General features: G+C 51.3%; 5 protein-coding genes across 6 annotated transcripts in view; 2 read left to right on the top strand and 3 right to left on the bottom strand.

Moving 5' to 3' along the window:
* LOC100277041 (uncharacterized) overlaps positions 1-2,238 on the bottom strand; it is a 5,255-nt gene extending 3,017 nt beyond the window's left edge. Inside the window, exons 1-2 of the mRNA NM_001150712.2 lie at positions 1,872-2,238; positions 466-610 (exon numbers count right to left, since the gene is read on the bottom strand). Coding sequence (NP_001144184.1) covers positions 466-610; positions 1,872-2,120 — 394 coding nt within the window. The 5' untranslated portion in view covers positions 2,121-2,238. The remainder of the gene's footprint in view (positions 1-465; positions 611-1,871) is intronic.
* Positions 2,239-33,353: 31,115 nt separating this feature from the next.
* LOC103627438 (gibberellin 2-beta-dioxygenase 6) lies at positions 33,354-37,604 on the top strand. Of its 2 annotated transcripts, none has more exons than XM_008647735.3 (3): positions 33,354-34,160; positions 35,920-36,256; positions 37,004-37,604. In XM_008647735.3, the coding sequence occupies exons 1-3, from the start codon at positions 33,442-33,444 to the stop codon at positions 37,238-37,240; spliced, it is 1,293 nt and encodes a 430-aa protein (XP_008645957.2). In that variant the 5' UTR covers positions 33,354-33,441; the 3' UTR covers positions 37,241-37,604. The 2 variants fall into 2 exon arrangements, with proteins under 2 accessions (XP_008645957.2, XP_008645958.2); XM_008647736.4 differs by having other exon boundaries at positions 33,355-34,160; positions 35,923-36,256.
* Positions 37,605-38,735: 1,131 nt separating this feature from the next.
* On the bottom strand, positions 38,736-39,476 carry LOC100282320 (low-molecular-weight cysteine-rich protein LCR69). The gene is made up of 2 exons (NM_001313845.1): positions 39,309-39,476; positions 38,736-39,139 (listed from the first exon to the last, which is right to left on the bottom strand). The coding sequence occupies exons 1-2, from the start codon at positions 39,364-39,366 to the stop codon at positions 38,862-38,864; spliced, it is 336 nt and encodes a 111-aa protein (NP_001300774.1). The 5' UTR covers positions 39,367-39,476; the 3' UTR covers positions 38,736-38,861.
* A 1,249-nt stretch (positions 39,477-40,725) lies between these two features.
* On the bottom strand, positions 40,726-41,556 carry LOC100280611 (uncharacterized). Its single transcript, NM_001153529.1, has 2 exons — positions 41,348-41,556; positions 40,726-41,224 (listed from the first exon to the last, which is right to left on the bottom strand). The coding sequence occupies exons 1-2, from the start codon at positions 41,409-41,411 to the stop codon at positions 41,046-41,048; spliced, it is 243 nt and encodes an 80-aa protein (NP_001147001.1). The 5' UTR covers positions 41,412-41,556; the 3' UTR covers positions 40,726-41,045.
* Positions 41,557-60,310: 18,754 nt separating this feature from the next.
* LOC103627437 (phytosulfokine receptor 1) lies at positions 60,311-64,032 on the top strand. The gene has a single exon (XM_008647734.3). The coding sequence runs from the start codon at positions 60,557-60,559 to the stop codon at positions 63,710-63,712; it is 3,156 nt and encodes a 1,051-aa protein (XP_008645956.1). The 5' UTR covers positions 60,311-60,556; the 3' UTR covers positions 63,713-64,032.
* The last annotated feature ends 6,388 nt before the right edge of the window (positions 64,033-70,420 follow it).

Genomic DNA, 70,420 nt, shown 5'->3' with positions numbered 1-70,420 from the left:
GTTGAGCTTGGCAACGATGACTCAGGATGGTCATTGTGTGTGGGGTTGTTGTTGTCTGGTTTGTTTGTGCGTCCTGTATAGGTTTTGGGCCCGGTTTCCCTTAAAACTGGGTTAATTCCTTTCTTCTTAATTGAGAGGCAGAGCTCCTGCCATTACGTTCAAAAAAAAATCCCAAATTGACAACTGGCAAGTTTCAAAATGATGACACATAATAAAAAGAAATTGAGCAACATTCAAAACAAAATACAAGCTGTGTTATAAACAATATATTCTGGAGCCACATATTTACAAACTCTGAATAAAATTCCCATCACAATTTTTACTACAGACCATGCAAATTTAATAGGTGAGAAAACCGAAAACCCTCTTATAAAATTGCATAAAAAGAAGTGAAAATAAAAAATTGTATATTCTACAAGTTAGACTACAAACAGTGTTTCCTTAAAGGGCTTTCTGCCTACTTACGCATTCTTGTGAAGTTAACAACTGTTGAATATATGACAGAGGATACAACAGGAAGAACGAACATAGGTAGCACCCGTATTGCCCTCATTTGCCAAGTTAGATCCTCATTTCTTGTCATCATGATGGCATAAACAACAGCTAACACCTGAGAACAGGACTGAACAATTAAGCCAGTAGAAACCGAAAGGTAGGGATATGCAGTAAAAATAAGTCACTACAGGTTCAATATGAAAGGTAAACTGCATCATATACAGTGAATCAACAACCAAAAGTGGGGAAATATCATAACAGTAGAAGAGATAAGTATCATGTGGAGGAGGATCTGTTTTAGTATTTCATCGCCGGTGAATTTCCAGAATATGAAATCCTAAAAAAAAGGTAACATGCATATGCATTCATAATGCAAACAACGTAACTTTATCACCCCCCCCCCTCCCCCAACAAAAAAAGAACAATAATTCACATAACTAAAGGAGCATAATGAAAAGCAAAACAGATCCCATGATGAACTCGAATGGTACTTAATAAGTTTTACATAAAAGCAGTGGCGTTCATTTTCAGTTTACACACATATTAGCTATTGGTCCACTCAAATACCTGCTATCGTAAAGTTCATCTAATAAAATTGAGGCACCAGCACAATATTCTAAACACAAACACTGGCTGTTGCATCCTTGAGATGCATGCTTCCCATGTATCACCTACCTATGCAAATGAACACATACAGATATACTAGCTAGCTTCCACTCTCAATAAGTAGTACATGGCAGACATTTGCACAACTGAAGAGCCGAATATTTCTTTTTCTGTGAACTTCAAAAGATTTAGTATAGACAAATGTTCTTAAGGCGGTATGGCATCCTGTAGTGCCTTGGGTATGCCTTGTCACGTACCCATTACCTTGAGAACACTACCATAGGCAATATATAGTTACTGGTAACCAGAACTTAAAGGAATATAATGAACAGAATTGGATATATTAACATGTAACAAGAAATCATAGTACACATCCCTGTTACCCTGTATCTATTTTCCAGCAGAAAGATTTCACTCTAAACGCTGGAAGCTGAAAGAACAGTCCATTCCCATTACAATGGAATGATTACTACAGAACTGATTAACGACAGAATTATCGTATTCACTAGTGATGTTAAGCATGAATCATCATATCATGTGAGAAACTGCTCTTTAACTCATCGGTAAACTTAATGTACTGCAGCACTCAGATCATACGTGTATAACAACTCACACCGTCTCATACTATGAGCAAACTCTCCTCCGCCATAACAAATTGAACAACGGCGAAGCCAAAGACGAGTAAAAAAGCCAGCCGCGTCACCAGACCATCTCAAATCAGGGGGGGTAAAAAACAAGAGGGGCAGGGAGAAAGGAAAACACGTGCAGACCTCGGCGAGGACGGAGAGTACGATGAGGTTTCGCACGGTGCGGCGCGAGAACTGCGTCCGCCGGCGCATCCGCGCGTGCACGGCGGCCTCCTCCTTGGATAGGTACTGCAGCCGCTTCTCGAAGTCCTCGCGGCCACCGAAGAGCGCCCGCCACACCCTCCTCAGCACCCCGCCCCGCTTGCCCTTCTCCTTCGCCTCCGTCGCCTCGGGCAGCGCCTGTGCCCCCGCCTCCGCCGGGGAAGCCGCCATTGACTACCTTGCGGAAATGCGGATCCGCAGCACTGGATCCGATGGGGAGAAGACAGGAGGTTGCCCGCGAGGCCGCGACCGCGAGAGATGGCTGCCAGCAACTGGACGCGACCCGAATGGAAGGGAAGAAGAAGAGGAGAGGGTTTGGGCCTTTGGGGGGCTGTCTCTTTCCCTCGAGCCTCGAGAGCTTCCCCCGTCCCCGTGGCCAAGCTCTTGGATGGCTCGGTCCTCGTCTAGCTCCCAATACAGAGAGAGGGCAGGAACGAACGCGTGAAACCAGCGGGACTCCGGGTGGATGCCAATATTTTGGTATTTTGATGTCACGGCTTCATTTATCTATCTAAATCAAAATACATAATTACATGTGTTTGGTGGCATGTATTTGTTGGTGTTTGTATCGCGGGATGCAATGATCTGGTATTTGATTGTTGTCAACCAGTCTTTACGCTTGCGATGTGTGTGTTTATTTACTTACGTGCAGATGTGAAGTCAGACTCGCACGATACTTAAAACATTCTAGACCAGGCTCTGTAGGCGTGAGCAAATTGGTCGTATCTCTAGACCCAGACTCCTGTCGGCCCAGCCTAAACGGAAGAAACAATAGTTTTAAGGCTGCTACTTTATGTTACAAAGAAAGAAAAATAGCTCCATGCTATACATTACATGAAGGAGCTAGTGCCGAAGCTAGTTAGCTTCACCAAACATTTCACAATAAAAATAGTCAACCAACATATGCAATATATTGCAACATTCAACAAAGCACTCCAAATTTGAAAAATCAATTCGGACACTTGGAGGTTCCATTTCAAATAATTGACGAACAGGTGACATCTTCCTTTTTTTAGATGGCATGTGAAATCATCGATGAGAACATCTTTATTCGTTGGGTCTGGATTGAAGCTGATTGAGCGGATTAAGGCATGTTTCGTTCACGGCTAACTGTGTCACACTTTGTCTAAGGTTAGTCTTTCGAAATGACGAACTAACCTTAGGCAGAAAAAGTTATGCAAAGTGTGACAAGTTATGCAGCAAACTCGAGGACGGCAAACAACTTTCAGATTTCGGAATGCTGCATTTATTTGGGTTGAACGCAAATTATCTGCATATATGTATGTCCTTTTCATTACTGCGATAACTGAATATGGTGATTAGCTTCTCACAAAAGAACCACTGAATTCCTTACCTTCTTACCGACTCCTTTCCCCATCTTTCCTAGGTAATTCATCATAACTTTTCAGTCCCCCTCGAGTTGTTCAAATAATATTCTCAAACGCAATTTAGGGTTACCCTCCTGATTACATTTTTCATCGCGAGGAATCCATATGTCAGTTAATTTTTATAAGCGAATGAAGTGATTGATATGCATTGCATAGGAGATGAGATATACTATTTGTAGTCTAACCCTAATGGACCGGCAACATAACAGTGATACCAACCCACACACAGAGAGTACACACTCTAACCCCCCTAGTCACAACGGGAGCACCACAAATGATGAGACTGAAGTAGAGCCGAATGTAGAAGCCGATGAGCTGAAATACCCCGCAGTCGCAACGTCATGAGGGTGTGAATGTTACGGTTGTAGTAGAGACCGATGTCTACTCCAAGAAGATGATAGCCCCTGGATGCCGAGGTAGCCGTGGTTGGGAGACACACAGCAATAGCCTGTTCTTCGGGACGGGTCGACGTTCGAGCATCAATTATCGGCGAGGCGATGCAAAAGAGATAGCAGCAGCCTCGAGGGATTTTTGGCTTCTTTCCACGTCCGGTTGTCGAGGAGCCTCGCCACTGAGGCCGGCGGCAGAGCACACGTCTGCACCGATCTGGTTGGTTGAGCCCATGGCAGAATGGAAGGGGTATCGGTAGATCCGGTCGAGAAATCCACAACGGCGACGGATCCAGCCATGAAGACGGTGATCCGACCAAAGGGACGATGGATCAAGCCAGGAAGGTCGTGGCAGCGGTGGATCCGATCGAGAAACCTGCGTCAGCGACAGATCTAGCTGTGGCGGCGACGAAGAAGGGGTGGGCGGTGGAACGGGACTAGCAGGGCAGGGCCCGGTGCCGAGCCTAGTAAGGCGGTTGACACCTGTGACGGGGGAAGTTTGAAGGATAGATAAGCGCGGCAAGGACGGCTCAGGCGAGGGACGCTAGCAGCCGGTGCGCCGGAAAAGAAAACACGGTGGGAGAAGAGCATGCCGACAGGGGAGGTCACAGCGTGCACAGTAGGTGAGGGCGCGGCGGGCGCCCACGCCAGCGAAGTGCGCTGCCAGGCACGTGGTGGTGGGGAGCGGGAGAGGGGGCCGGCCAGCTAGGGTGCAGGTGCCACGCGCTGTGGGGAGGAGAAAGAGGGGTTCGCCATGGGCGTTCGTCGGCCATGTGGCACGCCGGCACAGACCACTGCTCGCTGGAGTTTGGCGGCGCGGGTGATCGTGGCCTGGGGTGCGATGCAGTCTGACGGCACGGATTCGAGATCGGTCGATAGTGGCGCACGTGGATCCGGGCGCCGACGACGGGAAGCGCGACCAGGGGGTGGCGACGTAGTCCGGCGGCGTGGATCCGGGAGTGAGGATGCCAGCGCTCGGGGGGGACAGCCATGCCGAATGGAGAGGGAAGGGCGCGAGCTTGTGAAGGGGGTCGCGGATGCACCTCTGCAGCCCGCGGGGAGTGGCCCCCGCGCTGTAGCTGGGGAAGGGGTCGCGGCGGCGGCGGTAAGGGTGGGCGCGCCGGCCTAGAGAAGGTCGTCTGAGGTAGCGGGGCACGTCCGCGGCGGTGTCTGTGGTGGCGGCGAGGCAGACGGCAAGGGAGCTGGGCGTCGTGCGCCATGGAGGGGAGCAGGGGAGGAAGATGGAGCTGGGGACAGTGCCGGCCAGGGGAGAGGGCTGGCCGACGTCTAGGAAGGGAGCCACCCCAGGAGGGAAGGACGAGCCTCCCAGAGACGACGACAAAAGCAGATGGCCGGTGGCCTATTCAGGAGGTGGTTGGCGGCTGTGGGAGGGAAGGGTAGGAAACCCTAGCTTGATATCATGTAAGAGAATGAAGTGCTTTATATGCATTACATAGGATTGCCAACCCACACATAGACCACACACTCTAACAATTGTGACAAATTACTTTTCAAACAGTTCACTTCTGTGTGACCAACGGCACATTGTCTGCTCGGCAACGTCCATCCTGATGGAGGATCATCCACACGATGAAATTCGAATATCTCTAGAAAGGTTAATATCAAATAAGCCGGAAAAAAATAAGTTCAGGTAGGACCACTGCACTAGTAAAATTGGATTGCAGGCTTCCAGCTCATCGCTATTCTTTTAAAACTTTTTCGACGGGGCAGGGGGAGGAAACCCCTACCTGAAGCTCATCACTAATTGGGAGCAAATTAACCTAACCATTCCATTTTGGATCTTATGTCTGAAATTTAATTGACCTTGTTTTTCTCTTAGCATTGTATGTAAAAACAACATAGAGATCAAACAGGTCAAAATGTCAGATGAACCAGTAGCTGTAATACCAGCGCCTTCAATGAGTGCAACAGTCAACAACTAACCGTCACCGTGGCATCTCACTGCCTTGATCTTTGGACGTACTCCATGACTTTGAGTAGCTCATCAAGGCTGGACTCAGGTACCGTGCCTTTATCAGGGATTTCACGATCTTCTGATGAGCTCACGTTTGGCTCTTGCAACTGATGATTAACAGGCTGGTCAGTGTCTGATGTAGTCGAATGCTGCACAGTAGCATTGTTCTCTCAGGATTCCTGAAGAAATATCGGGACAAGACCTCTACCACTAATGAAGGATTTGGTATCGCATCAGTGTCGTCGTCGGCTGCTGGTCCAGGTTCAGGGGCTGCTTCCGCGCTACTCCGGGCTGGTAGCCCCAGAATGCTGTCTGGGAATCGTTCGAAGCTGCTTTGAGATGATCGTTGGATGCTGGAAATGGCTGATAGGTCGATGCAGCCGATGATGTTTATCGTTCAATGGGACTGTCCGAACTGGATGCTCAGTCATCTGAACTTCTGAAGCAGGATGAGGAATACTCGGTGGTTCGTCAGAAACGCGGGTGCATGCAAACTTCTCCTGCAATACAACAAAACAACATTTTAATTAGCATATACAGTATACACTTCTAAAAGAGCATCTATATAACAGGGTCTTATATATGTGTGCTACTATAAAAGTTCAAATTTCCATTGTATAACCCCAAAGGTAACAGTTCATTTATCTGGTCACTCAAAGCACTGGTTTGAAATATGAAATAGAGACGAATAAACTACTAGAGATAGCCTAAAAATTAAGACAATTTATTTGGATAAAAACTTAGTAATTTCAACATTTATTTATTGTGCTCTACATCCTAGATGGACTCTTTCGTGCATATAGGTCATGGATCAGCATATATTGGTAAAAAACATATTTTAATTAGCGTGCAAATATAATAAGGTTCTTTATTCTTTGATTTGCGTATAATGGATAATATGGCGAAAAATGAAGAGGACGAGGAGGCTGAAAAAAACCGCGCAACTGCGATGGTACATCATTTCTTCTTGGACTTACTGCTCTTGGGCTTGAGTTGGTACCACTAGGTACCAAGGCCCGAGGAAGACGTCATGTGCCTCCATGATTTTTGACAGCTGCACTTGAACATGTGAGAGCACCTAGATGGGGTGAGTAGGTGATCCTGTGAAACTTGAAACTTTAAGCCACAAAACTTGGTTAATCGTTAGCACAATAATTGCCAAGTGGCTAGAGAGGAGTCAAAACACAATAACCACAATAAATCAATCACAGAGATGACACGGTGGTTATCACGTGGTTCGGCCAAGACCAACGCTTGCCTACTCCACGTTGTGGCGTCCCAACGGACGAGGGTTGCAATCAACCCCTCTCAAGCGGTCCAAAGACCCACTTGAATACCACAGTGTTTTGCTTGCTTTTTCTCAATCCCGTTTGCGAGGAATCTCCACAACTTGGAGCCTCTCGCCCTTACACTTGAAATTCACAAAGAAGCACGGAGCAAGGGAGGGATTAGTAACGCACACAAGACACAAAAATCAGAGTGTCAACACGCACACAAGTCGCAACAAGAGCTCGCAACACAACCCAATGAGTTCACAACTCCACTAGAGCTCTATATGCTATCACAAAGAAACAAATGCGCGGAATCGATGTCTTAATGCTTAGGAATGTTGTAAGTATGCTTGGTCTGCTCCTCCATGCGCCTAGTGGTCCCTTTTATAGCCCCAAGGCAGCTAGGAGCCGTTGAGAGCAATCATGGAAGGCTGATCTTGCCTTCTGTCGTCTGGCGCACCGGACAGTCCGGTGCACACCGGACACTGTCCGGTGCCCGATTTCTTTCCTTAACTGGCGCAGCCGACCGTTGGCAGCCAGAGAGCCGTTGGCGCACCGGACATGTCCGGTGCACACCGGACAGTCCGGTGCCCCCTTCTAGCCGTTGGCTCGGCCACGTGTCCCGCGCAGATCGCGCGGCCGACCGTTGGCCCTGCCGACCGTTGGCCCTGCCGACCGTTGGCTCACCGGACAGTCCGGTGAATTATAGTCGTACGTCGCCGGTGAATTCCCGAGAGCGGCCACTTCGCTCGAACCAGCCTGGCGCACCGGACACTGTCCGGTGCACCACCGGACAGTCCGGTGCTCCCAGACTGAGCAGATTCTTGGCTGCTCAAGCCAAGACATTTTCAATTGGATTTTTCCTGTTTCCAGCACTTAGACACAATACATTAGTCCATAAAACAATGTACTAAGTCTGAGAAACATACCTTTATCCTTGGTTTGTACTTTGTCCACCATTTTACATTTAAGCACTTGTGTTAGACACTAAATCACCAAAATACTTAGAAATGGCCCAAAGACACATTTCCCTTTCAATCTCCCCCTTTTTGGTGATTTATGCCAACACAATATAAAGCAAGTAGAACAAATACAAAATCAATTCAAATAAGAACTCAAATTGTTTTTGATTCGAATTTGACATATGTGGATCACTATTTGCCACCACTTGGTTTGTTTTTTGCAAATCAAACTCAAATTTCTATCTCTAAGTCAAACACACATGTTAAGACATAAAGAGAGTCATTCCAAGAGAAATTGATTCAAGATTTCAAAAACTCCCCTTTTTCTCATAATCAACATTTCTCCCCACTAGAAGCCAACTTTTGACAAGAGAGACAATAAAAGAGTTTTGACAAACCAAAAGCTCTATTCTACTATTTTCAAAATTTCTCAAGTGGTAGCTGATCCATTTATCGCTTTGGCCTTTATTTTCTCCCCCTTTGGCATCAAGCACCAAAACGGGATAAATCTTGGCCCCAGAACCTCATTGCCTCACCAAAATCTTCAATGAGAATGCAAAGGCAATAAGAGTACATGAGATGAACTTGGAATAAGTTACCCTCTCATCGGAGTGCAGTGGAAGTCTTGCATGGTCCAAGTCCACCTTTTCCCTTTCAATCCTCCTTTGAGACTAAATCAAGCAAACTCAAGCACATGGTTAGTCTCAAAGGGTCAAGTTGTAACACATCTCCCCTAAACATGTGCACCACTTTGCAACGGACTTGTGAGGTCCAGGGAGTGTTTGTACAACTTGAGCACCATTATTAAGCAACAAAATGCATAAGGAACATGATCAAGGGCATAAACACATGTATGCTATAAATCAATCCACGTTCCGCGAATCTAAGACATTTAGCTCACTACTCAGCCTGCAAAAGGTCTTCTCATCTAGAGGCTTGGTAAAGATATCGGCTAGCTGGTTCTCGGTGCTAACATGAAACACTTCGATATCTCCCTTTTGCTGGTGGTCTCTCAAAAAGTGATGCCGGATGTCTATGTGCTTTGTGCGGCTGTGTTCAACAGGATTTTCCGTCATGCGGATGGCACTCTCATTATCACATAGGAGTGGGACTTTGCTCAGATTGTAGTCAAAGTCCCTGAGGGTTTGCCTCATCCAAAGTAGTTGTGCGCAACACTTTCCTGCGGCAACATACTCGGCCTTAGCGGTGGATAGGGCAACGGAGGTTTGTTTCTTAGAATTCCATGACACCAGGGACCTTCCTAAGAATTGGCACGTCCCCGATGTACTCTTCCTATCGACATTACATCCAGCATAGTCGGAATCTGAATATCCAATCAAGTCAAAGGTAGACCCCTTTGGATACCAGAGCCCGAAGCAAGGCGTAGCAACTAAATATCTAAGGATTCGCTTCACTGCCACTAAGTGACACTCCTTAGGATCGGATTGAAATCTAGCACACATGCATACGCTAAGCATAATATCCGGTCTACTAGCACATAAGTAAAGTAATGACCCTATCATTGACCGGTATGCCTTTTGATCAACGGACTTACCTCCTTTGTTGAGGTCGGTGTGTCCGTCGGTCCCCATTGGAGTCTTTGCGGGCTTGGCATCCTTCATCCCAAACCGCTTCAGCAAGCCTTGCGTGTACTTCGTTTGAGAGATGAAGGTGTCGTCCTTGAGTTGCTTTACTTGGAACCCAAGGAAGTAGTTCAACTCGCCCATCATCGACATCTCGAATTTCTGCGTCATCACCCTGCTAAACTCTTCACAAGACTTTTTATTAGTAGAACCAAATATTATGTCATCGACATAAATTTGGCACACAAAAAGATCACCATCACAAGTCTTAGTGAAAAGAGTTGGATCGGCTTTCCCAACCTTGAAAGCATTAGCAATTAAAAAGTCTCTAAGGCATTCATACCATGCTCTTGGGGCTTGTTTAAGTCCATAGAGCGCCTTAGAGAGCTTACACACGTGGTCGGGGTACCGTTCATCCTCGAAGCCAGGGGGTTGCTCCACGTACACCTCCTCCTTGATTGGCCCGTTGAGGAAAGCGCTCTTCACATCCATTTGGAACAACCTGAAAGAATGGTGAGCGGCATATGCTAGCAAGATACGAATTGATTCTAGCCTAGCCACAGGAGCAAACGTCTCCTCAAAGTCCAAACCTGCGACTTGGGCATAACCTTTTGCCACAAGTCGAGCCTTGTTCCTCGTCACCACTCCGTGCTCGTCTTGTTTGTTGCGGAACACCCACTTGGTTCCCACAGCATTTTGCTTGGGATGAGGCACCAGTGTCCAAAGTTCATTCCTCTTGAAGTTGTTGAGCTCCTCCTGCATGGCCAACACCCAGTCCGGATCTAGCAAGGCCTCTTCTACCCTGAAAGGCTCAATAGAAGAGACAAAGGAGTAATGCTCACAAAAATTAACTAATCTTGAACGAGTAGTTACTCCCTTGATAATATCACCCAATATCTGGTCGACGGGATGATCCCTTTGGATCGTCGCTCGAACTTGGGTTGGAGGTGCCGGTTGTGCTTCTTCCTCTATTACTTGATCATCTTGTGCTCCCCCTTGATCACATGCCTCCTGTTGATGAACCTGTTCATCGTCTTGAGTTGGGGGATGCACCATAGTCGAGGAAGAAGGTTGATCTTGCTCCTTTTGTTCCTGTGGTCGTACATCACCAATCGCCATGGTTCGTATAGCGGCCGTCGGAACATCTTCTTCATCTACATCATCAAGATCAACAACTTGCTCTCTTGGAGAGCCATTAGTCTCATCAAATACAACGTCGCTAGAGACTTCAACCAAACCCGATGATTTGTTGAAGACTCTATACGCCTTTGTATTTGAGTCATATCCTAACAAAAACCCTTCTACCGCTTTGGGAGCAAACTTAGAACTTCTACCCTTCTTCACTAGAATGTAGCATTTGCTCCCAAATACACGAAAGTAAGATACATTGGGTTTGTTACCGGTTAGAAGCTCGTACGATGTCTTCTTGAGGAGGCGATGAAGGTAGACCCTGTTGATGGCGTGGCAAGCCGTGTTCACGGCTTCCGACCAAAAGCACTCGGGGGGTCTTGAACTCTCCAAGCATCGTCCTTGCCATATCGATGAGCGTCCTGTTCTTCCTCTCTACCACACCATTTTGTTGTGGTGTGTAGGGAGCGGAGAACTCGTGCTTGATCCCCTCCTCCTCAAGAAACTCCTCCACTTGAAGATTCTTGAATTCGGACCCGTTGTCGCTCCTTATCTTCTTTACCTTGAGATCAAACTCATTTTGAGCTCTCTTGAGGAAGCGCTTGAGGGTCCCTTGGGTTTCAGACTTATCCTGCAAAAAGAACACCCAAGTGAAGCGGGAAAAGTCATCAACAATAACTAGACCATACTTACTTCCTCCTATGCTTAGATAGGCGACGGGTCCGAAGAGGTCCATATGCAGCAGCTCCAGAGGTCTTGAAGTGGTCATCACATTCTTGCTGTGATGTGCTCCTCCCACTTGTTTACCTGCTTGACAAGCTGCACAAGGTCTATTTTTTTTCGAATTGCACGTTAGTCAAACCTATCACGTGTTCTCCCTTTAGAAGCTTGTGAAGGTTCTTCATCCCCACATGTGCTAAGCGGCGATGCCACAGCCAGCCCATGCTAGTCTTAGCGATTAAACATGCATCTAGACCGGCCTCCTCTTTTGCAAAATCAACTAAATAAAGTTTGCCGTCTAATACACCCTTAAAGTCTAATGAACCATCACTTCTTCTAAAGACAGACACATCTACATTAGTGAATAGACAGTTATAACCCATATTGCACAATTGACTAACATATAGTAAATTGTATCCAAGAGACTCAACTAAAAACACATTAGATATAGAGTGCTCATTGGAGATTGCAATTTTACCTAACCCTTTTACCTTGCCTTGGTTCCCATCACCGAATATTATTGAATCTTGGGAATCTTTGTTTTTGACGTAGGAGGTGAACATCTTCTTTTCCCCCGTCATATGGTTTGTGCATCCGCTGTCGATAATCCAGCTTGAACCCCCGGATGCATAAACCTGCAAGGAAAATTTAGGCTTGGGACTTAGGTACCCAACTCTTGTTGGGTCCTACAAGGTTAGTCACAATTTCCTTAGGGACCCAAATGCAAGCTTTATCACCCTTGCATTTTGCCCCTAATTTCCTAGCAACTATCTTCCTATCCTTTCTACAAATAGTAAAGGAAGCATTTAAAGCATGATAAATTGTAGAGGGACCATTCATAACTTTTCTAGGAACATGAACAGTATTCTTCCTAGGCACATGATGAATATTTTTCCTAGGCATATCTCTACCATGCATATAGGAAGAACTGGAAGCATACATAGCATAAGAGTCATAGGCATGTGAATCAAAAGTATTACAACTCTTATGAGACCGTCTTCTATCATTGTATATAAAAGCATGGTTCTTTTTAGTACTACTTGTCATAGGGGTCTTCCCTTTCTCCTTGGCGGAGATGGGAGCCTTATGGCTTGTTAAGTTCTTGGCTTCCCTCTTGAAGCCAAGCCCATCCTTAATTGAGGGGTGTCTACCAATCGTGTAGGCATCCCTAGCAAATTTTAGTTTATCAAAATCACTTTTGCTAGCCTTAAGTTGGGCATTAAGACTAGCCATTTCATCATTTAACTTTGCAATAGAAGCTATGTGTTCACTACAAGCATCAATATCAAAGTCTTTACATCTATTGCAAATAACAACATTTTCTACACAAGTTGTTGATTTACTAGCTATTTCTATCTTAGCATTCAAATCATCATTAATGCTCCTTAAGCTAGAAATCGTCTCATGGCAAGAAGATAATTCACAAGAAAGCATTTCATTTCTTTTAACTTCTAAAGCATGAGATTTTTGTGCTTCTACAAATTTGTCATGTTCTTCATACAACAAATCTTCTTGTTTTTCTAAAAACCTATTATTATCATTCAAGGCATCAATTAATTCATTAATTTTATCTACCTTGGTTCTATCTAGGCCCTTAAATAAACATGAATAATCTATTTCATCCTCATCACTAGATTCGTCCTCACTTGAAGAAGCATAAGTAGAGTTTCGACTACATACCTTCTTCTCCCTTGCCATAAGGCATGTGTGACGCTCGTTGGGGAAGAGGGATGACTTGTTGAAGGCAGTGGCGGCGAGTCCTTCATTGTCGGAGTCGGAGGAGGAGCAATCCGAGTCCCACTCCTTTCCTAGATGTGCCTCGCCCTTGGCCTTCTTGTAATTTTTCTTCTTTTCCCTCTTGCTCCCGTGTTCCTGGTCACTTTCATTATCGGGACAGTTAGCAATAAAATGACCAATCTTACCGCATTTGAAGCATGAGCGCTTCCCCTTGGCTTTGGTCTTGCTTGGCTGTCCCTTGCGACCCTTAAGCGCTGTCTTGAATCTCTTGATGATGAGGGCCATCTCTTCATCATTAAGTCCGGCGGCCTCAATTTGTGCTACCTTGCTGGGTAACGCCTCCTTGCTCCTTGTTGCCTTGAGAGCAACAGGTTGAGGCTCATTGATTGGACCGTTTAGAGCGTCGTCCACGTACCTCGCTTCCTTGATCATCATTCGCCCGCTTACGAATTTTCCAAGGACTTCTTCGGGCGACATTTTGGTGTACCTGGGATTCTCACGAATGTTATTCACCAAATGAGGATCAAGAATGGTAAAAGACCTTAGCATCAATCGGACGACGTCGTGGTCCGTCCATCGCGTGCTTCCGTAGCTCCTTATTTTGTTGATAAGGGTCTTGAGCCGGTTGTATGTTTGTGTCGGCTCCTCGCCCCTTATCATCGCGAATCGTCCAAGCTCGCCCTCCACCAGCTCCATCTTGGTAAGCAAGGTGACGTCGTTCCCCTCATGTGAAATCTTGAGGGTGTCCCAGATCTGCTTGGCGTTATCCAAGCCACTCACTTTGTGATATTCATCCCTGCACAATGAAGCTAGAAGAACAGTAGTAGCTTGTGCATTCTTATGAATTTGCTCATTAATGAACATGGGACTATCCGAATTATCAAAGTGCATTCCACTCTCTACAATCTCCCATATACTAGGATGAAGAGAGAACAAGTGACTACGCATTTTGTGACTCCAAAATCCGTAGTCCTCTCCATCAAAATGAGGAGGTTTGCCAAGTGGAATAGATAATAAATGAGCATTTGCACTTTGAGGAATATGAGAGTAGTCAAAAGAAAAGTTCGAATTGACCGATTTCCTTCTCTCGTAGTCGTTGTGGTCGTCGTCCTTTTGGGAGGAAGTAGACTCATCGCTGTCGTCGTAGTAGACGATCTCCTTGATGCGCCTCGTCTTCTTCTTCTTCCCTTCTTTCCGTCTATGGCCCGAGCCGGAGTCGGTAGGCTTGTCGTCCTTCGGCTCGTTGATGAAGGATTCCTTCTCTTTATCGTTGATCACGATACCCTTCCCCTTAGGATCCATCTCTTCGGGCGGTTAGTCCCTTTGTGAAGAGAACGGCTCTGATACCAATTGAGAGCACCTAGAGGGGGGTGAATAGGTGATCCTGTGAAACTTGAAAACTTAAGCCACAAAACTTGGTTAATCGTTAGCACAATAATTGCCAAGTGGCTAGAGAGGAGTCAAAACACAATAACCACAATAAATCAATCACAGAGATGGCATGGTGGTTATCCCGTGGTTCGGCCAAGACCAACGCTTGCCTACTCCACGTTGTGGCGTCCCAACGGACGAGGGTTGCAATCAACCCCTCTCAAGCGATCCAAAGACCCACTTGAATACCACAGTGTTTTGCTTGCTTTTTTTTTCAATCCCGTTTGCGAGGAATCTCCACAACTTGGAGCCTCTCGCCCTTACACTTGAAATTCACAAAGAAGCACTGAGCAAGGGGGGGATTAGCAACACACTCAAGACAAGAAATCACAGCAACACCACACACACAAGTCGCAACAAGAGCTCGCAACACAACTCAATGAGTTCACAACTCCACTAGTGTCGGGGACCATAATTAGGGGTACCCTCAAGACGCCTAATTCTCAGCTGGTAACCCCCATCAGCATAAAGCTGCAGAGGCCTGATGGGTGCGATTAAGTCAGGGATCAGTCCATACGAGTGACTCGATCACGCTTCGCCCGAGCCTAGCCTCGAACAAGGGCAGCCGACCTCGAGGGACTTCCGTCTCGCCCGAGGCCCCCCTTTTTAACGGCGGACACATCTCCGGCTCGCCCGAGGCCGTGGCTTCGCTAAGAAGCAACCCTGACTAAATCGCCGCACCGACTGACCGAGTTGCAGGAGCATTTAACGCAAAGGTGGCCTGACACCTCTATCCTGACGCGCGCCCCCCGGCAGAGCCGAAGTGACCGCCGTCACTCCGCCGCTCCACTGACCGGTCTGACAGAAGGACAGCGCCGCCTGCGCCACTCCGACTGCAGTGCCACTCGACAGAGTGAGTCTGACAGGCAGTCAGGCCTTGCCAAAGGCGCCATAGGAAGCTCCGCTCCGCCCGACCCAGGGCTCGGACTCGGGCTAAGCCCCGGAAGACGGCGAACTCCGCTCCGCCCGACCCAGGGCTCGGACTCGGGCTAAGACCCAGAAGACGGCGAACTCCGCTCCGCCCGACCCCAGGGCTCGGACTCGGGCAAAGACCCGGAAGACGGCGAACTCCGCTCCGCCCGACCCCAGGGCTCGGACTCGGGCTAGGACCCGGAAGACGGCGAACTCCGCTCCGCCCGACCCTAGGGCTCGGACTCGGACTAAGACCCGGAAGACGACGAACTCCGCCTCGCCCGACCCCAGGGCTCGGACTCCGCTCTGGCCTCTGCCGAACGACCTCCGCCTCGCCCGACCCAGGGGCTCGGGCTCGACCTCGGCAATAGAAGACACACTCGACCTCAGCTTCGGAGGAGCCCCCACGTCGCCCGGCCTCGGACGCGGGCCCGCCACGTCAACAGGGAGCGCCATCATCACCCTACCCCGAACCGACTCGGGCCACAGAGAACAAGACCGACGTCCCATCAGGCTAGCTCCGTCAGATAGGCAATGATGGTGCCCCGCGTGCCCTGTGACGACGGCGGCTCTCAGCTCCCTTACGGAAGCAGGGGGACGTCAGCAAGGACTCGACCACTCCAACAGTTGTCCCTCCGCCAGGCTCCGTTGCTCCTCCGACAGCCACGACATCATACCAGCAGGGCGCCAAGATCTCTCCGGCTGCCACATTGGCATGTACTTAGGGCGCTAGCTCTCCCTCCGCTAGACACGTAGCACTCTGCTACGCCCCCATTGTACACCTGGATCCTCTCCTTACGCCTATAAAAGGAAGGACCAGGGCCTTCTTAGAAAAGGTTGGCCGCGCGGGACCGAGGACGGGACAGGCGCTCTCTTGGGGCCGCTCGCTTCCCTCACCCGCGTGGACGCTTGTAACCCCCCTACTGCAAGCGCACCCGACCTGGGCGCGGGATGAACACGAAGGCCGCGGGATTTCCACCTCTCTCACGCCCGTCTCCGGCCACCTCGCCTTTTCCCCCCTTCGCGCTTGCCCACGCGCTCGACCCATCTGGGCTGGGGCACGCGGCACACTCACTCGTCGGCTTAGGGACCCCCCGCTCTCGAAACGCCGACAGTTGGCGCGCCAGGTAGGGGCCTGCTGCGTGCTGACGAACAGCTTCCCGTCAAGCTCCAGATGGGCAGTCTCCAGCAACCTCTCTGGCCCGGGACGGTGCTCCGTTTCGGGAGTCTTGAGTTCATGTCCTTCGACAGCAGCTACGACATGATACTCCTTCCACTGCCGCGCGACAACGACAATGGCGGCCGACATCCCGCCCGCCGGCGGCGGAACCGACGACATCTTCCCCGCGCGGTGGGAGAACAACATTCGAGCTCGCCCCGTCCTCTCCCCCGCCAACGGAGGAGGAGGCGGGGCAACCAAGGCCAAGCGGGAGGCCGCGCTTCGTCGGCTGTCGAGCGAATCGACATCCCCAGCGCCCCGACGGAAGGCACGCCGGGCGTCGACCTCGCGTTCGAGACGAAGGCGAGCGCCGTCCCCCCGCGACACGCCAATCCCGAGCAAGTAGACAACGCCGGCGCACTCGCGGAGAGCTTGCAGGACGTCGCCCTCGTACCTGAGATGACGGTGCAACCAGTCCCCGATGTGACTACGTCGCTCCGCGTCGACCAAAAGGTACTGACTAATTCCCATCCTACGTCTTTTCGACTCGGCCTCAACCCGCCAAGCGACCACGCTTTGGCGGGTGCTCTCATTGAGGCGAGTGCAACCCCACTGGGGTTTCGTATGCGGTCGCCTTGGGACCGATTGACGGACGTCTCGACCTACGGGCCCTCTGGGTCCGAGGAAGATTACGATCCCAGCATCTGTTGGGATTTCTCTGGATTTGGCAACCCTAGTACCATGCGGGACTTCATGACCGCATGTGACTACTGCCTCTCCGACTGTTCCGACGGAAGCCGCAGCCTTGACGACGAGGACTGCGGCCCAAGCCGCGAATGTTTCCACGTCGAGCTAGGGGATCCCTCCGAAGGCAACCATCTTGGCATGCCGGAGGACGGTGATCTTCCTAGGCCGGTGCCCCGCGCCGACATCCCGCGGGAGCTAGCTGTGGTCCCCGTTCCGGCAAGGGGTCACGACCCACAGCTCGAGCAAGTCCGCGGGGCGCAGGCCAGGCTCGGCGAGGGAGCAGGAGCGCTTGAGCCGATCCGTCGGGACGTCGGGCAGGTATGGGCGGGCCAACCCCCGGCCGGAGAAATACGTCACCTGCCCCAGGGTCTCCAGCACCGTGTCGCCAACGATGTCAGGGTCAGGCCGCCGCCCGCATCCAGCGGGGTTGGTCAGAACCTGGCAGCCGCAGCGATGCTCCTCCGCGCGATGCCGGAGCCATCAACCACCGAGGGTCGGCGAATCCAGGGAGAGCTCAAGAATCTCCTGGAAGGCGCTGCGGCCCGACGGGCCGAGAGCACTGCCTCCCGAAGGCAGGGATACCCCTCGGAACCTCATGCCGCGACTTCCCGATTCATGCGGGAAGCCTCGGTCTACACCGGGCGCACGCGCAACACCGCGCCTGCGGCCCCGGGCCACCTCGGCAACGAGCACCATCGTCGTGACCGTCGGGCCCACCTCGACGATAGGGTGCGCCGAGGCTACCACCCCAGGCGTGGGGGGCGCTACGACAGCGGGGAGGATCGGAGTCCCTCGCCCGAACCACCCGGCCCGCAGGCCTTCAGTCGGGCCATCCGACGGGCGCCGTTCCCGACCCGGTTCCGACCCCCGACTACTATCACAAAGTACTCGGGGGAAATGAGGCCGGAACTGTGGCTCGCGGACTACCGCCTGGCCTGCCAACTGGGTGGAACGGACGACGATAACCTCATCATCCGTAACCTCCCCCTGTTCCTCTCCGACACCGCTCGCGCCTGGTTGGAGCACCTGCCTCCGGGGCAGATCTCTAGCTGGGACGACTTGGTCCAAGCCTTCGCCGGCAATTTCCAGGGCACGTACGTGCGCCCCGGGAATTCCTGGGACCTTCGGAGCTGCCGGCAACAGCCGGGAGAGTCGCTCCGGGACTACATCCGGCGATTCTCGAAGCAGCGCACCGAGCTGCCCAACATCACCGACTCGGATGTCATCGGCGCGTTCCTTGCCGGCACCACCTGCAGCGACCTGGTGAGCAAGTTGGGTCGCAAGACCCCCACCAGGGCGAGCGAGCTGATGGACATCGCCACCAAGTTCGCCTCTGGCCAGGAGGCGGTTGAAGCTATCTTCCGAAAGGACAAGCAGCCCCAGGGCCGCCCATCGGAAGAGGCTCCCGAGGCGTCTACTCCGCGCGGCGCCAAGAAGAAAGGCAAGAAGAAGTCGCAATCGAAATGCAACGCCGCCGACGCGGACCTTGTCGCCGCCGCCGAGTACAAGAACCCTCGGAAGCCCCCCGGAGGTGCTAACCTCTTCGACAAGATGCTCAAGGAGCCGTGCCCCTACCATCAGGGGCCCGTCAAGCACACCCTCGAGGAGTGCGTCATGCTTCGGCGCCACTTCCACAGGGCCGGGCCACCCGCAGAGGGTGGCAGGGCCCGCGACGACGACAAGAACGAAGATCGCCAAGCAGGAGAATTCCCCGAGGTCCGCGACTGCTTCATGATCTACGGTGGGCATACGGCGAATGCCTCGGCTCGGCATCGCAAGCAAGAGCGCCGGGAGGTCTGCTCGGTGAAGGTGGCGGCGCCAGTCTACCTAGACTGGTCCGACAAGCCCATCACCTTCGACCAGGCCGACCACCCCGACCACGTGCCGAGCCCGGGGAAATACCCGCTCATCGTCGACCCCATCATCGGCGACGTCAGGCTCACCAAGGTCCTAGTGGATGGGGGCAGCTGCCTCAACATCATCTACGCCGTGACCCTCAGGCTCCTGCGCGTCGATCTGTCCTCCGTCCGAGCAGGCGCTGCGCCCTTCCACGGGATCATCCCTGGAAAGCGCGTCCAGCCCCTCGGACGACTCGACCTCCCCGTCTGCTTCGAAACGCCCTCCAACTTCCGAAGGGAGACCTTGACGTTCGAGGTGGTCGGGTTCCGAGGAACCTACCACGCGGTACTGGGGAGGCCATGCTACGCGAAGTTCATGGCCGTCCCCAACTACACCTACCTGAAGCTCAAGATGTCGGGCCCCAACGGGGTCATCACCGTCGGCCCCGCGTATAAACACGCGTTCGAATGCGACGTGGAGTGCGTGGAGTACGCCGAGGCCCTCGCCGAGTCCGAGGCCCTCATCGCCGACCTGGAGAACCTCTCCAAAGAGGTGCCAGATGTGAAGCGTCATGCCGGCAACTTCGAGCCAGCGGAGACGGTTAAGGTCGTCCCTCTCGACCCCAGTGGCGACACCTCCAAGCAGATCCGGATTGGTTCCGGGCTCGACCCCAAATAGGAAGCAGTGCTCGTCGACTTTCTCCGCGCAAACGCCGACGTCTTTGCGTGGAGTCCCTCGGGCATGCCCGACATACCGAGGGATGTCGCCGAGCACTCGCTGGATATTCGGGCCTGAGTCCGACCCGTCAGGCAGCCTCTGCGCCTCGGCCGTCAAGGAAGGGTCGGCCTCGCCTCGGCGGAGCCCGACCCTCCCTCGGGGGCTAAAAAGGGGGAACCCCTCTGCGTCGAGATCGGGTGTACTTCTCCGCATCAAAATTTTTCAATCAAAAAGGGGCTTTTGCGTTCTCCCGGCTATGTCAGAAGCAGGGTCCCGAGGAGCGAACGTGGGTACATGTAAGTGGCAAGGCCGACTGAGCCAAGGAACTCCTATGCCTCCGGGCTAGGGACGCCTCACTCATCACCTGCCACGAAAAATGACCCAACTTGGGAAGCCACCCCATTATTGACAAGCTGGGCCGGACATGCAGGCTGAAAGAAAGAAGAGTATGACTTCATGCAAGAAAAACAAAGTGTTCAGGCCTCAGCGGCCGCGGCAAGACACACATTCAACAGAAGCTGTTCCAACAAGAGTTAGGCGCCGCCTTGGGAAGGAGTCGCGCCCTCAGTTCCGTCCCTGCCGTCGGTAAGGTCCATCTCGGCTTCCAGCGACGGCGCAGGGGGAAGGATCTCCGCCTCGAAGGTGGTCGCCAGCGCCGCGCTCGGACCCGCGGCGATCGCGTCGAGCCGCTGAACTTCCGCCAGGGCAGCTTCGTCCTCGTCAGGAAGACAATACCCCTCACTAACCCGCTCCAGGTCCACAACGTAGTGGGAAGCGAGCACGACGAAGGCCCGCCTGACGCCGTGGTGTAGCGCCTCGCGGACTCTGCCGCGCGCGTGATCACCCAAGGCTTGAAGGCGGCTTTGGGGGGAGCTTCCGGAAGGGACGTCGCCGGAGCCGAGGATCCGATAAGCATCCGAGACGGCCTCGGACATGGCCGCGAGGTCAGCCTCCCTCTGCTCGGCAGCTCCGGCAAGCGCCTCGGCGAGCGCCTTGGCGGACTCGTCAAGGGCGGACTCGAGCTCTGCGAACAACCAGAAGAAAGACCTCAAGCGCAAGCAGAGGAAACCGACAAGAACAAGAATCAGGGACGGCCATGGCGTACCTTCGGCTCGGGCACGCTGCTCCGAGGCCGCGACCTGGGCTGCGGCTAGGTCGGCCGCGAGGGTCTTGGCCCGGCCTTCGGCCTCGGCAGCTCGGCCCCGAGATTGGTCCCGCTCCTCGACGACCTGGGCGAACTCCGACCGCTGCCGTTGCGCCTCCGCGCGCGCTGCTGCCGCCTCGGCTCTCAGGTCAGCGCAGAGCAACTGGAGGTCCGCTACCTTGGCATCCTGCTGAGAATGGCGCACGGTAGCCCTGGCGAGCGAGGTCCTCAGGGATCGCAGCGAGCCCCAGACATCGACCTCGCGGCGGATGAACGACGACTTGGCGGCGCTCCGGTCCGTCAGATCCTGGGGGAAGGAAACAGGGCGTCACGACGAGTGTCTCGCTCACAGAAGGAAAAAGGTAAGCCTGAAACCGCTACCTGGAGGATTTTGGGGACGTCTCTGCAGAAAACCTCCAGCGACGACCGGAGCGACCCCACCGTTGCTTCAGCACGCTCGCGGAGCTCATCCCAGGACTGGTCCTCCTGTTCATCGTCGAGAACGAAGACAGGGTCCGAGGCCTCGCGGGTCCGGAATCGGAGCAACGGGCGCCGGGCCTCGGGGCTCCACCGCACAGCAATGAGGCTGCCACCCGGCTGGACGGATCGCGCGTCCACGCCCACCTCTTCTGAGGCACTGGGCGCCGACGCATCAGCCATCCCGACGCTGGCGGCAACCGGTCGCTCTCCGACAGGGACGGCGGCAACTTCGGTGGTGGCGGGCGCCAGCATGGCCGGCACGACAGGCGGGCTCGGGACCACGTCGGCGTTAGCCGCCTCCCCAACCACGATGGCCGCCTCGGCGGAAGAGCCGGCCTCGGGAGCCCTCTCCCCAGAGACAGGCGACGCCCGAGCCCCCTGTGGTGAAGTACCCCGCGAAAGGGTCGGCTGAATGACAAGGCCCGGGGCGGCGCTGGCCGCACAGTCCGGCGCCGTCTTGAGGGCCTTCCGGGGTGCCAGGTCGGTCTGGCCATGACTTCGCTTGCTGGATATAAAAAAAGAGAGGAAAGGAAAATCACGGCCGAGACATATGAATGGGAAGCCAAGACGAAGACATTCCGAGATACTCACCCACTTCGGGCCATTATCCACCGCGCCTGGGGGAGGTCTCTTGGATCCCGGCTCCCGAGACAGCCGCCGAGGTCTGCTTCGCCGGCATCTTCGGCGCCACCCTTGCTTTGGACGCCCGGGGAGCAGATTGCCCGGGCGCGGTCGCGATGACCTGAGGGTCACCCCCATGCGCCGCCGGTACGAGCGGCGGCCCCTGGGGAGCAGATGCCCTGACCTGGTCCTCCGGGGCCACCTCAGCTCCTCCGGCCGAGGGATCAGGTGACCTCTCGGGTCGCCCCCGTGCCTCGGGCTGGGACCCCGACGCCCCAACTCCGAGGACTGACTGTGTCGGCTCGCTCGGGGGCTGGCTCGATGGCTCCTGGCCACACCCCAAACCGAGGCTGAGGCCGAGACGGGCGGCCATGTCGTCCTCCTCCTCATCATCGTCGTCATCGTCGTCGTCGGGCGTCTCCAGCGATGGCTCCCTCGGGAGTCCTTCCCTCTCCTGCTGGCGACGGCGCTTCTCCAAGGCGTCCCGAGCCCGCCTCCGCTCGCGGGCCCGGGCCTTTTCCGCGTCCTTCTTATTCTTCTTCTCCTCTGCGGCGACCCGCCGCGCTGCTCGGTCTACCGCGTCCTCCGGGACCCGTGGCAGGGAGGGCTTGTGCCACCCCACCTCCTAAAGAAGGGGAGAAAGAAACCCGATCATAAGAACCCGGAGCAACCCGATGTATGAAGAAGGAGGGAGTGGACACTCACCAGAGTTACGCACCCCTGGTCGGGGCACATCCGAAGCTGGGAGTAAGCATGGGGGTCCGGCTTCCCCATCGCAGCCGACACCCGCCACTGGAGGGCGTCGAAGGGAAGAGGATCAGGGGACATTCGCGAGCCCTCCCAGTCAGCCTCCGGGGTCATCTCCCAAAGTGGCAGCCGCCGCTCCGCCAAAGGAAGCACCCTCCGACGGTGGATGGCGGCGACCACTCCCGCAGCGGTGAGTCCCCCCTCCCGCAACTCCTTCAGGGCCTGGAGAAGGGGTTCGAGATTCTTCTGTCTCTCGTGCGGGGTCCCGTGACGCCAGGCGTCCGTGGCGGCGGTGACTACTTGCTGGGAGAACGGTGGGAGCAACTCACCGTCATTCCGGAGGTAGAACCACCGGCGCTGCCACCCCTTGTTCGAGGACGCGAGGATGGCAGGAATGTACTGCGACGCCCGCGACTGCCTCAGCAAAAGAGTGCAGCCGCCGGCCCGCACCGCTGCACGGACCCTCCTCTCCCCCGTCGACAAGGCGAAAGGCTCGGCGAGGAAGAGATGAGTCCACAAATCCCAATGGGGGGCGATCCCCAAGTACCCTTCGCACACTGCTACGAAGATAGCGGCCTGCGAGATGGAGTTGGGGGTGAGGTTATGCAACTCCACCCCATAGTGGAACAGGATTGCCCGCATAAAGCGGCCCGTCGGCACACCGAATCCCCGCTCGTGGAAGGAGACGAAGCTCACGACGTACCCCGACGGTGGGGATGGAGCGGCCCCGCCCACGGGAGGAATCCATTCTGGTCGCTGCTTATCGGTGAGATGGCGAAGCAAACCCTCGCCGACCAGCTCCTCCAGGTCGCTCGCCGTCACCGTGGAAAAGGGCCACGGATCGCGCGGGGAGATTATGGTCACCCGATCAGCCATCACCAAGATGGAAGAAATGGCGGCGCAAGGGGCAGGAAGGGCGGTTTTCCTCTTCTCCGACTAAAGTTCCTTGGGTTGCGAAAACCTAAAGGAAGAAGCAGGGAGCGGAGCGAAGAAACGTCACCGGACCCCCTCTCGAGTACATAAAGGCCAGGGCGGAACCGTTTCCAGCGCTCCGCTCGGACCGGACGCGGGATTCAAAAAACGCGAAGCGAAACAGCCGTTCCTCGAACGGCTCGCGCACGCGCAACGGCCGCCCCGCCAACCACTCGCCCCGTCGCATTAACTCCACGGCGGGACAGGCGGCACCTCTGGCAGGAGAAGCGGGCGACGTTTCGCCTTCGCCGTAATAACCGCGCCAAAAAAGGTACGTCGCGTCATTCGATTTCGTATCCTTTTCCTTTTTCCTCTTTCTCTATCTCTTGCAACAGGGGCCGGGAAAGGGGGATACCCCGAAAAGGATCCTTCTCTGTGAAGGAACCGGGCTCCGAGCCCCCCTACTGATCAGAGGTTCGAAGGCTGGCCCTCCGAAGGGTTCAACAGCCGCCTTAGATCGCGTGGGCCCGACACCCACTACTGGTCAGGGGTTCGAAGGCCGGCCCCCCGAAGGGCTCCATGGCCGCCTCAGGCTACTCGGGCTCCGCGCCCATTACTGATCAGGGGTTCGAAGGCTGGCCCCCGAAGGGTTCATAGTCGCCTCAGACGCCGAGCGAGGGATGACCAGGGGTACGTTCGATACATAACCGAGGCTCGGGCTGCGCTCCCGAGGTACCCTAGGACATTTCCGAGACCAGCGGGAGCGATCTTGTAACGGAATCCCATCGGAGGGAGGCATCGAGCCCTCGGACCCCGTCGCCAGGGGACCGGGTCCGGCAGATCACCCGCAGGTACTTTTGGGCGTGCCTCTAGGCCCCTAGCCGACCCCCAACGAACGGGGCACGGACGTCCACTCGGATTACCCGCTTGCAGCTCACCGGAGACACCATGTTCGGTGCCCATCGAGGGTAACATGGCGCTGTCCCCCCTCCTCCTTGCGGAAAGGCGACGTAGGGGCGTATGTAAAAAGCCGAGTCTGTCCCTGATCGCCCTCTCGCCCTGTGCGGAGGCTCGGGGGCTGCTCTCGCAAACCCGGCTCCGGCCAAACCGTTGACAGCGTCAACATACCAGCCCGAGAGCTTGGGCCCCGACCGTGCACCCGGGCTACGGCCAGTTCGCATGAGGGAACAACCAGACCAGCCGAAGCATTACGCGAGGCATTAAGACCTCGAAGGAGTGAAACCACTCCTCCGAGGCCTCGGGGGCTACACCCGGCGGGTGCGCTCGCGCGCACCCACCGGAACAAAATGCAACCGAAAAGGCTGGTCCCCTTGCAAAAAAGTGCGACGAAAGCCTCCAAGCGAGTGCTAACACTCCCTTCGAGGCTCGGGGGCTACTGTCGGGGACCATAATTAGGGGTACCCTCAAGACCCCTAATTCTCAGCTGGTAACCCCCATCAGCATAAAGCTGCAGAGGCCTGATGGGTGCGATTAAGTCAGGGATCAGTCCATACGAGTGACTCGATCACGCTTCGCCTGAGCCTAGCCTCGGACAAGGGCAGCCGACCTCGAGGGACTTCCGTCTCGCCCGAGGCCCCCCTTTTTAACGGCGGACACATCTCCGGCTCGCCCGAGGCCTTGGCTTCGCTAAGAAGCAACCCTGACTAAATCGCCGCACCGACTGACCGAGTTGCAGGAGCATTTAACGCAAAGGTGGTCTGACACCTCTATCCTGACGCGCGCCCCCCAGCAGAGCCGAAGTGACCGCCGTCACTCCGCCGCTCCACTGACCGGTCTGACAGAAGGACAGCGCCGCCTGCGCCACTCCGACTGCAGTGCCACTCGACAGAGTGAGTCTGCCAGGCGCCATAGGAAGCTCCGCTCCGCCCGACCCAGGGCTCGGACTCGGGCTAAGCCCCGGAAGACGGCGAACTCCGCTCCGCCCGACCCAGGGCTCGGACTCGGGCAAAGACCCGGAAGACGGCGAACTCCGCTCTGCCCGACTCAGGGCTCAGACTCGGGCTAAGACCCGGAAGACGGCGAACTCCGCTCCGCCCGACCCCAGGGCTCGGACTCGGGCTAAGACCCGGAAGACGGTGAACTCCGCTCCGCCCGACCCTAGGGCTCGGACTCGGGCAAAGACCCGGAAGACGGCGAACTCCGCTCCGCCCGACCCCAGGGCTCGGACTCGGGCTAGGACCCGGAAGATGACGAACTCCGCTCCGCCCGACCCCAGGGCTCGGACTCGGGCTAAGACCCGGAAGACGACGAACTCCGCCTCGCCCGACCCCAGGGCTCGGACTCCGCTCTGGCCTCTGCCGAACGACCTCCGCCTCGCCCGACCCAGGGGCTCGGGCTCGGCCTCGGCAACAGAAGACAGACTCGACCTCAGCTTCGGAGGAGCCCCCACGTCGCCCGGCCTCGGACGCGGGCCCGCCACGTCAACAGGGAGCGCCATCATCACCCTACCCCGAGCCGACTCGGGCCACAGAGAACAAGACCGACGTCCCATCAGGCTAGCTCCGTCAGATAGGCAATGATGGTGCCCCGCGTGCCCTGTGACGACGGCGGCTCTCAGCTCCCTTACGGAAGCAGGGGGACGTCATCAAGGACTCGACCACTCCAACAGCTGTCCCTCCGCCAGGCTCCGTTGCTCCTCCGACAGCCACGACATCATACCAGCAGGGCGCCAAGATCTCTCCGGCTGCCACATTGGCATGTACTTAGGGCGCTAGCTCTCCCTCCGCTAGACACGTAGCACTCTGCTACGCCCCCATTGTACACCTGGATCTTCTCCTTACGCCTATAAAAGGAAGGACCAGGGCCTTCTTAGAAAAGGTTGGCCGCGCGGGACCGAGGACGGGACAGGCGCTCTCTTGGGGCCGCTCGCTTCCCTCACCCGCGTGGACGCTTGTAACCCCCCTACTGCAAGCGCACCCGACCTGGGCGCGGGATGAACACGAAGGCCGCGGGATTTCCACCTCTCTCACGCCCGTCTCCGGCCACCTCACCTTTTCCCCCCTTCGCGCTCGCCCACGCGCTCGACCCATCTGGGCTGGGGCACGCGGCACACTCACTCGTCGGCTTAGGGACCCCCCGGTCTCGAAACGCCGACAACTAGAGTTCTATATGCTAACACAATGAATCAAAGGCGCGGAATCGATGTCTTGGTGCTTAGGAATGTTGTAGGAATGCTTGGTATCCTCCTCCATGCGCCTAGGGGTCCCTTTTATAGCCCCAAGGCAGCTAGGAGCCGTTGAGAGCAATCTGGGAAGGCAAATCTTGCCTTCTGCCGTCTGGCGCACCGGACAGTCCGGTGCACACCGGACACTGTCCGGTGCTAGATTTCTTTCCTTAACAGACGCAGCCGACCGTTGGCAGACTTGGAGCCGTTGGCGCACCGGACATGTCCGGTGCACACCGGACAGTCCGGTGCCCCTTTCTAGCCGTTGGCTCGGCCACGTGTCCCGCGCAGATCGCGCGGCCGACCGTTGGCCCGGCCGACCGTTGGCTCACCGGACAGTCCGGTGCACACCGGACAGTCCGGTGAATTATAGCCGTACGTCGCTGGTGAATTCCCGAGAGCGGCCACTTCGCTCGATCCAGTCTGGCGCACCGGACACTGTCCGGTGCACCACCGGACAGTCCGGTGCTCCCAGACTGAGCAGACTTGGCTGAACAAAGCCATCTCATTTCCAATTCGATTTTTCCTGTTTCCAGCACTTAGACACAATACATTAGTCTCCAAAACAATGTACTAAGTCTGAGAAACATACCTTTATCCTTGGTTTGTACTTTGTCCACCATTTTACATTTAAGCACTTGTTTAGACACTAAATCACCAAAATACTTAGAAATGGCCCAAGGGCACATTTCCCTTTCAATTACATCAAAGGAAGACAAATTCTCACTAGATTTGGATACAAGACTAGATTTTGGGAGGATTCTTGGTTGTCGGATAACCCATTATGTGAGATTGAAACCAGCCTATTTGAATTGTGTAATAAAAATGAAATCATGGTTAAACAAGTAAGAGAGAGAGAGATAGAGAGTGTGTGTGTGAGAGAGAGAGATTTACATCTTGAATTTAGAATATGACTTGATGATGAAGCTAGAACATAGTGGGAGATGATAGTAGTGAAGTTCAATAACTTTGATTTCCAATATTACCATATTTTGTTGTTTGGAAATGGGGAAAACATAAGATGTTTTCTATATGTATGATAGTATTTCTAATGCAATTTATGGGCATATATGAAACATATATGGAAAGGCAAAGTGCCTCCCAAAATCAAAGTTTTCATGTGGTTAGTTTAAAATAATGTTCTGCTAACCAGAGACAATATGGTAAGAAGAATGAAATAGAGATGGTACATGCTGTTTTTTCCCACAATTAGAGTCAATTGATCATCTGTTTTTATTACATGCCCCATTCCTAGACTGGTGTGAGGATGTGGCAAAAAATGTATAAACACTGGTTACATTCCTGGTAACTTGGATCAATGTTGGACGTGGCTTGCTAAAAATATGACAAAAGTTAAAGGGGTATATATTATTGGGGTATCCGCTATTTGTTGGGCCATGTGGAAAGCAAGAAATAAGACGTGCTTTGGTGAAATTATGATCAATTCTTCGGTTGAAATTATTTATCATGTTTCTGCTTTAATTGTATCATGCGCAGGTTTGAGAAAAAAAAAGGAGTTGCAAAATTTGTTTGGTTAGGGGGGTTGAGGAGGAAACCTCTCCAATCCCTCAAACCAAACAAGGCAACAAGCCCTTAGAGGTAGTGTCATGTAAAGAAGACAAAAAGCCATTAAAAGAGAGCAAAGAGGAAGAGCGCGCATCAAATTAATCAAACACGACGACCACGAACTCAGCATAAAAAAATGTCGAATTTTGGTGTCACGATGGCCGAGTCGTCTAGAGCCTCAGATTAAGAATTTATGATATCAATGTAAATATAAATCGAGGCATGCCTCAATAAATGAGTGCAGAACGTATATATAATACCTTTTCCCCTCCTTGGACAATGTAACATGGCATGCTTTGCTCTATCCTGGCAAATGAGACCGATGCTTCCGGCTCCTTCTAGCTCATGTTTTGTTTAACGAAAATTATTAATAACGCGGGGGCAGCAGTAGCAGGCTAGCAGCAGCTGCTGAGGAAATAAAGTTGGTCAGCTGACATGACCAGATCGATCGAATCGAACGAGTAGAATATGCGCGTGATCCTATGCGTGTGAAACCTTTGAAATCTCGCTCGATCTGGAAAAAAAGATAAAATCTTAGCGTGACAGGGACACCATGATTGGATTGTTGCGCCGAACCCTAGAGATAGAAACAACCCATGCATTATTATAGATCTCGCACCGTTCCCTATATATACATGGCTGGAGTAGTACTACATCAGAGTAATGAAAAGCTGGTGCTAGAAAGTTTGTCTGGACGACAAACAAACTGCCGGTCTGCCGCCCCTATACTTAATTTTGCTTATTAATCAATGATAGATTGTTGAGACGAAAAGAGTTGTCAGTTTTATTACACCAGAACCAGGAGTCCGAGAGTGTCACTGATCAGTTTGTTTTGACCTACATGCAGTGCAAGTGCAAATGCACAAATACTTTGGGCAGCAGTCCTCCAATGTTAATTTATTTATATAGTATAAAGCGTGCATTTTTCCATCATGCATGCAACGTTTTCACACTTAATCAGAACAGACCTAGATTTTTTTTTGATAATGGAAACAAAAAAAATGTTCCAGCCTTTTGTAGTTTCCTACATACGGTATTACAGATTGAAAATTAATAAAACATGCATCATTAAAAAAATAACATCCTTGACAAGAACTTGTTCTCGAATCAAACGTCCTTTAATCTGGCATTAGAACTCCAACCATGTTTTGCAAGGATCTCCATTGCCACCATCTCTAAGGATTGACATACCACAAGAATCTCTTGGTGAGCTTCTTGTTTCTGCAATAATCTCCAGAGTCTGAGCCAATACATCCCCCTGAAAAGAACCTGCAAAATTGATGGTATTGGTTTAAAATTAAAGGCCACATCATTGCGGCACAACCAAATAGACCAAAACATTGCTGCCACTCCAATTAAAAGTTTTTTCCGATGAGCTATTCCCTTGTTAGTAGCCCAATTCTCAATTATATGATTAATATTGATGGGTCTCTCTATGTTGAAAGCAAAGTAAATAATTCTCCAAATGTTCCTGATAAGGTAACAATCAAAAAAAATATGTTGAATAGTCTCATTCTGATTACAAAAGCAGCATTTCATACTTCATGTCCACCCACGTTTAGCTAAATTTTCTTTAGTGAGAATAACTCCTCTCCCTAAGTACCACAAGAAAATTTTAATTTTGAGAGGGATTTTTAGTTTCCAAAGCAACATATTATGGGTTAAAGTGGAAATATTCATTAGAAGGCGGTACATTGACTGGACTGAGAAAACTCCATTTCGGTGAGGTCCCCATAAGAATTTGTCCTTCGAATGACCCAAAGGAAAAGATGCGAGTAAAGTTGATAAATTATGCCACTCGACCCGCTTCACCCCTACAATAGCTCTGCGAAAAGAAAGGTTGGGTAAATTTCCATTCATAACATCTTTGACTAAAGCCTTTCTTTTCCGCACGATATTAAAAAGGTTTGGATAAATGACCTTAAGCGGTCTATCCAGAATCCATCTATCATCCCAGAACCTAGTTGCGTGACCATCACCTACTCGAAACCTCCCCCACCTCAAGAATTCTTCCTTAATATTCATGAGACCAGCCCAAAAATGAGAGTCTCCTGATTTTCTCACGACTTGAGTAAGTGATTTGGATCCTAAATATTTATTTTTTAGAAGTTGTTGCCATGTACCGTCTTGATTCAATAACTTAAAGAGCCACTTGCTGAGTAAACAAATGTTCTTAGTGGCTAGATTAGCTACCCCCAAGCCACCAACCTCCTTAGGTTGACAAATAATATTCCATTTTGCAAGTCTGTATTTCTTTTTAAATTGGCCATTTTGCCAATAGAACCGAGAGCGGATGGCATCTAGTTTTTTTAACACCCCGATAGGCACCTCAAAAAAGGACATCATGAAAATAGGGAGGCTGCTTAAGACTGAATTAATGAGCACTAGACGACCTCCGGAAGAAAGTAATTTACCTTTCCACATAGCTAATCGTTTTTCGAATCTATCAATAACACACTGCCACTCACTATTTCGTAACCTGCGATGGGTCATAGGAATTCCAAGGTATTTGAGAGGAAAAGAACCGATCCCACAACCAAAAAGACAAGAATAATCTATTTCATGATCCTTAGCTAACCCATAGCAAAAAAGCTCACTTTTGTGAAAGTTGATTTTCAAACCTGACATCTGCTCAAAAGCGGTCAGGAGAAGTTTCACATTTCGTGCTTGATCCAAGTTATGATCCAGAAAAACAACGGTATCATCCGCATACCGGAGGATAGAAAGGCCACCATCCACTAGATGAGGAACCACACCCGTGAATTGGTTATTTACCTTTGCTCTTAAAAATAGAATTGGCAACATGTCCGCAACTATATTAAAGAGAATCGGAGAGAGAGGATCACCTTGACGGAGACCCTTATGAGTAGAAAAGAAAGGGCCAATTTCATCATTAACTTTAACCCCCACATGTCCTCCAGAGACAATTGACTAAACCCAATCACACCATTTCTGCGAGAAACCTTTCATTCGCATAGCTTGTTGGAGGAAGGGCCATTTTACCTTATCATAAGCTTTTTCAAAATCCAACTTTAGAATCACTCCATTCATTTTTTTCCTATGAAGTTCATGTAGATGGAATCAAATCTCTGACACTGAATCAAGTATTTTAATTTACTAACACCATTCCCTATATGCTCGGCAGTTTGTCCATTAATCAAGAACATACTCTGGGCAAGAGTTTTTTTTTTCTTCCAAAAACAAAAAAAAAACAACATCAGCCCCTGAAGACAAGGAGCAGTATATATATCGAATAATCGTGTGCAAACAGGATGACGCGAGGCCGGCGATGACGGAGGATGGATTCGTAATCGTCATATACGCAGGCCGAACCAACGGTATGGCGTGTATTATATATATATTCTGGAGAAAGAGGAGCAGCCAACTTTTAAGTTCACAAAATATTTCATGCTCGTTAAAGAGAAACAGTGCCATGCATGCGCGGCGTTGTGTGCCTGTGTACTAGCTAGTTGATGACGAACCTGCAGTTGCAATGCAACCACCACCAAATCAACTAGTCTAGCTCCTCAAGCCACCATGCCCCCACCTAGCCATGGTGCCCCAAAAGGAGCAGCATCAAGCCGGGACGGCATGGCCCCTTGTCTACTCAGGGCACCGTTATATTATACGTATAGCTTTGTTTCTGTGGCTCTCTCGGATTAAGCAGCTTCAAACACAACATTCCCCCTTCTTTGTTTCTTTTATATATAATACAGGTTGCGACAACACACAATCATATTTAATAGTATTGGTTTGGGTAGAGTAGACCCTAATATAGCAGTGCAATGATTGAGCCACACACGACAGACGAGGGTCTAGTAAGCTAATATGGTGGACCCCCACAAACATACTCACGATAAACAAATTTAATATCAAAATGAGCATATGGTACACATACTAGATATTAAACAGACAAGAACAAATATCCTACTTTATCTTAGCGAAGAGATCGAGAAAGGTATAAGTTGAAAAGGAGTATAACCCTTTTTTATAGCTCGTCCGGTCGTTCGTTCTTCTTTAGTTAACGTTGTGGTACTATATATGAGAGCGCTACGTTGTATACGACTTCCTGTCGTGTTGAACTTGAGTGGTTTTTCATGGTCCTTCTGTATGGTAACAAACCACTGGTAAATGAGAAGTGAGATTGAGAGAGAGGAACATATCTACGCCCTATTATGTTGGGCTTGGGTGGCTTTGGATTGGTTTCTCAGAGTCCAACTGTGATGGGTTAACAAACCACTGGTAGACGAGAAGCGAAAGAGGAAAAAAAAACAGATGTTGCAAAAAAAAAATCTGTACGTGGTTAAAACCGGTGCTTTAAAAGAGTAGATATATATTTAAATTTAAATTAAATAAATAATAAACCTCGATCGACCGACCAATCGGAATGCATCCCTACTCCGGTTTACGAGCGGCGAGAATGTGCCACAGACGAGACGACAGGACCATGACATCACAGCAGGGTTTGGCAACTGCTGTAGCAACTGTGGGGCGCGCCCGTTTGCCTCCGATCAGGGCGGCCATCATCTGCTGCTGGGGCGCACCGTCGGGGGTGTCTGACAACGCTGTACAACCGCACCCTTAGCTTCCAGAGAATTCAGGCACGCTATATTATTTATCATGGTCGTACCGCACTCTCTAGTCTCTACACCGGTCCCGTACTAAACTCTAGACTGTCCACATCGCTGGCCTGGTCAAAACACGCGCGCGCCGCGTCCAAGTGTCGGCCTGCGCCGGCGCGCCTCGACTAACCACCATCAGTAGCGGCTAATTAACGCGGGAGAGATTCGGCCGGACCCGTGCACTGTAGAAGCCATGCCCACGAGCGTACGTGCGTGCGTGCCCAAGCTGCGTGCGTGTACGGGTACGATGGTGCAGGCATGCCCGAGCGAGAACGTGCAGCCAGCCCAAGCCACCGCGTCGATGGCCACTGCTATATATATGCAGCACGCGGTCGCACAGGCAGGCAGACAAGCACACAGCTAGGTAGTCCCCCATCAGCTAGAGCTCAGCTTCCGCGTGCCTGCACTGCACATACGCACGCACAGCTCCAGACACAGCTACGACTCGACCACAAGCCAGCCATGCCGGCCTTCGCGGGGGGCGCAGCGGAGCCGCCGCTGGCAGACAGCTACTACGCGCTCCTCCGCCGCGGCAATGACGATGAAGGCGCCTACACGACGTCGACAGCGCCATGGGACGACGTCTCACTGCCCGTGGCGGAGTGCGAGCTCCCGATGATCGACGTCGGGTGCCTGACGACCGCCGACGACGGCAGCTCCCCGGAGGCGGAGGCGGAGCGGGCGGCGTGCGCGGCCGCCATCGCGCGCGCCGCCGAGGAGTGGGGCTTCTTCCAGGTGCGCAACCACGGCGTGCCGCAGGAGCTCCTGGAGGAGATGCGCCGGGAGCAGGCGCGCCTGTTCCGCCTGCCGTTCGAGACCAAGGCCACGGCCGGCCTGCTCAACGACTCCTACCGCTGGGGCACCCCGACCGCGACGTCTCCGCGCCAGCTGTCCTGGTCCGAGGCCTTCCACGTCCCGCTCGCCGGCGTCTCCGGCTCCGGCACCACCTGCGACTTCGGCGACCTCACCACCCTCAGGTTCGGTTCGTACGTATACGTGCCCCGGCCCGGCCGCCGACTTTTGTTTATTAAGGGGGTGTTTGTTTGGGATTATAATCTACCCAGATTATATAATCCAACAACTTTTGAACTAACTCTTAGTTCAAAAATTATTGGATTATATAATCTGGGTAGATTATAATCCCAAACAAACACCCACTAAGTGCGAACTACTCCCCAATATTAGCTAATTCTACATGTACCGTGTGGTTTTTTTCCCATTTTTGTCGGTAGTTTTTTTTAAAAAAAAAGCTACGACGAACGAGGTTACATCTTATTTGCAACATCCAGTTTTAAAGAAACTGATTTGTAAAAAAATTAGAGTGGTTTTAAACATTCCAATTTATACTCTAGTTTATAGAAACTAGATTCCTACTAGTTCCTTAAAAACCAAAAAACTGGCATATTCCCCAGGACAAATCATTTTTTGTCCATTTAATTACATCATGTCTTTATTGATTTCACACCATTTATTTCTGCTGCTACTGTTTTTACAAGTAAAGTGTAGGTTAGCAATTGCGTATTAAAAAACTAGAAAATGATTTTTTTATAAATCGGGTTTTAAATACCCTCACTCAGTTTTTTTTTCATAATCTGGCTTATAGAAATTGGTTTATTTAAAACTAAGGTGCTTCCAAAGTCCAAACATGCCCGTACAGCGCTCGACATGTGTCTGCCCGGCCCGGCCCGGCCCCTTGTCAGCAGATTCTTCTGTTCAATCTCGTTCAAGTAGAAGTAGCTAGCATCTCTAAGTACCAGGAATAATATCTATACAAAAAAGCTTTCCCATCCAAGAGGGACTGGTAGCTGATAATAAATGTATATATGATTCGATAGGGTTGCATGACTACGACGCTCGTGAGTGCGGCGGAATAAGTACTACTACTACTGCTTAGTTACCACGACGTAATTTGGCCGAGGAAAAAGAGACGGTGGTTAATAAGCTAGGTAGTCATTAGTCAACATGCATCGTCATCAGAAGTACTCCCTCCGTTCCTTAATATATGTCGTCCGTTAGTACAAATTTGAACTATTAGGCGACATATAAAGAGAAACGGAGTGAGTAATATAATAAGCATGTTCGCTGCGGCTTGCTGCGGCTGCAATCTGGCTGCGGCTGCGGCTTCTACAATATTTTTCTCTCTATGGATTGCAGCTGCAGCAATCCAAACAGCTGCAACAGTGTCGGCTTGTAGCCAGCCGAACACGCCCAATAATGGCCAGTGGGCTGCAACTGTAACTCACGTCTTTCTCATGTATGCATGTCGATCAGTGGATAGTCATGCAAAATTACTCCTTGACCCATGATTTGATTACTATGCTTTTCACGTGTCCTATCAGCGTGGTCCTCTCGTGGGTGTACTAATGGAAACGGGATTATTATTCCAAGCTGCCTGCTCATTGGGCTGTTTGGTGACCACAAAATCATGTCAAACGAAACATCAGCCGATTTCTTTTCCTCCATGTTTTTGTTTCTCACTCCATCACCCCCTCTCTTCTATTCTGATTATATAGAGTATATAGGAAATTTGATTTTCCAATGGTAATTGGCCGCCCTCGCTGGAAGCGTTGAATCTTGTAAGTGCTTACTAGCTAGTTGCATATTACAAATAAACAGAACAGGAGAAATTATATATTAAGGTCTTCAGGTCGGCACAACAATATATTATGGGAATATATTTAGGTTGCAGTAGTGGTTATAGCATATCATATCATTATATATAACATATCGGTGCAGCAGGGATGTGACTCGGGAGGTGGCGGGCGCGATGTCAAAGCTGGCCGGCACGCTGGCGCGCGTCCTGGCGGAGGCCCTCCTGGGTCGGCGGCCCGCCGGCGAGCGCTTCCCGGAGGGGTGCGACGAGACGACGTGCTTCCTGCGGCTGAACCGGTACCCGGCGTGCCCCATCTCCCCAGGCGCCTTGGGCCTGGTCCCGCACACGGACAGCGACTTCCTCACCGTGCTCTGCCAGGACCAGCAGGTCGGCGGCCTGCAGCTCATGAAGGGGGACAGTTGGGTGGCCGTCAAGCCAATCCCCGGCACCCTCGTCGTCAACATCGGGGACCTCTTCCAGGTACGCGCGCGCATCGTTTTGCATGTTGCATATATATGTGCTGCGTTTTCCAATCTCCTAGCTTCCCCTCCCCTGTTACGTGCCGATGGATCGGTCGGTCGAGATATCGTCGTCGTCCTCGTCCTCGCTACCTACTGGTTACTGTACTAGCAGCAAAGCCCACATCGACCCATCGTTTTCTGCACGAGAAGAACATCTATCTATCGCTCACAAGTCACAAGCTGTCGTCGGGCAAGTACAGAATCTAGTAGCTAGCTGGGGCAAGGGACGCTGTTCATGCTTGTAGTGTGCATATATGCACATGTACTGCTGCTGAACGAAAAGTCTACAAGCATTATTCCGCCGATAGTCGCCGTCCGAGAGGGACAGGAAAACATTGCAGTAGTACCGAAGCTCACCTGTCCATGCATGCATATGACTCACACACTCACATATCGCCACATGGTGTATTGCAGCTTTTTGCATGCGCAACACGTATACGCTACTACATGGACTACCATAAAGTGATTTGCCATCATCCAAAAAGGGAGATTATATACCTAACTTACCTTACAATATAATGTAGCAGTAGTCGTCAGCAGGACCATCAGCTCAATATATATATACACGCATGCTGTGCTGTGCTGTGCTTGTGTTTTACGATCTGTCAGCATCATCATTCATGCATATATATGCATTGTAATTAAGCCGGCCGGGCCACAAGGTGTACACGTCTTCCTCTTAGCTTTGGGTGTGTGTTTCTTGAAGGCGTGGAGCAACAACAGATACAAGAGCGTGGAGCACAAGGTGATGACGAACGCCAGGACGGAGCGCTACTCCGTCGCCTACTTTCTCTGCCCGTCCTACGACTCGCCGATCGGCACGTGCGAGGAGCCTTCTCTCTACAGGACGTTCACCTTCGGGGAGTACAGGAGAAAGGTGCAGGAAGACGTCAAGAGGACCGGGAAGAAGGTCGGCCTCCCTAATTTTCTCGCGCAAACATAATTATGATATCCAGTTTTTGGACCGTGCATGCCAACGCGCATGTGTACGTTCCTAGCTTTAATTTCTCTGTATACACAATGGAGAGGAGAGTGCAGTGTGATGTTGGTATAGACGTTATTAATAAATACTAATTTGTAGCTTAATTTGATGTAGCTACCACCATACAAGAATGTAGCAGGATCGAGCGGTTGTGTGTGTGCGTGTGATCGTTGCCGATGATAAGGAGCTGATCGTTTTTTTTTGTGTGTGTGTGTGTGTGTTTTTTAAAAAAATTCTCAGTGATGAATTGTTTTTTCTGTATAAGAATGAGTTTGCATGTACCGATGTACGCTGGTGGAGATTTTATAGATATTGTTCATGGCTACGTACGTTATTATATATATTACAAAAGAGAATCATATATAGTCCTATCAAGGTAATGCATCTTAGGAAATACAAAAGATTCAGCAAAATGTCGGGTGAAATCTTAATAATGAATTTTAGGCTCGTGGAACAACCTATTTTGATGTCCTCAATTGCTTTAATCAGCGGCCTTATTAATCACCAATTAATGGAATGTTATACAGAAAAAAACTACACATTGCACAATATATATCTAATATTATTCTAGTTTTCACGCATCAATAACACATTTTATTTTGTTATTACATTCTAGGATAGTGAAAAAAAAGATTGCGTCCTAATATAAAAAACAATTAAATACCCGAATATACTGATGACCTGATGTTTTATTGGGTTTGGGGATGGGTGGGGCTAGAAATCTCAGGCCCAGTACCATTGCACGGCCTGCATCTGAAGCCCTGCAACGATGCATTCCAGCTTTTAGGTTCCTGTCGACTTTGTTTTGCAGTTAAGGCAGTAGCTTCAGGTATCCCTAAGAAAAAGTAGCCCAATAGCTTGGTGTAGTCACGGAATTTATGACTTTTAGCGGTGTGATTAATATGTGCGTATCATGACAACTGGATTTATCTTTTGTAGTGCTTGTGGATGTATGGTTAATTGAGCTGCTGCAGTACTAATTTCGATGAATAAAAATAGTAGAAAATTGATGTGGAAATAGAAGATCTCCTGACGGTTTCAGACCGATGTGAAAGGTGTTATGGTGTCCTAACAACTTGGTATGTATTGGCGGGATAAACCTTGATAGTCTAAGATTGACACGAAAGGTTCAACGGTTTCCTAGCAGTTCAGACTAACAGGGATGGTTCAATGATTTTATTTTTAGTAGCCAACAACCTTCAGTTGCAGCAGTCAAAGAAACTTCGTCAAAGGAGATGAACCTGCTGTCCTTCAAAGACTCCTCCTGCAGAGACTCAATTGCGTTTGATTTATGGATCCAAAATCTGTTGTGATCTTTATTTTGAGTTACTTTTTTTGTTTGCTTCGTTGTATCTTAATTCTGCTATTTGTAAATTACTTGACTGTTTCTTTCAATAAATTTCTGCAAGGGGCTGCAAACCCCTCCATGCAGTTTCGTCAAAAAAAAACCCAGCAATTTAAGGACTGCAGAAACGCTTTTCATGCCCTGCATTTTATCAAAAGTAGTTTTGTTTCTCGTAGCCATGAGACCCATCAAATCAAATTAATGAAGCACCCATCAACAATTAGCAAGACCGATGAACTAGCAAGGCTTCTTGCAGAAGCACTTGCGCATGGCCACGTCCCGCTTGCACTCGCCACCGGGAAAGCTCTCCTTCATGCACACCTCGGCGCATCTGTCGCTGTTGAAGCAGAAGCCCTCGAACTGGAGACTCTGCGATAAGCATCGACTCTCTTCCTTCTCCGTGCTTTTCTCCTCCTTCTCCTTCTCCTTCTCCTTCTCCTGCTGTTTCACGTTCTCCATTATCAAGGCATGCATGGGCATGGCTACTCCCATTTTGGCATCGATGGTTCCCACCTCTGCATGCACCATACTGATCACATTCCATTTTGCAGATTCGCAACGTACAGATTTATTAGTCACCAAGAACAGGTGGGTGACCAATCAATCTGCCTGGTACGAGTACGTACAATTATAGATGGATAATGAGCAATTAAAACCTGACACCATAGGGCACCAGCTAATCACCTGCTGCGACGAGGAGGAGAAACAAGAATAGGACAGCTCCCTGAGACACTGCCGCCATCCTTCTCTCGTTTTATCAAGAACAGGAACGGCTGAACCTGCTGGCGGCCCCAACCTTGATGGGTGGGTGACAACGCAGGTCGCAAGGTGTGGGGGGATCCTCGCGGATACATTGGAACACAGGAGGACAGTTTAATTTATATGAACAGTTGGCGTCGACCGTCGAGCTTAGATTAGTCAATGCTTAATTTTGGAAGTGGCAAACGTGAGGGTCATATCTCTCTTCAATCAGGGACGAAGCATGTTTAGATCCATGACGCTTAAGTTTAGTGATGCATTTTTAGCTAAACTTTATCACTTGGAGATCCAAATAAGTTGATAAAGTGAGCTGCTAACTTTAGCTTCTTCATGGTGCGGTAACGTGAGCTAAAAATAGTCTATGCTGAGAAAAAAGACAGCATCGCCCCCTCACCCCACTCCCTCTCTCTCCATCTCGTATTAATTAGAGGTAGGGATGTCTTTCTATATAATATGCTAAACTTTAGCACTTATATCTACTAACATGTAGCCCGTACGAATGCTACGGTCTCGGAGAAGGGTTGACGACGGCGAAGGCGTGAGGAGTGAGGAGGTTGGCGGCGACGGTGTCAAATGGAGGGGTGATTTGAACTGTTAGTTTTGATAGTGTATTAAGTCTAGATGTAATTTATTTGATGGATTTAGTGGAGATTATAAATGTCGAGGTAATTAGATTGAGTGAATTTTGTAAAGTTTAAACTGGTGGATTATATAATGGTATAGAAACACTATCCAAATGCTAAATTTTGGTTCTCTATTTGAGAGTGCTAAACTTTAATTTAGCGCCATGCATGCTTTTAACACATGTGATCCAAACGTGTACTAAACCTGCCGTCATCTTGATGGACGATGATTTTTTCATGGAAAAATGCTGGTAGGGTATTTACAAATTACAAAGTTACTAAAATCGGCCAAAAAGAGAGACTTTTGTTCATGCTGTGCCAATCTCCGAATATGTGCAGTGCGCAAGAATGCGGAGTTGTGGACAGTTTCCATTTGGTGTCCGGCAAAGCGGGCAGAGCTGTTGGTTCGTCAGTCGATGACGAGCAAGTCGATCTTGTGTCCAAATGCAGTCGTGGATCACAAACCAACATAAAAAAAAAAAAACTTAGCAACCGGGAGGTGCCAGCGTTGTTAAAATCAGAGTCTAGCTCCAAGTCAGAGCTCATCCTGTTGAAAGAAAAATTCATCCTGTTTGCTTGGGCCGATAGATCACAGTTTTCCTGATGATCCAAAGATATTATCTATGCAGCTAGCTGGCAGTCGCGCGGCACAGAGAGACTCACGTACACCTCACGGGTCACGGTGTGTAGAACTCTGTGCACTCACAAACACAAGAAGCTTGGTCATCAAGTTCCCTAGCTAGCTAGCACCAAAGCAGATTTGGAAGAACGAACAGTTGCATTAGTACATCCATTTTGAATCACACGTGACAGCGGGAAGAAGGATCGTCCTGACTACCAACGGATGCAGAAAGTACAACAGTGAGATCCCATGGAGCATATTATTCGCGGGAAAAGAAGAGAGCAACAGGAAACAACGAAATCGATCGAAAGAGAAAACGGGGTCGAGTAGACAGCAACGCGGGAGGAGGACCGATATGATGCTTGAATTGCGTTGCGTGCCGACGACCTGCTTGTGCCAGCAAAGCCGAGGCTACTACTAGCATATCTTCTTGCAGAAGCACTTGCGCGTGGCGCCCTCCGCCTTACACTCGCCGCCGGGGAAGTTCTCGGTCTGGCACACGTTGGCGCAGTTGTTGCTGCTCATGCACAGGCCCTTGAACCGGTGGCTCTGCGACAGGCAGTGCCTCGCCTCCGCCACCTTGGTCGTCCCCAGCTCTGCACCGGCCGGCCACACTCAAATTAAGCATTACAACACCAAGCGCGTCGCATTACTGTGAACTTTACTTTGAAGGGTCACTCAAGCAGCACTGACGAGCAACGAGGAGTTGAGTCGGGCACCTGTGGCGACGAGGAGGAGCATGAGGACGAGGACGGGAGCCGCCATGCGTCGAGACAGCGCCATCACCCCCCTTGACCGTACCCTCGCTTGCTCTGAGCTTCGCTACGTAAGGCTACTCTCTGTACTCACTGGCTCGCCCCTGGGTGTCTTACCTTACGTCCTAACGACGAGGCTGGTGGACGCAGCACAGGAGCAGAAAGGGGGATGCAATGGATGGGAACCAGAGCCACGGTTTATATAGAGCGCTGGTATTGAGCCCAAGGGTTAGCTGATGTTTAATGCCCGGGTCGGGTGGCTGATTAGCGAGAACTAAACTGATTCCTCAACGCGTTCGACGGTTCGAGATTACTGCTAAGCAGGGCTGTGCAATCGTTCCATGCGACATACAGTAGAGTCCTGTGACTTTTTTCACGGGCCGGATTTTTCAGAATTCGCCCGCTGGATTCTAGCCGTTGTTAGCTAGCAGGACAGACAGGCACACCATGCAATGCACGCCGCTGCCTGCCTGCGTGCTGCCGCTCAGAAATGGGGCCTCGGTTCTGGTTGCAGCATGCGGCTCCCCTACGGTCCTGCCTGCGTAACGCTCTGCACGGCTTGCGTGGCTCCTGCCACGCATTTCTTGGCTCTTTGTGGGTGGATGCATTCATGCATGCATCATTCAGTGATCTGATCGGATCCGTCGGCAAGCAGATGTGCGCGCGCATCGGGGACAGAAACTCAGAGCTCTGTGCATGTGCAGTGACCATTTCCAACGATCTTTGGGCCACCTGGGCCTGTTTGATTGCCTGACAAGTGGTGCGGCCACACCCACGGCCTGCAACAACGCCTTTGTTTTCCCGGACTTCCACCGCAGCCCGGCCCGCACAGTGCTCAAAGCACCTATCAGTCAGGTCGTTCAAGAAACGAAATCCAACTTCCTTGTTTCGGGCCCGGCTGGATCGTGCGCTGGAGGCGTCAGCTCCCGCCCAATCTAGAGTTATTGATTTAGTTCAGAAGGAATGATTTAGTTCTTAATAACTATTATCCGAAAACTTTTTTTTGTATGTTCTTTCAGGAGGATATAACCCAGTTGCACAAGCGCTTCGATGACTGCAAGGAGCACATCATATAAGCACGTTGGCTTATAGAGACGGGAGGAATAATGTTCATCGCATCACATGGATGGCCTTATGTGTTTTGGAATGGCCAATAATCTAGAACTTTTTTTTGTTGCATTTGTAATAATTGTGGACAGTGGACTAATTCTTATCTAATGAGGAAGCGCGAAGCTGGAACTCCTTTCCATTGTTAAAAAAACCCCTCTGTTAAATAGTTTCTTACAGTGAGGTACTTCTATGTTGATTGTGTGGAGTGGGTCTTTGGAATAAATTACAAGACCAGGTGCTACAAAATAGTTTTTATTTCTTGATTCACTCTATGCAGCCACTTTGCGCATAGAGTTAATTCTAGAGAATTACAAAAAACATTTTAGCTAAAAAAACCTCTCAAAAGAACTAGCTTCTATATACAGTAAAAAAGTAAGGAGAGCTCCGTCAAACCAGCCCAAAAATGTATGAAATGAGATGTACTGCTATGCATGCGGCATGCCTCCTGCTGAGAAGACAAGAGATTAAAGGGGGGTTTGGTTCCAACTAACTTCTATAAAATTTAGTCTCTATCATATCGAATGTCTGAATGCTAATTACAGGTATTATATACGTGAAGGCTAAAAGATGAGACAAATTTATTAAACCTAATTAAGTTTGTATTTAATACTTAAAATTAATATTCAAACATTTGATATGACACAAACTAAATTTTAGTCAGGGAAACTAGACACCTTCTAGAGTAGGTGGTGAAGTATACGTACTGGGCCCTCGGAGAAGACAAGAGGCAGCGAAGAATATTATATGGTTAGGGCGTGTTTGGTTTCCCTAACTAAAGTTTAGTTCGTATACAATTATGAGTATTAAATATTGTGTAATCGCTAAACTAATTTAATACTTTTAACTATCATCTAAACATATGATGTGACAGGATAAAAATAGTTTATTGAATCGAAATACCCCCTTAATTACTCCCTCCAATATATAATGCGTAACCATATATGGTCAAAGACTAAGAAATATATTTAATTCTCTTTATATTACTGCATCGATGTGATGTACGTATGTATAGATGTATGTATAGATAGAACAAGATGTATTATGGTACAATAATAAAAAGTGATTACAGTCTTATATTATTGGACCAAGGAGCACAAGATACTAGAAAGCCTATCGACTCTCGTGGCCCGATTCTTGAGTTGGTAAAGCACTTGTACTGGGCCGATATAAATGGTACGCGACAGAAGGCCAAGAGCCCAAACCAAATCATCCCAATTTTTTTCTTCATGTTTTCGTTTATTAAATTAACTATTTTAATAGCCCTATATCTACATGTATCTCTAATATTAAATAAAATATTTTTTCCAATTATATCTACGTGTTTTCGTTACTGAATGATGCGTAGGTCGACGATCGATGTTTGACGTGACAGCAATACTAGTGCCATTCGGACTGTGCGAACCGACCAATCGATTCTGCTAGGCAGCTAGCGGCCGGGACAAGTAGCTGGGTAAATATCGGGCGGCAGACATGCATGCCACCCCCACTACACCGACCCTTTCGTTTCGCTAAATGCAGCTCTCGATCTGTCACAGTTGCAGCATCACTCAAGTCGTAGTTGTAGCTAGTTAGTGGCGCCGGCCTCTTTACCAGCTAGTTACCGCCACCACTGAAGAAACGGTGCATGCAGCACTCGTGTGTGTATTTTGGCCAGTAGATTATATATTGTCCACAAGCTGCCATGTTGGACTGCACTTTAGCTCTTTAAGTAGGTCGACCTCCGCTTCACCCCAGCCGGCCGGCCAGGTCTTCTTCTTGAGAGACAATTGCGGTACAAGTGTCTAGAAGGGCAAGCTAGCTAGTAGTACTACTTGAACAATTTACCTTTTTTTTTAATTGGCTAGCTAGCTAGCTATTCACCGTCTCTCGGCGTTCATGTGCCGGATCCTTTTGTCTACATAGGTTCTCCACTACATGCTGATCGTTCAAGCTATGTACTCTGCACGCAGACATATATTAGTCACACAAAATTAATGTGGCCGTATCCAAGCATGAGTACAAGTCCACCGAAACGAGGAGTCACGCAACGGCAAACCAGATGGATCGGCCACAGCACCCGGCCCAAATTAAATTAAAGCGACCTAATGCTTTGCCTACACCCGATCTACTACTAGTCCCGTCCCTGACCGATGCTTCTTGCACCGGCCGGGCAAAAGCCACGGCGCACCGCGCTTTCTACGCTGCCCTGGATGGGATGGGCTCCTTTGACGGAGCCTTGTGGTGGTTAGGTAGTGACAGCGAAATAAAGCCACCACGGCCTCCCTAGCCCGCTGTGGCCACGGACGACGGCCGGAGGGGGCCCCCGCGTCGCGCTCTCGACGCCTGGCCTCCTCCTGCCAGTGTGTCCTAACGGCGCGCCGGTGGTCAAGCGACGCTGAGCGTGGAGTGACCGCCCGTCGTGCGGGTGCGGCGAACGGCCGGCCCGGTTGCCAGAGCGCCCTGGGCTGAGATCTGTCGGCGGGCGAGTGCGCACGGCCGGTGGCCCGGTGCGGTGGTCGCGCCACGTAGGCCGCACGCACGAGTGGATGGGTGGGTGGGTGGGTGGGTGGGTGAGGCTTTCGTCCCGCGCAGGGTGGCGTCGTCAGGCGTTGCCCGGCCGCGCGCCGGATTGGATGCACAGCCGGTAAAGCACCTCGGTGCGCACTGCATAAGCCGGGGGAAAAAATAGCAATATCCTCGTTGCAGGGGGGTGGTTATTGGTTACCGATCAGATCACAAGGGGGTGCTGCTTGTTAGTGCGTTGTGCAGAGAGATAAGGCGCATCATTAAGCACGAGAATCTGGTTCTGCAGCTCGGTTTAGTGTAATGATTGCTACCTGATCGGGCGGATATGTTCTCCTTCGTGTAAGAGATACAAGAGAAGAGAAGATATTCGCCCTCGAGTGAAATTGGCAAAGTCAGATAGATCAGGTCCCCCTAAGGCCTTGTTCGTTTGTGTCGGATTGGTGGGTCGGAACGATTCCTAGCCGTATTGCTTCTCTAATTTATATAAACTTTGATTAGCTGGAACGATTCCGGGTGCAATCCGAAGTAAACGAAAAAGGCCCAAGGGATACTTAGTTGCTTACTCACCAATCAGTTCAAAAGCTAAAGTGGTGGTCTATTGCATTAGTTAGGACATCTCTAAGAGATTAGCCAGAAAAATTATCCAAATTTACTGATGCAGTTCATGTTCAAAATTGCCACGACATCAAGTTTTTCAGATCGACAAGGGTTTTTTCTCACGCGTGGGCTTCGGCCTTCTCTGCTCGCTGTTGGGGCGAAGGCAAAGGCGCCACCCTTCGCTCGAAGCCTTCGCTGCAGCAGCTGAGCTAACACAGACAAAGCAGGCAGGGACGCCCTTCGCATGTACCGCGCCAGACGAAGACCGGCGACGAATGGCATCCCACTGTGCGGCCTCGTCCAGCTCAGAGGCCCACGTGCGATCCGGCCCATCGTAACGGGCCCCGCGTGGCCGCTGTGCGTTACGGGCCTAATTTGTAAAAGCATCCCTGTAATTACGGTCTGTAACCCCGCTTTATGGGAATATTCTGGGGATAACCTAGGTAGCTGAGGGCACATGCGTCCTTAGCTCAAGGCGCTGCGTGCTCAGGTACCTATAAATACCCCCGCACAGTGCCCGTGAGAGGCCAGATGAACAGTGCTTTTGTCATCACGTGCTAAAACCCTGTTTGTGCTAACATTCCCCCCACTGTTGGATCGACTTGTGCCCGTGTGCAAGTTCCAGCATTTGGCGCCCACCGTTCGTGCTACGAGAAAACCACCCGCGATGGCACCCAAGAGAGCTAACCCGAAGGCTGACGAGGCTGCGAAGGCAGCACTGCTCGCCGCAAGAAAGGGCAAGGTCCTCGCCCTCACCCAATCCACCCGCCAAGAGGCCACTGAAGACGATGTTCCTCGCACCTGCGAAGATGACACCCTCCGCACCTGCGGCCCTGAGGGACAACCGCAGCCACCCTCAGGCTTCGCACCACCGGAGGGCGCGGACCTCACCGAGGACGGTGAAGTCCTCGGCGTCTCAGCAGAAGAGCAGCTACAGCTGCGTGCCCTGCGCCTCAAGAACCGCAATCTCCAGAGGCAGAAGGAGATACTGGAGGCCAAGCGCCAGCGTGTGTCCGCACTAGCCAAAGTGCGGCAAATGATACGCGACGAAGAGCAGAAGGCCCAGGAACTCGAGCGGGAGATTGCGCTGATGCAGCGCGAAGGCCACCTCGGCCTTCAGCACGAGCCACCCCTCCAGCAGCGCGCACAATTCGAGGACATGCGCGAAGGCCACCTCGGCCTGCAGCATGGGCCACCCCTGCAACACCGCGCGCAACCGGAGGACCCGCGTTTCCCCCAGCGCGATCACACCTTCCCGCACGCCGCGCCATTCCAAGGAGTCAACTATCTCGACGAGCGAAGTCCCCTGGCGCCACACCTGCAAGTGACGCCTTGGCCAGCTAACTTCCGGGCAGGGACCTATCCCAAGTACAACGGCAGCACCGACCCGGCGCAATACATAATGAGTTATCAGGTCACCGTTGCATCCGCCGGAGGGGACGACGCCACAATGGCGAAGTCTTTCATTATTGCCCTAGAGGGCCCAGCTCTCACCTGGTTCACCAGATTGCCTCCACTGTCCATTGATTCCTGGAGAAGTCTCAGGGACAAGTTCCTGCTCAACTTCCAAGGGTACCGCCCAGACACCGACGCCTTGGCCGAGCTCTCGCTTTGCAAGCAGCTGGAAAAGGAGACTCTGCGGGAGTATTACCGCAAATTTTTAACACTCAAGTCACAGCTGCTCTCCGTTGATGATCAGATAGCTATCCACTACGCCATCAGTGGCCTTCGCGCCGGCGTCCTCTACAGCCACTGTATCAGAGACCCGCCCAAGAACCTCCAGGAGCTATATCAACTCTTTGAAAAATATGCCAAATCCGAGGAGCTCCACCAACGCAAAGTTGAGTCACAGCGGAAACCCAAAGATGCCCCACAGTCCAGCCGCACGTGGACGAGGACTCCGCAGCCAGACTCCGGTCGAGACAGCCGCAATCAGCAGCAAGTGCACAACATCGCCAACCAGCATCCCGCTGCTGACCCCCCTCGTCGCCAGGAATATCCCCCCCCAGGGCCGCGGAAATGGAACTCGTGGTAGGGGCCGAGGGCGTGCGCAGCCGCCGCGCCGATTCTACTGCCTCTTCCATGGCGAAGATTGCGCCCACCAGACCAAAGACTGCCCCGAGACGAAGGCCACCAGAGAAAGAATGGCACGGGCGCAGCCGGCCGACAACCCCAGAATTGTCGCGCACAATTACCAGCAACCCCCTCCACCATATATCCACGCTCCCGCCCCGCATCCACCGCACCACGCTTACCAACACCCATCAGGAAGTACAAATCGTACCTCCTCCACCCCCACCACCACACCATCAAAACATCCCCCACGCTCTAAAGCAGGAAGACTTCGCCGATCAACCATATCGCGGAGTCATCCACATGATAACTGGGGGTCCAGCACTGACTTCGACACCAAGCGGCAGAAGCGGGACCACTACCGCAGCATAAACCACGTCGCCATCACTGGCCCAGTCGTGCAGACAAAGTGGTCCCATATACCGCTAACCTTCGACGCACGAGACGTCGACCTGCGCAGCGCCCCCCACTGCGACGCCATGGTTATCAATTGCAGCGTGGCAGGCTGGGACCTGCACAAAGTCCTAGTTGATAACGGCAGTCAGGCGGACATCATCTTCCTCCACGCCTTCGATCGCATGGGCATAAGCCACAACCTGCTTAAGCCTTCGGACAACCCGCTGTATGGCTTCGGCGGCAAGGGCACCTTCCCCGTCGGCAAGATACAGCTGCCTCTCTCCTTCGGTGTAGCACCCAATGCCCGAAGTGAGCAAATAACCTTTGATATTGTGGACATGGTATATCCTTACAATGCCATCATGGGCCGGGGCTCCATCAATAAGTTCGAAGCAGCCATTCACGGACTGTACCTATGTATGAAGATACCAGGTCCGTTAGGCGTCATCACAGTCTTCGGCAATCAACAGACTGCGCGCAACATAGAGCGGGACTTCGTGCCCGGTCAAAGAAACGTGCACTGCCTCACGACCCAACGCGAGGTCCCCGCGCCCGCCAGCCCAACCAATAAGCAGCACGACAAGGCACAGCTGCAGAGCAACGACGGGACCAAGACTGTCCCCCTCGACCAGGCCACGCCCAGGCAGACAGTCATTATCAGCGAAGACCTTACTTCGCATGAAGAAGAAAAGCTCCTCTGCTGCCTGTCCAAGAACAAAGATGTCTTCGCCTAGTCAGCCCTCGATCTGGTCGGTGTCAGCCGTTCAATAATTGAGCACAGTCTGGGAATCGACCCCTCGGTACGGCCGAAAAAGCAGCGGCTTCGCAAGATGTCCGACGAGAAGACGGAGGCCGCCAAGGCAGAAGTGCACCGCCTCCTGGAAGCCAAATTCATCGAGCCGGTGGCTTACCCCACATGGCTCTCCAATGTCGTGATGGTGCAGAAAAAGAGCGGGAAGTGGCGAATGTGCATCGACTTCACCAGTCTCAATAAAGCCTGCCCAAAGGACAATTTCCCGTTGCCGCGGATCGACAAAATAGTCGATAGCGCGGCCGGATGCGAAGTCATGTCCCTCCTCGACTGCTTCTCCGGTTACCACCAGATATACATGAAGGAAGAAGACAAGGCTAGCACCAGCTTTATAACACCCTTCGGCACATATTGCTTCATCAGAATGCCGGAGGGACTCAAGAACGCCGGGTCCACCTTCTCCAGGCTCACCAAAACAGTGCTCGAAGGGCAAATTGGCAGAAACATATTCACATATGTGGATGACATTGTTGTCGCCAGCAAGAGCAAGGAGGACCACCTCGCCGACCTCGCCGAAACATTCGCGAACATGCGAGACGCACAACTCCGCCTAAACCCGGAAAAGTGCGTCTTCGGCGTTCGCCAAGGCAAAATATTGGGCTACCTGGTATCACACCGCGGCATCGAGGCCAACCCAACCAAGATTCAAGCCATCATAGACATGACGCCTCCGCAGTCCGTCAAGGACATCCAGCGCCTGACAGGCAGATTGGCCGCTCTCAACAGATTCATCTCCAGGTCCGCCGAGCGAAGTCTCCCCTTCCTCAAGACACTCCGTGGTGCAAAAGACTTCGCCTGGGGACCAGAGCAGGCGGCGGCCTTCGCCTCATTAAAACAGTACCTGACAGAGTTGGTTGTCCTTACCAGCCCCGACCCCTCGCTCCCCCTACTGCTCTACGTCGCGGCTTCGCCACATGCGGTCAGCGCGGCACTAGTGCAGGAGCAGACTGTTGAGGGCGTGGTCCGGCAGTGCCCCGTGTACTATGTCTCCGAGGTACTGACTCCGTCCAAGTGCAACATGACAGAGCTGGAGAAGGTTGCCTACGCAGTCGTCATGTCTTCGCGCAAACTACGCCACTATTTTGAAGCTTTCAAGGTCCGAGTCACCTCTGACAGGGGACTCGGCGAATTATTCAGAAACCCGGAGGCATCGGTGAGGATTGCCAAGTGGGCAGCCGAACTATCCGGCTACCACATCAGCTTCGAGCCCAGGACAGCCATCAAGTCACAAGTCCTGGCAGACTTCGTCGTCGACTGGACTGGGCCAATAACACAACCAGACCCGTTCACAGAGAAGGTTTGGACGATTCATTGCGACGACGCATGGTGCCATGCGGGGGCAGGCGCCGCTACAGTCATTACCTCACCAGCCGGGGTCAAGCACAGATATGCAGCGCGCCTCAGCTTCGCTCTGGAATCCGACAGATGCACAAATAATATAGCAGAATATGAAGCAGTCATCCTCGGCCTCCGCAAGCTAAGGGCCCTCGGAGTCACCACCTGTATCATTAAAACAGACTCCAAGATAGTTGCCGGCCAGATCGAGAAAGACTACGCAGCAAAGGACCCTGCACTTATGCAATATCTCTCGGCCATCCGAAGTCTCGAGAGGCAGTTCAAGGGGTTCACCCTGCAGCATGTGGATCGGGCCAAAAATGAAGAGGCCGACGCATTGGCCAAGGCTGCCGCCAGGGGCGAAACTCTGCCCTCCGACGTGTTCTTTCATGTCATCGGCACGCCAGCCGTCCGGAGCCCCGAAGGGCTCCAAATAACCAATGACAGCGAAGGCCACCGCATAGTCAACCTTATCATGACCGAGGACTGGCGGGCACCAATAACCCTGTTCCTACAGGGGTATTATCATCCAGCCGACATCAGTGAGGCCAAGCGCCTCAGACATCGAAGCCGAGACTTCGCACTGATTGAAGGCCAACTCTACAAAAAAGGGGTCAGTCAGCCAATGCTTAAGTGCGTCACCGAAGCCGAAGGCATGCAGATCCTACGAGAAGTCCACAGTGGCACGTGCGGCTCACACGCAGGGCCAAGGGCCCTAGCCGCTAAGGTGATCCGCCAGGGCTTTTACTGGCCCGCAATGATCTGCGCCGCAAATCGGGTCACACGATCCTGCGAAGCCTGCCAGAAGTTTTCTCCTCGGTCAGGCAGCCCCTCGCAGTACACAAAGCTGATCGCCCATACATGGCCCCTCCAGCGCTGGGGCCTGGACATTGTCGGGCCCCTGCCCACCGCTCAGGGGAACCTTAAGTTCGCCTTCGTCGCTGTCGAGTACTTCACCAAATGGATCGAGGCGAGGGCTGTTTCTACAATAACATCAAAGACTGCCCAAAAATTCTTCTGGCAGAACATTGTTTGCCGCTTCGGAGTACCGTCCGAACTAACAGTCGACAACGACAAGCAGTTTGACAACCAAGACTTCAAGGATTTTTGTTTCTCCATTGGCACCAAGCTTGCCTTCGCCTCAGTTTATCATCCGCAGTCCAACGGGGTCGTGGAACGTGCCAACGGAAAAATCTTCACAGCTGTCAAGAAGATGCTCCTTGATGAAAAGAAGGGCAGATGGACCGATTTGTTACCTGAGGCAGTCTGGGCACTAAACACGACTGAGTGCAGGGCGACCGGGTTTACTCCCTTCCACCTTCTATACGGATCGGAGGCCATGACCCCGCAAGAAATGAAGCATGGGTCTCCGCGAACAGTTCCGTCAACCGTCCCCGATGTGGACGAGCCAACTTCAAAGGATCTCATTGACGGAGACCGAGTCTTCGCCCTACAGGCCCTAAACAAATACCAAGCCCAGACCAAAGCATGGCGCGACCACACAGTCATCCCGAGGGAGTTTAGCGAGGGGGACCTCGTACTCGTCCGAACAGCTCGGACGGAGTCCAAGGGCAAGCTGGAGCCCAGGTGGGAGGGCCCCTTCATAGTCAAGACAAAAGCTTCCCCCAGCGCTTACAGGCTCACGACGCCAAACGGCGAGGACCTGGAGCACTCCTGGAACATCGACAACCTCCGCAAATTTTTTGTTTGACTCCTCAGGGCTGATTTCGCAAAAACAATCTTGTACCGGCCCGCACTCTTTTCCTCCCGGGGGGTGAGGTTTTTAACGAGGCGGAGCCATGTAATATATGTGTGAAAATCCCCCGCAAAAACATGCGTCGAAAAAAGACCGCGACGACGGTCTTCGACATTCGACCAATACGAGGTCACCGCGAGGCTAAGCGCTAGCCACCCTCGCGTGCGACAAATCCGCGCAGAAGTCGCCTAAGGGTGCAGCCGGACCAGCACAACAAGTGCGAAAAAAATCGAAGTCTATCGCGAAGGCTATCCGCGCAGAAGTCGCCCAAGGGTGCAGCCGGACCAGCACAACAAGTGCGAAAAAACCGAAGTCTATCGCGAAGACTATCTGCGCAGAAGTCGCCTAAGGGTGCAGCCGGACCAGCACAACAAGTGCGAAAAAATCGAAGTCTATCGCGAAGACTATCCGCGCAGAAGTCGCCTAAGGGTGCAGCCGGACCAGCACAACAAGTGCGAAAAAATCGAAGTCTATCGCAAAGGCTATCCGTGCAGAAGTCGCCTAAGGGTGCAGCCGGACCAGCACAACAAGTGCGAAAAAATCGAAGTCTATCGCGAAGGCTGTCCGCGCAGAAGACACCTAAGGGTGCAATCGGACTAGCACAACAAAGGCAGAAACGACAACATCAAACCGTCCGTGCCAAGACCAACTATAATCACACCAGCACAGCACAACAAAACAACCCAGACAAAGTACACAACGCCTTCGCACACATATACAAGCGAGGGCACTCAACTTCATCATACAAGCCTCTACACATACAGGCGAGGGCACCACACTCTACATCGGCTCAACCTTAGGAATAATTCCCATCTCCCTATAATTAAATAACATTATCCTAAGCTCCTCACCCGCAAAAAGACTTCGCAGTTCCCCTTCACCTGTATTCACGGCGGCCAGCAAAGACAACAGTTCCTGCCGGCCAGTCCCACTCACACGAAGCCGAGCCCCCTCCGTCCCACTAACTCTACGCTTCGCAACCGCCCTTCGTCGCCGTCGCCCGGTGCTAGGACCTGGCACATCTCCTGCGTCCGCGACGTGCGGCGAAGCCTCCGCCGCAGCCACATCCAAGGCCGCAAAGTAGTCCAAGTCCTCCTCCGACGACTCCTCAGTCCACTCAACCGAGCTCCCAGAGTCAGCACAATTAAAAAACTCAGATGCAGACCCACCACATTCATTACCATCTTCCGCGGTCGAAGCCGCCAAAAATTTAGTAGTAGCGATTGTGTGCGCAGGCCCAAAATCTTGAACCTGCGCAGCAACCAAAATTCAGTAACATGTACAAATTTCCCCAACCCTCTACACCCACTACGCCACCTGCGACGGCCCTGACGTTGCGGGAGCCTCCGCCGTTGGCTCCGCCGTTGCTTCCGCTGTAATCTCCGCCGCCACCGCTGCGGGATCTTCAGCACTCGGCGCAGCAGCTGCGGAGGCATCAGGTGCGCCTTCGGCGACCTCTGGGGGCAGGCCTTCGCCGGCCGCAGCAGATGCGGGGGCACCCGACGCGTCTCCCCCAGTCTCCGGGGTCGGCTCTAGGGCGAACCCAGGCACGGCCTCCGTCGGGGTCGGCTCCGGGTCAGACAGCATGCTGTTCAACGCCCCGAAGTCGTCGACCCTCTCGCCACGCGCCGCCTAAGACAAAAACACACAAAACTCATCAAACACACACACAGCCTACATCCAACAAACACCAAACATACGAAAACGGCACCTGAGCCCTCGCCGTCTCGGCCCGCTCCCTGACCACCTCACGACCATGTGGACCCCACAACCGGTCGAAGATAGCTCCGGCGGATTCCTTCACTACGGGGTCCTCAACCTTAAAGATATCTTGCTCAAAATCTTCTTCGACTTGGTCGAAGACCTCGAAGTGCTGGCACCCATCCCGGGAGAGCGCATTCATCGCCCCCTCGCAGGTGACCAGGGAGGCATACGCCATAAACCCCTCCACGACAGTGGGGAGTGCCTGCAACTCCTCCTGCACCCACTCCAGGCAGCGAAGTCCGGGCTCTCGGTCCGACACTTCGAAATCACCGGTCCCCGCGCCCAGCCCGCGGTATGTATCTACAGCAGTTGGCGCGTCCGCTCCGCCTCCGCGCGTGACGCGGCCTCGACCCTCTCCACGCGGCTCTCCAGGGCGGTGAGCCGCTCCTGCAGCTGCTCGGCGCACTCCCTGGCAAGATTGCCCTCCGCCCGTGCCAGGTTGGCCTCCGCCTGCGCAGCCTGCGCCTTGGCAAGAGCCTCGTTGGTCTCCCTCCTTTCCCCCGCCAGCTGGCGCCGGAGGGCAGCCTTCTCTCCCTCCAGTGTGGCCACCTTGTCCGCCAGCTTGCGACACTTGCTGTCGGCGGCCGATTTCTCATGGACGACGTCAGCATGTTGTGTCCGAAGTCTCTCGACTTCGGCAGCCACAGCCGCCGTGAGGGCCCCCGACGCAGTGCGGCTGGCGAAGTCAGCTACCTGCAGAGCAATCGTAAGACCGCGACCCTAACAAGCCGATAAAAAAAAGGACGAAGTCCAGCTCAGCGGACCTGACTTAGCGCCTCCGTCACCTCCTTCAGCCGGCGGGACGCAGTGCCCGTCTCATCCATAACAACCGCGAGGGCCGACACCTCGCCTCCGGCGCTAAGAGCCCCGCCCTTCGCCTTCGGCACTGCGGCAGCCGTCGTGGTCGCCGCGGCGGGCACAACCATAGCAAGTTGGCCTTCGCCCGACCCTGCGACGTACCAACGAATAATTAATTAAAAAAAATAATAATAAATAAATAGAGCCAACGACTTACCACCGAGATAGTCCTCCACACTAATGTCGGTGGCGAAGTCGGCGACACGTTTGCCCGACAACGACAACGCTCGGGCCGCCTTCGCCACCTCCGCCACTCCGCTGGACGGCGGCACCGCCTTCGCCGATTTCGAGCCTCTGGCGCCTGCCGTTGCCTCCGGCGCCTTGCTAGATGCAGGGACGCCCGACTTCGCCGCTAGCGGCGGCCGGCCTCCGCCGGGGGCCGCAGCCTTTGCAGCCCCCCGCTGCCTCTTCGGCCTGGCTTCAACGAGCCTGACAGCCGCCTGGCGCTTCTGAGCCGCTCCCTGGCGATCCTTGTCCATCACTGCTGACACAACAGCAGCAATATTCCGCCCGTAAGGAAAAACCCTCCATTCACGAACCATGCGAGATGTAAAAAAGTCCTCGCCAGCCGCGCGGGAGATAGGAACGTTCCTAGGCCAACAACCCCCGGTAACCCTTAGCATCCGAGCCGAAGACTCCCGGAGCTCGGGCGAAGACATCCTTTCCCCCGGGGCCGCGCACGTCCTCATCAACTCTCTAGCAAAACCATCAGAAACCCCAAGTCCTCCCATAGCAGTACCTAATTTTCTCTTTTTAGAGGATGGGGCGGCCGCCGACGCAGGGTCGTCTCCAGTCTCCACCGCCGGTTTCTTCCCGCGGTGGTCCACATCGTCTTGACCAGGGTAGCCGTCATATGGCAATTGATTTAATTCAAAAACCCTGTTCAAACGGTCATTTGACCCGCGGATATCCCAGCTGCGCTGGCCCTCTGTCCTCGACACGTAACGTCCAACGAGCCGCACCGCCCCATCCTCCGCCTCACGCACAAAGGCGGCCGGATCGCGGTTTTGCAGATTCAGGGCGAAGGCGGGACTCCGCACCACTCTTCCGCCATGGAAAGGCATCTGGCGAGGGCACACTTCGCCCAACGCCCAGCCATGCGCCAAGGGCCATACCCCGTACGCCACAAATTCTTCAACCAAGTCGCGCCCACTGCTCAGGCCGGCGGCGCACCGAAGGGCCCCTTCGTCCACATCCTCCTCCGCCACTTCGAAGGGCGGGTACGCTGAGTAAAAATGAGAACACATTTCGGACACGGGAAGCCCCTCATGGCCTTCGACGGTGCCCTCAGCAACGTAAAACCAAAATTCATTCCAGTTGCCCCACTTGTTGCGGGCGCAAGGCACTAACTCGACTACCTGCATCGTGGTTTTGCCGGTCTTCGGCGTGAATGTGCAGGACCCAAACTGAGCAACTTCGTCTCCAATCATCCTCTTCTGCCAGTGCAAACAATAATACTTCGCAAAAACTTCGACCGATGGCTGTCCGCCGTACGAAGTCGTCGCCCAGACATACTTCGACAGAGCCACTATGGCATTCGGTGTCAGCTGATGTATTTGAACGTTGAACTTGCGCAGAACTTCGCCAACAAATCGGTGCGCAGGCAAGCGGAGTCCGGCGGCGAAGAACGCCTCGAAAACAACCAACTCGTCCTCCGGCTCGGGGACTTCCTCCGTCCCCGGGACTCGAGCAACTCCGCCGCCGAAGTAACCCAACCGCTGCATATCTTGCACGCGGACCGACGACATCCGCGATACGCCAAAATCAACAGAATCGCCGGCGCGCAACTCCTCCGCCATTAAACTACTTAGCGTCTCTTCAGACGAGGCGGCGGCCGGCGGTGAGGGAACGGTCGGCGGTGTAGCGGCAGCGGAAGAAGACGAGGACGGCATCGCTACGTACCGTCGGCGGCGGCGGGCGGTCTGCTTCACTCGAGCCAGATCTCCGGCGAACAAGAGCACGGCGGGCCGACGAGCAGCAAGACGGCGGAAAGGGCGGCTAGGGTTTTCGCGGAGCGCGGAAGGTGAAGTTCAAAAAGCGCCGACCCCCCCCCCCTTTTATAGGCAGGGCGCGGCGCTTCGGGAAATCCGCAATCCAACAGTACGCCGTCAATCAACGGTCATATCAAAAACCCCCGCGGAACCACTTCGAGCGAGGGCAGCGTCTCCGCCATCTAGCGACGTCTTCGGCACCAGGTGACTTTGTCGAACTGGTCCCTCAGAGGGCAAATGTTGGGGCGAAGTCAAAGGCGCCACACTTCGCTCGAAGCCTTCGCTGCAGCAGCTGAGCTAACACAGACAAAGCAGGCAGGGACACCCTTCGCATGTACCGCGCCAGACGAAGACCGGCGACGAAGGGCATCCCACTGTGCGGCCTCGTCCAGCTCAGAGGCCCACGTGCGATCCGGCCCATCGTAACGGGCCCCGCGTGGCCGCTGTGCGTTACGGGCCTAATTTGTAAAAGCATCCCTGTAATTACGGTCTGTAACCCCGCTTTATGGGAATATTCTGGGGATAACCTAGGTAGCTGAGGGCACATGCGTCCTTAGCTCAAGGCGCTGCGTGCTCAGGTACCTATAAATACCCCCGCACAGTGCCCGTGAGAGGCCAGATGAACAGTGCTTTTGCCATCACGTGCTAAAACCCTGTTTGTGCTAACATTCCCCCCACTGTTAGATCAACTTGTGCCCGTGTGCAAGTTCCAGTACTCGCCCAGTCTTTTGACAAGTTGAGGGACGGCGATCGAATTCCAGTACAAATGACCATGGCGTGGGATCATAGCTCAACGCCGGCGCGGTCCAAATCTAGCGGGCAGTTGACGGTGATCTTAGGCCGGCGTACGCTGGCCACCGTGTCCGTCATAGTCATAGGCCTCCAGATTCAAACGCTCTACGCCTCCAAGTGCAAAAACAGGTCGTTCCAACACCGGCCATTCGTGGGCACCAAAAAAGGTGGGAAAAAAAGGAGGGTTGAAAAAAGCTGCGCTTGTACGTGGAGTTGCACTTACGGTAGGTAATTGGCAACAATGACCGAGTGTGTGGAGTGGGAGTGGCCATAGAGAGGAGCGCACTTCAGAGGTAGGTAAATCGCGGAGTAAGTTATCGGCTCCTTTACTCGGTTTATGTCTCTATCATTTCAAGCACGTATACAAACTCCAATTGAGTTAATGAGGCCGGTAGAATAAGTAATCGGTGCGGTAGACCAACAAATGAGTGTTTTATTGACGAATTGGGTTCATCGTGAAGAAACTTAAGAGTCTGTTTGGTTGGGCTGTGAAAAAAGTTGCTGTGAGCTATGGAAAAGGCTGTTGTAGGCTGTAAGCTGTTAAAAAGCTAAAAACCGTTTGGTGGAAACCACTAAAAGTCGTTAAAAATTATTCGATATATGTTTTCACAGTTTCATCCGAAAAGCCACTAAAAGCAAGTCCAGATGTGCTTTCAGATTTGCACTATGAGAAAGTTAGCTTTTAGAAAAAGCTGCTTCCTAGATCCAGCCCTTTGGTTGGCTTTTGGCTTTTAGGAATCAAAAGCCAAAGCCAAAAGTCAAACCAAATACACCCTAAGGCTATCTTTGAGTTGGCATCATGCCATGGGACAGTGGGTCAAATTAAAAGGTAGACAGGAGATAGAACAGTAGGTTTAAGCCAAAGAATTAGTCGAAGCTAGTGATATGGAATTCAAACGGAGTGATGTAGGGTATGTTTGGTTCAGTTTTATGAACCGCATTCGATACCAAAGTTATTGGAATCTCAACAAAGCGGATACGGGAGTAGAATACATTGTTAAAAATCTATATACTTTCTAGTTCAATTCATAATCATCTCCTATCCTAGGTTTTCCAGATTTCTGTCATTCATATAACAAGCTATCATGCTTTTAAAGAATCTACGGTTACCAGTTGCTTTAACTAAACATGTTGTAGTTTTCCCACAACCGTTAGCTGGATCTACAGCTGAACCATACAATAGAACAATACAGACCCGTAGTGGGATACATAGAGAGAGAGAACTATGATCAAACAATAAAAAAATATTTGCAAAAACTATTTTCAAATAGGAAAAAACTTTAAATGTTAAAATGAAAACGTAGCTACATGTGCGTTACATGTGTCAGCCACCTAGCTGCTTCCTAAAATTTGAAAGCCAATGGTAAATAAATAAAAAACAGAGAAGCCACTGAGAGTTGCGGCAACGCCACGTCACCCAAATCCACTCTCTAAATTTCAGTAAATACTAAAATGTGGCTTATATCTAAGTGTTGAAAGCTGAATGGTTCTGTTGTTAAGGATTGAAAAATAGGCTCGTCAATGGTTGTAGAACAGACTCAATTTTCTCGTATAACATAGCAGCAGACCTACGTTTTCCAATGAAATGAGGCAATCCAACAAGGTTAACTGAACAAACAATTTAAAATAGCATTATCTCGAAATAAAAAAAGTGTCTGTTTGATAGATCTTTAGCTTCTCAAAAAACGGTGAAACCAAAAGAATCCATGTGTTTAGTGGTTTGGGTTTCTTGCACACAGAAAAAAAAAGGTTTCACTTCATTATTCTGTTCTTGGTTTTGGCTTCAAAAGCCGTTCTCTTTATTAAACGCTCGTTTGGTAGGATCTTTATTAAGCTGGTGAAGAAGACACAAACAAAAGTCCTGCCGAAGTGGGGCCTAATGAATCTGTTACCGACATCGGATGTGATCTAGTACAGTACCCGTGGCGCCAAGACGTTCAACACTGAATTCAATAGAATCACATGATTTCCTGCCTTTATTTAAATCCCACCCCCGCAAAAGAAGAAGAAAAACGATCTTTCGGTGTATCAATCAAAATCCCGTCTCTTTCATTCTCCCTGTAATAATAGTGTGTGTCTGAGGTGTATGGCGCCGTATTGGTTTTCCCTGTAGCCTGATAGGCATAGCACAGCTTGAAGACGACATCAAACCGAAGCAGATGGAAAAAAAAAGTGAGCCAGCCGAAGCCGGCTATGCAGTTCCCGCCACCAATAGTCAACAGATCCAGCATACCCGCCAATTGGACCGTCACATCCCCGACGCAGCCACCACCGGTCACCAGACGCAGCAAGCCAGCAATCCACCGGTCCTTCGCCCCGCTGACGCGCGGTGTGTGCAAGGCATGCATGGCATTGGCACGCGCCCTGGCGCGCGGGGCGTTGGCGCGGCCGAAAGCGGCGGCGGCACACGTGCCACCTGCCGCTAGCGGTTGACTTCGCTGCTAATCTTCCATCGCCATCCCCCACCCCAACCCCAACCCCCAGCGACAGCGGAATGTGGAGTCCCTACGGGTCAGCGTGCCCAGGACAAGTACTTAAATTTCTTTAATGTAAGGGACCTAGTACTTAGTGCATGAATCGACACGTACAGCTTAAACGATTCCAAAACTAAAAAAAGTGTAATAGTTTGTTTCGCAAACATTATCTTCCATAAGCACGGTTATATTTTATTTCTGATAATATGGGCACAAAGGTAGCACTGATCCGGCTGGGACAATATTCATTAATATCTACTATTCGGTATGCAGGTTCTATCCTCAGAATGGTCTGCTTTCTTGAGAGTTATAATACTCATGCGTTTCATGGAAGCCAAATGGAGAGAAAGGGAGGCTTGAGAACGACGGTTAGGCCAATTTTGAACAGAGGTCAAAAGACGTCCGACCATGGATTCTTTCAGCAAGTTGAAAAAGACAATCAATTCGACAAAGAAAACTCGGGCCACCCACGGCTGAGTGCCTGCACAATCACAAGTCAAAACCGACCCACGCCGCGCCGCCCCGCCCCCTCCTGACAACACTACTGTCCACTCCCATCGTCTCCCTCCCTCCCACCTCACTTCCCTTCTCCCCTCTCCACCATTGTTGCTACCGGTGCAAGCGCTCAGGCGAGACCAGCTTTACGCTCCGTATGGCCTAGGTCCTGAGAATCCCCGCCCAACCTCATCACTGTACTTCGTCCTTGCTTATATGGAGCATTTCTTGATGCGAGGCACCGCCACATGGCCACGTCGTTCCTTTCTGTGCTTGTCTGCTGTCTTGGTCCTGCTGCTGCTGTCTCCAGTCGACTCCCTGAAGAAGACCACCATCTCCTGTGACCCGGGTGACCTTAAAGCCCTGGAGGGCTTCTCTGAAGCTCTCGACGGTGGCAGCGTCGCTGGCTGGGAGCACCCAAATGCGACCAGCTGCTGTGCATGGCCCGGTGTCAGGTGCGACGGCAGCGGGAGGGTCGTCCGGTTGGACCTCCATGGCAGGAGGCTGCGGGGCGAGCTGCCGCTCTCGCTCGCGCAACTGGACCAGCTGCAGTGGCTCAACCTCTCCGACAACAACTTCCACGGTGCCGTCCCCGCGCCTGTGCTCCAGCTCCAGAGGCTGCAGCGACTCGACCTCAGCGACAACGAGCTTGCTGGCACACTCCTGGACAACATGTCTCTCCCATTGATCGAGCTCTTCAATATATCCTACAACAACTTCAGTGGCTCCCACCCCACGTTCCGTGGCTCAGAGCGCCTCACCGCGTTCGATGCAGGGTACAACTCCTTCAGCGGGCAGATCAATACTAGCATCTGTGGGTCGTCTGGTGAGATCAGCGTGCTGCGATTCACATCCAATCTCTTTACTGGGGACTTCCCAGCAGGCTTTGGGAACTGCACAAAGCTCGAGGAGCTACATGTCGAACTCAACAGCATCTCCGGGAGATTGCCAGATGACCTATTCAGGCTGCCATCTCTGAAGGTCCTGTCTCTGCAAGAGAATCAACTAACTTGGGGGATGAGCCCAAGGTTCAGTAACCTGTCCAGCCTTGAGAGATTGGACATATCTTTCAATTCATTCTTTGGGCACCTTCCAAATGTTTTTGGTAGCCTCCGCAAGTTGGAGTTCTTCTCTGCACAGTCCAACCTCTTTGGGGGCCCATTGCCTCCCTCACTGTGCCGTTCACCCTCACTGAAGATGCTGTACCTGAGGAACAATTCGTTGAATGGAGAGGTCAACCTCAACTGCTCGGCAATGACACAGCTTAGCTCGCTCGACCTTGGCACAAATAAGTTCATTGGCACAATTGATAGTTTGTCAGATTGTCGTAATCTGAGAAGCCTGAACCTTGCCACAAACAACCTCAGCGGTGATATCCCTGATGGTTTCAGGAAGCTTCAGTCGCTAACCTACCTCTCACTTTCAAACAATAGCTTCACAGATGTCCCTTCAGCATTATCTGTCCTTCAGAACTGTTCAAGTCTAACAAGCCTTGTGCTCACAAAGAACTTCCGTGATGAGAAGGCCTTGCCGATGACTGGGATACATGGTTTTCACAACATCCAAGTGTTTGTCATTGCAAATAGCCATCTTTCAGGATCAGTACCACCATGGCTAGCTAATTTTACACAACTGAAGGTGTTGGATCTGTCATGGAATCAGTTGGTCGGGAATATTCCTCCATGGATTGGTGATCTTGAGTTTCTGTTCTATTTGGATCTATCCAACAATTCACTTAGTGGAGGAATTCCAGAAAGCTTGTCTAGCATGAAGGCCCTTGTAACAAGAAAGGTCTCACAGGAATCTACAGAGACTGATTATTTCCCTTTCTTCATCAAAAGAAACAAGACAGGCAAAGGGTTGCAGTACAACCAGGTTAGCAGCTTCCCGCCCTCCCTAGTTCTCAGCCATAACAGGCTCACTGGCCCCATATTATCAGGCTTTGGGATCCTCAAGAACCTACACGTATTGGACCTCAGCAACAACAATATTTCTGGCATCATTCCTGATGATCTATCAGAGATGTCAAGCCTGGAATCCTTGGATTTGTCACATAACAATCTTACCGGAGGCATCCCATCTTCATTAACGAAGCTGAATTTTCTATCGAGCTTCAGTGTGGCATACAACAATCTGAATGGTACCATTCCATCAGCAGGTCAATTCTTGACATTCAGTAGTTCGGCTTATGAGGGTAACCCTAAACTCTGTGGCATTCGCCTAGGCCTACCCCGGTGCCATCCAACTCCTGCTCCTGCAATTGCTGCAACAAATAAGAGAAAGAACAAGGGCATCATATTTGGAATAGCTATGGGTGTTGCAGTTGGGGCAGCGTTTGTTTTGTCCATTGCTGCTGTATTTGTGCTGAAGAGTAACTTCAGAAGGCAGGATCATACTGTAAAGGCTGTCGCAGATACTGATCGAGCCCTTGAGTTGGCACCAGCCTCACTTGTACTGCTGTTTCAGAACAAGGCTGATAAGGCATTGACCATTGCTGACATCTTGAAATCGACAAACAACTTTGATCAGGCTAACATCATCGGTTGTGGTGGCTTTGGTATAGTGTACAAGGCAACATTGCAAGATGGAGCAGCAATCGCTATCAAACGACTATCAGGCGATTTTGGTCAGATGGAACGGGAGTTCAAAGCAGAGGTGGAGACCCTATCAAAAGCTCAGCATCCTAATCTTGTGCTTCTGCAAGGTTACTGCAGGATTGGCAGTGATAGACTCCTGATATACTCTTTCATGGAAAATGGCAGCCTAGACCATTGGCTTCATGAAAGTCCAGATGGTCCCTCCAGATTAATCTGGCCAAGAAGACTTCAGATAGCAAAAGGAGCAGCAAGAGGTTTGGCATACCTGCATTTGTCATGCCAACCTCACATTCTCCATCGTGACATCAAGTCAAGTAACATCCTTCTAGATGAGAATTTTGAAGCCCATTTAGCTGATTTTGGGCTTGCTCGGCTTATTTGTCCCTATGCCACACATGTGACCACTGACCTAGTTGGTACACTGGGTTACATTCCCCCCGAGTACGGCCAATCTTCAGTAGCCACTTTCAAAGGTGATGTTTATAGTTTTGGCATTGTCCTTCTGGAGTTATTAACTGGAAAGAGGCCCATAGACATGTGCAAGCCGAAGGGAGCCCGTGAGCTAGTTTCATGGGTTACACTTATGAAAAAGGAAAATCGTGAAGCTGATGTCTTGGACCGTGCAATGTACGATAAGAAATTTGAGACACAAATGAGGCAGGTGATTGATATTGCATGTCTGTGTGTAAGTGATTCACCAAAACTGCGGCCATTAACACATCAGTTAGTGATGTGGCTTGACAACATTGGTGTGACCAGTGATGAACCAAAGTGAAGGCAAGTTCAATGACAGCGGTCATTGGGGAAATCCTTGTGTTTAATTGATCCTATCCGGGATGAATGTTCTTCTCTTTTGAGAAATGTAAGATAATGCATGGTGATTATATATTAAATAATGCATGCTTCATGAGAGTCTAACTTGCTAATTCAATAACAGAAAAAGGAAAATTCTGTTATTTTGCATGCAGTAGATACAATTTTCGAGTGGTTTATGGAAGTTTTGCTTCTTTTTTGACTTTGGTGTGAATATCTTGTATACTGTTACAGGGGATCTTCTAAATAATAGAATAATTGAGTACCTCTCGGTTTCTCTTATAAGTTTGTGCACATATTGTTGTACGTTACTGCGTGTGTTTGGTTGGATGTACAAGGAGGGATAAAAGGGACGACCACAGTTTCTATATTGTTTGGATGAGAGTCACGAGGGGGTGAGATGAACACCGGAGTAATTTTTGGTGGTGGCGTGATCCTAAAAAATCGAGGGGATGGTTTCGCTCCTGCCTCATCCTACCTTGACCTCAAACCAAACACATCATAATTCAGCACACTTTTCTTGCATCAATTCATTGTTATGTTGCTTTATAACTTTAGAATGATACTACTGATTTCACATTAGTATGTACTCCGTGGTGTCTAAATATTGTCTAAATATAGATCATTTTGGCTGTTCTAGATATATATAGATTTTACTAGAAACCAAACACCCCCTTAAGCATATCATATTTCTAGATGCATAGCGAAAGTTATGCACCTGTGAAAGCCAAAACGACCTTTAATTTGGGACTTAGGGAATACAATAAAATGAAAATAGCAGATCAACAAGAATGGAGTAAAAGTCGACCTACTCATTATAAGTAGAGGGACTCTAACTCTCATCAAGAGGATGGCACTATAAGTTGGAGCAATTTTTCTGTTTATTTCCTCAAACACTACACAATGTCATACCCATCTAAGGGTTGGAGACACATATTTATAGCCCTAGAGGCTGCACTACCACACCTTCTCTCACACACTACACAACAAGATTGTCCTCTAGATGCTAAAGAGACTACAGAGGACAGTCAAAAAGCGACTGCTGTCTCTAGATGCTAAAGGGACTACGGAGGACAGTCAAAAGCGACTGTTGTCCTCTAGATGCTAAAGAGACTACAGATGACAGTCAAGAAAGCGACTGTTGTCCTCTAGATGCTCAAGACTTATTCCATCATTCTCCTCTAAGTCTTGAGCGTCGTCTTGTGAGAAAGTTGGGCCATCCCGGACCTGGAGCAAAGCTCAAGAAACTTGATCTTCCCAAGGGGCTTAGTGAGCAGGTCTGCAAGCTGATCCTTGGTGCTGATATAGCGCGCCTTGATGCTCCCTTCTGCCAAGCAATCTCGGATGAAGTGGTATCTCAGCCGGAAGACTCCCTTGTGGGCAATTAGCCTTCTTATTATCCTCTTATGTCATGTCCGGCAGTATCGGATACCACGACTGACTAAAAGCCCACCTTTCTAACTTTGTCTATATCTCTACTCCTTTAAAGTACGAGTTTCGTGCATCGTCTATTGTGCGTCACATGCAAAGTGAGTAAGGTGATCTATTTTCTCCCCTACATCTTGGCTAATAAATAGGTTGATACCTTCTAGATAGGGCCGTGAGAAACACCTAAGCCTAATATGATACGAAACCACACGCAATACAACGTTCTTGGATAGTACCATCTCACTAGGTAAAGGAGGAAAAGCGACCGAGCGAGCTAAAAAAAAGAACATGTCTCTTTTTAACTCATACTTTTCTCGACCTTTTACCTAAGATAAAGTGCAATATCTACAATTTAATATCTGGTATGTGAGTTAATCATGTCCACTTTAATTTTATTTTTTTGGGGGTCTATTTTAATTTTAAATTTATTTTTATGGAGATGGTCTATCAAACTGGCTTGCTACTAGACCCTCGGGCGTTGTATAACTATTATACTATATCATCAAATGCCTCAGCAACACACGGGCATTACACTATAAAATCCTTAGGCTATGTATGCATACAAGATTACATTGAAATAGCTGGGAATGGCTTTGGAACACGAAAGAGTTGCACAAGGCCATTGTTAATTTGAAAACTGTGTGGGTCAGACTAGCTTTCGTCACCTTTCTTTGCCCGTCCTCCAATGGCAGCCGTGACTCAGACTAGCTTATTTTGACAGCGTACTAGACAGGACCTTTGAAAATTGTGTGTCCTCCGATCTTTTTCATCACCTTTCTTTGTTCCTCCAATCCAATGGCGGCGGCAAGAATCGAAAAGGTAGCATATGTATGTGCTCCTACACTACAACACACGAAGAGAACTACGTAGCCTACCCAGCATGTCTTCCTCGCGCTTTTTATTCCCTCAGTGCTCGTCAAAGAATCACCATGCCCATGTGAAAGGGAAACCGATCAAAACCGCAACAGATATAGCTGCTGACCTGTCACGTAAACTTGGGCGACGGTTACTCCTCGGATGCCATGCCAGTGTTCACGTTCATTCCATGCCTACAAATTGACCGACCAAGGTCCAAGCTGCAGCTAGCGCACCTACACCACCAGCACCATGCCGCCGGAGGCCGCCTCGTCAACAGGCCACATCGTCGCCCGCATCCGGCGTCCGCTGCCCGCGGAGCGGCCGCACGTGAGGCGATGCACCAGGCTGCTGTGCTCGGCGTTCCTCACCGTGCTCCTCGTCGCCGGTGTGGTCCTCTTTGTCGTGTACCTCGCTGTCCGCCCGCATCGGCCGCGGTTCCACGTGACGGCATTCTCCGCGTCGGGCATCGGCCCGTCGTCCGGCGGGACCGTGTCGCTGTCGGGGCAGCTCTCCATCCGCAACCCGAACCGGGACATCGCCTTCTTCTACGACCGGTTCTACCTCTCGGTGGAGTACCGCGGCGCCGACGTGGTGAAGGGCCAGGCCCTGACGGCCGCGCCGCTGTACCAGCCACCCAAGACGACGTCGGCCCTGGCGTTCCAGGGCGTGGCGGCGTCGGCGGCCAGCGGGGACATGGCGCGGGACGCAGTGGAGGCCGGCGGCAGGGTGGAGCTGACGGTGAAGGTGCGGTCCAGGATCCGCGCGCGCCTGGCGTTCTGGGGCAACCGGCACTGGCACCCGCTCCACGTCGGCTGCGAGGTGGCCGTCGGACCCGACGGCCAGTTGCTGGCCGAGTACATGCAGAAACGCTGCAGCATAGACTTCTTCTAGGAGACCATAGACTACTAGAAACGTCGGAAGAAGGGAGAAAAAGACTTACCGAATGTTTTGGCAGTAATGCTATTCCTCGTCTCCTTCGTCCTTCCTTCTTCCGAATTCTCTAAGTTATCTTCTGTTACGTGCTCGAGTAGAGTAGAGGTAGGGCGTAACAGAGGTCCTGCAGCGTGGGCGTAGCGGCGACAGTGCCGCGCCACCGATGCGACATAGCCGGGGCTATGACCGGGGACCGTAACGGCAGTTTTCCTTGTACACGATCAGCCCCAGCACCGCGTCGGGAAACCCCTCAAACGGGTCGCCGCCGACTTCGTCGCTGCCGCCGTAGTCGCGCGCCGCGTAGGTAATGGTAAGTCCGGCGGCGTTGTTAGGGATGAGGTGATTGGTGTGTGGCCAGGAGGCCCCTGATGTCGAACCCGAACCCGATGCCGAGAAGGAAGCAGGCCTTCTGGCTGGCCTGGCCGCCGAAGTTCTCCTTTGACGCCTGCATTGCTTGATGAAGGAGTCGAGCACCGCCACCGCCGCCATGGGGTCCGGTCCCGGTCCCCCTGCTTGCCTCAAGGCATCAGGCACCGAGAATGGATGTGGGGGCGCAGTTGTCGTGGCTAGGACCAACGCGGGGGCGGGGCGGGGGGGGGGTTTTCCCCCTCGCCTGAAGACTCGCGTGCTACGCTACCTCGTAGATTTCGCTGAGCGCATCCCGGTCGAACTGCTGCGCCTCAGTCGCGTCGTCCAACTCCAGGCGCGTGGTGACCTATTGGTGCTGCTGCGGCGTGCGGCGTGCGGCGCAGACGGAGGAGGGAGTGGTGGGCAGACGGAGGCTGCGTTTGGGAGGAGGGATAGGAGGAAGAGAGAGGCGGCTGCTTCTCCCTCCCGTTCCCGTGGGAGGGAGAGGAGAGGAGACGACTGTTCGGAAGCTTCGCGGCGCTTCGAGCCGTCGTCTAAAGGCTGGACCGCTCCGTGGATGGGCTGATTGCTCCCCGCTCCGCCGCTCTGTACGCTCCGTGGATGGGCTGATTGCTCCCCGCTCGGCCGCTCTGTATATAAAAGAAAAGAGTTTTTTTAAATTGGTGCGCTTAGAGCATCTCCAAAAATGCTGCTAAAAGACCCTGAATAAATCATTTTAGGAGAAAAGCCGGTTCCACCCATCTCCAACAGCTCGTGCAAAGTTCTCCCATTTTTTCGCGTCATGCATCAAGGGTGACTTTGTTCGAGTTGGAGCAGACATGGTGGCGCGCCTTTGTTCAGGACTGTCTCCAGCAACGTCCTCTATATCTATCCTCTATATTCGTCCTTTACAGTCTACTCTAAAAGATTTCATCTTCTATATATTCTTCCTCTCCAACAACGTCCTCTATATCACGTCCTCTATACGCAAATACATATATTAGAGACATTTTTTAATTTTTAATTTTTGTACATACATATTTGTCATACTCTTAAATGTGTTGTACATATTTTAGTTTTCTAAATCGGTTGTTTAAAGTATTCAAATGTATAGAGTAATGTTTAGAGAAACTCTATATATAGAGGATTCAACGGCGTTCTCTAAATTTAGAGGATTGTTTAGAGGACGTTGCTGGAGTGAGTAGAGAACGTTCTGATCCTCTAAATTTAGGGTACAGAACCCTTTAGAGCTCCTTGTTGGAGCTAGTCTAGGCTGGCTCCAACAAGGTCCTCTAAAAGGTTCTATACCCTAAATATAGAGGATCGAACGGTCCTCTACGCTCTCCAGCAACATCCTCTAAACAGTCCTCTAAATTTAGAGGACGCTGTTGGATTCTCTATATATAGAGTTTCTCTAAACGGTCCTCTATCCATTTGATTACTTTAAATAACCGGTTTAACAAAACTAAAATATGTATAATACATTTGAGAGTATGATAAATACGTATGTACAAAAAATAAAATTTAAAAATATCTTTAATATGAGTATTTGAGTATAGAGGACGTGATTTAGAGGACGTTGTTGGAGAGAAATGAGATATAGTAGGATGAAATCTTTTAGAGGAGACTGTAAATGACAGATATAGAGGATGAATATAGATGACGTTGCTGGAGACAGTCAATGGTGCCTGTGCGGTATATCATGGAGATGTTGCGCCTCCTATGGCAACGTCTTCTTCATGGCGAGCCACGACCCATAGGTCACATACCCATCACGGATGGAGCTGCAGAAGAGCAGCGCGCACCAGGATCAGGAGGCCTTCATTATTTTGGGCGTAATTCTAATTACCATACATTTAAACCAGAGCGCCTGCACCGGCACCGGCACCGGCACCGATCAGCTCCGGCTCCGGGGCCAACCAACCCGATGACGGATGAGGCTGAGGGCAGTCATACTGCCACCGCGGGGACGGTACGCAGTTTCCTGGCTCAATCCTTAGATTTGACGCAATCGTTCGTTACGTATATCTGCGATACTTTTTATTCGTGATCATGAAACATATATCAAGCGAGAACTGCTATGTGCCTAGGCCACAGGCCAGTACTAGCCACCTGCAGGCTGCTGCTTATTGCTCGTATGCTGCTGTCTTTATGGCTCCTGCAATCCTCCGCTCGTCAGCTTGCAATTTTTCTAGAGTTGCAACCTCCGCTCGTCAGCTTGCAGTTTTTCTAGAGTTTTGCAACCCGCATCTTGCCATTTCAGCAATTCTTGACTTCTTAATCCTATGATGTAAGAACGGTAAAACCCTGGCCTACTAGGGAACTGAAAGTCTTTTTTTTTCCGTTACTGAGTGTTCAATTTATTAGTTAGCAATTAATTGGATGTTTGTTTTTAAAGCACAATAAATTCCTGAAGATTATCAATAACAATAAAAAATGGAACCAAAAGAAACAAACAAATGCAAGAACAATGTCAAAACTAGTATAGGTATCTGTTGCAAACTTGCAGTCGATAAAAATTGATATAAAATAATTAGACAGACATTAATTTTAAATATAGTCACAAAGTCCCCTAGGACGTGTCGGTGTACACTATCTGTAAGAGATTTTTATATAGTGGTAACGAAAATGACTCCGTATACTCGTATTGGAGACGATGTTCTCGGGTCGAAGGTTGACCGTTTCTTGTGACTATGATTTCAAATAGTGTTTTGTTATCTATGCTATCAATTTTGTCATACCTTAAATTTTTTTTTGTCGTCCGCCACTGTTTATGCTATCTTTTTTTTTTTCATTCTGGAACGATGTTCCAATTGATGTGCAATCCCAGTATAGCACATATGTCAGTCTGAGTAGTCTGCTGAACAACAAATCTGTTATATGTCATATGTGCTTTTTTGAACTGCAGCTCCATAAAAATAGCAAAGTCCTTATACGAGAGGTAAAGTTATAACTATCAAATATATTCGTATTTACTATCGATGGTGCATGTCTAATTTAAAATTGTGTGCAGCTAATATGGCACTGCCATAAAAAACATAAAACGTCAGGCGTTGAATGCAAGTATAACGGGTGCAATGTTCGAGTGCGCCATGCAGATGAT

Source organism: Zea mays, chromosome 5 (genome assembly GCF_902167145.1).
Source record: "Zea mays cultivar B73 chromosome 5, Zm-B73-REFERENCE-NAM-5.0, whole genome shotgun sequence".
NCBI classification, from domain to species: domain Eukaryota; kingdom Viridiplantae; phylum Streptophyta; class Magnoliopsida; order Poales; family Poaceae; genus Zea; species Zea mays.
The sequence above is the reverse complement of the archived record's forward strand: the minus strand, read 5'-3'. Positions and strand labels throughout refer to the sequence as shown.

Coding starts and splice junctions, on each gene's coding strand:
- LOC103627437 (XM_008647734.3), top strand. CDS start 60,557: ATGGAGCATTTCTTGATGCGAGGCACCGCCACATGGCCACGTCGTTCC.
- LOC103627438 (XM_008647735.3), top strand. CDS start 33,442: ATGCCCGAGCGAGAACGTGCAGCCAGCCCAAGCCACCGCGTCGATGGC. Junction 34,161..35,919: donor GGCGACCTCACCACCCTCAG/GTTCGGTTCGTA, acceptor ATATCGGTGCAG/CAGGGATGTGACTCGGGAGG. Junction 36,257..37,003: donor ACATCGGGGACCTCTTCCAG/GTACGCGCGCGC, acceptor TGTTTCTTGAAG/GCGTGGAGCAACAACAGATA.
- LOC100280611 (NM_001153529.1), bottom strand. CDS start 41,411: ATGGCGCTGTCTCGACGCATGGCGGCTCCCGTCCTCGTCCTCATGCTC. Junction 41,225..41,347: donor GCTCCTCCTCGTCGCCACAG/GTGCCCGACTCA, acceptor CGGCCGGTGCAG/AGCTGGGGACGACCAAGGTG.
- LOC100282320 (NM_001313845.1), bottom strand. CDS start 39,366: ATGGCGGCAGTGTCTCAGGGAGCTGTCCTATTCTTGTTTCTCCTCCTC. Junction 39,140..39,308: donor TCTCCTCCTCGTCGCAGCAG/GTGATTAGCTGG, acceptor TGGTGCATGCAG/AGGTGGGAACCATCGATGCC.